The sequence below is a fragment of the Lolium perenne genome, chromosome 6 (genome assembly GCF_019359855.2).
Source record: "Lolium perenne isolate Kyuss_39 chromosome 6, Kyuss_2.0, whole genome shotgun sequence".
In the NCBI taxonomy this organism is placed as follows: domain Eukaryota; kingdom Viridiplantae; phylum Streptophyta; class Magnoliopsida; order Poales; family Poaceae; genus Lolium; species Lolium perenne.
In genome coordinates, this window is record NC_067249.2 from 43,172,378 (window position 1) to 43,244,466 (window position 72,089).

The 72,089-nt window shown below is 46.8% G+C and overlaps 3 protein-coding genes across 3 annotated transcripts; 2 read left to right on the forward strand and 1 right to left on the reverse strand.

The window, feature by feature from the left end:
* Positions 1 to 4,374: 4,374 nt before the first annotated feature.
* LOC139832371 (uncharacterized) lies at positions 4,375 to 28,889 on the forward strand. Its single transcript, XM_071822111.1, has 6 exons — positions 4,375 to 4,464; positions 4,517 to 4,657; positions 17,850 to 18,029; positions 18,239 to 18,374; positions 18,446 to 18,624; positions 28,884 to 28,889. The coding sequence occupies exons 1-6, from the start codon at positions 4,375 to 4,377 to the stop codon at positions 28,887 to 28,889; spliced, it is 732 nt and encodes a 243-aa protein (XP_071678212.1).
* Positions 28,890 to 29,060: 171 nt separating this feature from the next.
* On the reverse strand, positions 29,061 to 31,916 carry LOC127321320 (CBL-interacting protein kinase 26). Its single transcript, XM_051350342.2, has 2 exons — positions 31,766 to 31,916; positions 29,061 to 31,108 (listed from the first exon to the last, which is right to left on the reverse strand). The coding sequence occupies exon 2, from the start codon at positions 30,848 to 30,850 to the stop codon at positions 29,462 to 29,464; it is 1,389 nt and encodes a 462-aa protein (XP_051206302.1). The 5' UTR covers positions 30,851 to 31,108; positions 31,766 to 31,916; the 3' UTR covers positions 29,061 to 29,461.
* Positions 31,917 to 32,231: 315 nt separating this feature from the next.
* LOC127321319 (formin-like protein 10) lies at positions 32,232 to 36,273 on the forward strand. The gene is made up of 6 exons (XM_051350341.2): positions 32,232 to 32,791; positions 33,298 to 33,964; positions 34,056 to 34,539; positions 34,617 to 34,816; positions 34,945 to 35,180; positions 35,267 to 36,273. Exons 1-6 carry the CDS (start codon positions 32,633 to 32,635, stop codon positions 36,083 to 36,085), a joined length of 2,565 nt encoding a protein of 854 aa, XP_051206301.1. The 5' UTR covers positions 32,232 to 32,632; the 3' UTR covers positions 36,086 to 36,273.
* The last annotated feature ends 35,816 nt before the right edge of the window (positions 36,274 to 72,089 follow it).

Below are 72,089 nucleotides of genomic sequence, written 5' to 3' on the forward strand. Positions count from 1 at the left end.
CTCACATCATATGATATGATTTTGGGAATGGATTGGTTAGAGTGCCAAAATGATGGCAAAATGTGGATAAATTGGAAGAAAAAGACAATGCGGTTCAAGCATCAGGACAAGAGAATCACACTCCGTGGAGTTCAGCACAACATTGACACTTGCACAATGATCTCTGCATCTAGTATGCATGGATTACTACAAAGTGGTGAAGCATGTCAAATTCTAGAGCTGCATCATATTGAGGATGCAACAACATCTCTTGACCAGGCAGTGCCAGCAGAAGTTCAGGCAGTGCTCCAACGGTATCAAGCACTGTTTGAGGATCCAAAAACTCTACCGCCACACCGCAGATATGACCATTCAATTCCCCTGCTCCCCGGCACAAAACCAGTGAATGTCAAGCCCTATCGCTACGCTCCTCATCAGAAGTCAGAGATAGAGAAGCAGGTGGCCGATATGATAGCCAGAGGGATAATCCAGGAAAGCACTAGCCCCTTCGCCTCTCCAGTACTTTTGCGCAAGAAGGATGGAACATGGCGGTTCTGCATTGATTACCGCGCACTGAATAGCATCACACTCAAAAACAAGTACCCAATGCCAGTGGTAGATGAACTTTTGGACGAACTGGCAGGAGCACAGTGGTTCACCAAGTTGGACCTCCGTTCTGGTTATCATCAGATCAGACTTGTACCTGCAGATGAGCACAAGACAGCTTTCAAGACTCATCAAGGGTTGTTTGAATTCAAAGTAATGCCCTTCGGACTTACGAATGCACCAGCCACATTCCAAGCAGCGATGAATTCCATGTTTGCACCTCTCATCAGGAAGTGCGTGCTCGTTTTCATGGATGATATCCTCATTTACAGTCCCTCCATGAAGGACCACTTGGCGCAGCTGCAACAGGTACTGGATATCATACAGCACAACCAACTGACTGTGAAAAGGAGCAAGTACATGTTTGCACAACAACAACTCGAGTATTTGGGGCATATTATCAGCAAATCTGGTGTAGCTACGGATCCTAGAAAGATAAAAGCAGTGCAAGAATGGCCTGTGCCAACTAATGCCAAGCAAGTGAGAGGTTTTCTGGGCCTCACAGGATACTACTGGAAGTTTATACAGCATTACAGCTTGATCAGCCGCACGTTGTCAGATCTGCTCAAGAAAGACACGACGTTCAGATGGAATGCAACAGAGCATTAAGCTTTTGACCACCTGAAACAAAAAATGCTGGCAGCACCAGTCCTGGCCTTACCCAACTTTGTTGTACCATTCACGATTGAAACTGACGCATCAAAACGAGGTGTTGGAGCAATCCTCATGCAATCCGGGCCCAGTGGCATATTTGAGCAAAGCACTAGGTCTGGTAGCTCAGACACTATCCACATACGAAAAGGAGTGCCTGGTGATACGTCTCCAACGTATCGATAATTTCTTATGTTCCATGCCACATTATTGATGTTATCTACATGTTTTATGCACACTTTATGTCATATTCGTGCATTTTCTGGAACTAACCTATTAACAAGATGCCGAAGTGCCGATTCTTTGTTTTCTGCTGTTTTTGGTTTCAGAAATCCTAGTAACGAAATATTCTCGGAATTGGACGAAATCAACGCCCAGGGGCCTATTTTTCCACGAAGCTTCCAGAAGTCCGAAGACGAAACGAAGTGGGGCCACAGGGTGGCCAAACCCTAGGGCGGCGCGGCCCACCCCCTGGCCGCGCCGACCTATGGTGTGGGGCCCCTGTGCCCCCTCCTGACTTGCCCTTCCGCCTACTTAAAGCCTCCGTGACGAAACCCCCGGTGCAGAGAGCCACGATACGGAAAACCTTGCGAGACGCCGCCGCCGCCGATCCCATCTCGGGATCCAGAGATCGCCTCCGGCACCCTGCCGAGAGGGGAATCATCTCCCGGAGGACTCTACACCGCCATGGTCGCCTCCGGTGTGATGTGTGAGTAGTCTACCCCTGGACTATGGGTCCATAGCAGTAGCTAGATGGTTGTCTTCTCCCCATTGTGCTATCATTGTCGGATCTTGTGAGCTGCCTAACATGATCAAGATCATCTATCTGTAATTCTATATGTTGCGTTTGTTGGGATCCGATGAATAGAGAATACTTGTTATGTTGATTATCAAAGTTATATCTATGTGTTGTTTATGATCTTGCATGCTTTCCGTTACTAGTAGATGCTCTGGCCAAGTAGATGCTTGTAACTCCAAGAGGGAGTATTTATGCTCGATAGTGGGTTCATGCCTGCATTGACACACAGGACGATGTGAGAAAGTTCTAACGTTGTGTTGTCTTTGTTGCCACTAGGGATAAAACATTGATGCTATGTCTAAGGATGTAGTTGTTGATTACATTACGCACCATACTTAATGCAATTGTCTGTTGCTTTGCAACTTAATACTGGAAGGGGTTCGGATGATAACCTGAAGGTGGACTTTTTAGGCATAGATGCAGTTGGATGGCGGTCTATGTACTTTGTCGTAATGCCCAATTAAATCTCACTATACTCATCATGATATGTATGTGCATGGTCATGCTCTCTTTATTTGTCAATTGCCCAACTGTAATTTGTTCACCCAACATGCTGTTTGTCTTATGGGAGAGACACCTCTAGTGAACTGTGGACCCCGGTCCAATTCTCTTTCTTGAAATACAATCTCTGCAATCTTGTTTCTTGTTTTTACGCAAACAATCATCTTCCACACAATACGGTTAATCCTTTGTTACAGCAAGCCGGTGAGATTGACAACCTCACTGTTTCGTTGGGGCAAAGTACTTTGGTTGTGTTGTGCAGGTTCCACGTTGGCGCCGGAATCCCTGGTGTTGCGCCGCACTACATCTCGCCGCCATCAACCTTCAACGTGCTTCTTGACTCCTACTGGTTCGATAAACCTTGGTTTCTTACTGAGGGAAACTTGCTGCTGTACGCATCACACCTTCCACTTGGGGTTCCCAACGAGCGTGTGCTTTACGCGTCATCACCTAGCTATACTGCTAGCAGTCGACAAATGGCGACAATACCTGCAACATGCGCCATTCACAATTGTCACAGACCACAGAAGCTTAGTGCATCTATCTGACCAGAAAATCACCACGGAGATGCAACAGAAAGCGTTCGTGAAACTAATGGGCTTGCAATACAAATTAGTATACCGCAAGGGTAAAGATAATACTGCAGCGGATGCTCTCTCCAGGAATTCAGCTGCCAATGAACTCTATCACATTTCCGTAGCCAAACCAAGATGGCTCGAGATCATTGCAGAAGGATACCTCAAGGATCCAAAAGCACAGCTACTCCTACAAGAATTAAGCTTGCACAACCCAAATGAGAGGGGCTATGCTTTGTGCCAGGGAATCATTCGATTCAAGGATCACATTTGGCTTGGTAACAATCCTGAAGCTCATCAGGCCATTCTTCTGTCCCTACATTCCAGTGGTGTGGGAGGTCACTCTGGATTCTTGGGAACATATCAGAGAATTAAAGCATTGTTTGTCTGGCCCAAGATGAAGGCACATATCAAGGCATATGTGCAACAATGTCAGACATGCCAGCAAGCCAAAGGAGAACATGTTAAATTGCCTGGCTTGTTGAATCCCTTACCAGTACCAACAGAAGCTTGGAATGTCATTAGTATGGATTTTGTCGAAGGATTACCAAAATCTGGCTCATTCAACTGTATTCTGGTCGTCATCGACAAGTTCACCAAGTATGGACACTTCATTCCATTGGCACACCCATATACAGCTCTCACAGTGGCAGAAAAGTTTATTGATACAGTCTACAGACTGCATGGCCTGCCATCAGTGATCATCTCTGATCGAGACCCAGTCTTCACCAGCAAGGTTTGGCAGGCGCTATTCAAGCTTTCAGACACGAAGATGAACATGAGCACAGCCAACCATCCACAAACCGACGGACATACAGAGAAGCTGAATCAATGTCTGGAGACTTATCTCAGGTGCGCCGTTCATGCTACACCGACCAAGTGGGCTCGCTGGCTCCCGCTAGCTGAATATTGGTACAACACAAACTATCATTCGGCCTTGGGGAAATCACCATTTCAAGTCCTCTACGAATACCAGCCAAGGCACCTGGGCATCGGCAATCTGCAGACCGATACACCAACCTGGCAAGCTGGCTGGACAGACGCCAGGAAGATGCTGCCTTGGTAAAGCAACACCTACTGCGTGCATAACAGCGCATGAAACACCAGGAAGACAAGAAACGCAGTGAGAGAGAATTCCAAGTGGGTGATCAGGTACATATGAAGTTGCAACCGTACGTGCAGATGTCAGTAGCCCGCCGAGCAAACCAGAAACTCTCCTTCAAGTATTTTGGTCCGTACGAGATTCTAGCTCGCATTGGCAAGATGGCGTACAAACTCAAGCTTCCAGCAGGGTCTAAGATACACCCAGTTCTGCATGTATCCCAGCTGAAGAAACTGGTTCCTCCTGACCAGGTCCATGACTCATCTCTGTCATTCATTTCAGTTGCTAATGCCTCTATCCCAGTGTGTCCCAGTAAGATTCTGCGACGGCGCCAGATCAAACATGGCCGCGACTTCATCTCACAGGCTCTCATCGCTTGGGAAGGAGCCCCAGAATCATTGGCGACATGGGAACCGGAAGAAGAACTCCGCCGCCGTTTCCCAGGTGCTGCTGCTTGGGGTCAAGCAGCTCTTCAAGGGGAGGGGACTGCTACGACACCAGCCACCAGGCGCAGGCGTCGTCGAGACATTCGAAGGACAATGGGCCGGCCCAGGAGGCAAGACATGGAAGGGGTCCATCCCAAGTCGAACGAACCGAAGCTACAAGAGAAGCAAGTCGAGTAGAGGACGGTATCGAGATCAGAACAGCTGTAATAGCTTCCCTCTCCTGTCTTCCTCTCCTACTTCTTCCCCACGCTAACTCTACGCGTGTGAACGTGTATCCGGATTAAGATCCAGCTACCTGTGCGTGACGCGAGGGCAGTGATCGAGATCGTGGCAGAATAATCCTCACCCAACTCTAAATTTCCACTTATTTCTAAAAACATGTTTGTTACCAGTGTATTGAACGAGTTTAATCGCTGCATATCCCCACTTTTCTTAAATTTTAGTTTAAATACTCTACTCCTACCTAATGGATTTGGGAGATAGGATTTCGTGGGGATTTGATGACGGTAGCGGTTTTATCCAATACTCTGGAGCACTATGCCCACTAATTTCAATAAAAATCTAGTATCAAACAAGGCCTGAGGAGTTACAACCCCACATGATGGGTACCTAATGAACTTGATGAATAAATCTGGCTCAACTTTACTCCTATGCGGACAATCTTCACGGCGTCTCGGACTTGATGGTATTTGTGCTTGTCGATCCTTCAGACCGGGGGCTTGGTTTTCTCGCCTTTCTTCCGATCTGGTGAAATCTATTTTCAGCGTGCCATTAGTGTTCGTCGTTATCCACCGCGACCCTGGGGTCGGGGCTAGTTGGAGCTTAATTGTGGCCGAGCCAAGATTGCCTTTAGAGTATTTAATTAAAAATCAGATAACTTGGTTTGAAGCCATCGGATAATACTAATTTATTTCTTGATTTTGCATATCCCCAACTATTTGCTATACCATATACAAGTGCCATCTCAGATTTGCATATCCTTATTTGTCAGATTTTTTTCAAATAAATATGAATCATCTAAACCGGATTCGGTGAGGAACTTATCCTCTCCGTTTACAATCACACGGAGGAGGAATGGAGGTGATCAAGATCGAAGACCTATCCACATGAAAACAAAGTATTTCAGCCCAATGAAAACAAAGTATTTCAGGTCAATAAGGGTTGTTTTCATGTGACCGCCACATTTTTGGAGTGCTACATATTCTCTCATAAAACAAAGTTGAAATCTCATTAGTATTTCAAATTGTTGGATTTTCTGACTTTGAGCTGCAGGTTTGATCCTTAGATCCGCTTAACCTTTGGATTGGAATTGGAAGTGTGAGGCTGGTAACAGAGTGTTGCTCGTTTGGTCTAAACCAGTGTGGGAGTCGATTAACGGAATGCCCATGGCCGTGGGGCTTGAGCCACACTTCGGGACTCTCCTAAGCTAACATCAAATCGATGTCCTCGGACTTCAAAATTGACACAGTAGTTTAACCCTTAGACTGATGGGCAACACGCTACCATACCTGACGAAGAGCTGAAGACGCATGATCCACAGAGAACGGTAATTGTTCCGCTGGAGAAAGCAAAGCCATGAGTCCGAGCAACATCGGCGAAACCGTGGCATCACGGTTGTCGTTGCCTAATCGACGGTACCTCGGAGGAGGGATCCTCACGAGGGGGAGAAGAAGTAGGGGCATAGGGCGGAGTGCTCTCGGGACGGTGGTACGCGAGTTACCCAGCTTCGGAACACCTGCACGATGACAGGGCCTACTGCTGCTTGTCTGGAATTATCTGGGCGCTTTCGCGTTGTTACAATGAGTTGTCGTTGTCCCTCTAGGGGTCCCGGGATCCGGCTTATAAAGGCGCACGGATCTAGGGTTTACATGGAGAGTCCTAGCCGGATTACAGATAGCCTAGCTACGGTACAATATCTTGCCGTGCACGTCACGGATCCGCCTTCCATACACGTGATGCGTGTGGTTGGCACGTCCGTTGGGAACCCCAAGAGGAAGGTGTGATGCGCACAGCGGCAAGTTTCCCTCAGTAAGAAACCAAGGTTTAATCGGACCAGTAGGAGTCAAGAAGCACGTTGAAGGTTGATGGCGGCGGGATGTAGTGCGGCGCAACACCAGTGATTCCGGCGCCAACGTGGAACCTGCACAACACAACCAAAGTACTTTGCCCCAACGAAACAGTGAGGTTGTCAATCTCACCGGCTTGCTGTAACAAAGAGTTAACCGTATTGTGTGGAAGATGATTGTTTGCAGAAAACAGTAGAACAGTATTGCAGTAGATTGTATTTCAGTAAAGAGAATTGGACCGGGGTCCACGGTTCACTAGAGGTGTCTCTCCCATAAGACGAACAGCATGTTGGGTGAACAAATTACAGTTGGGCAATTGATAAATAAAGAGAGCATGACCATGCACATACATATCATGATGAGTATAGTGAGATTTAATTGGGCATTACGACAAAGTACATAGACCGTCATCCAACTGCATCTATGCCTAAAAAGTCCACCTTCAGGTTATCATCCGAACCCCCTCCAGTATTAAGTTGCTAACAACAGACAATTGCATTAAGTATTGCGCGTAATGTAACTAGTGACTACATCCTTGAACATAGCACTAATGTTTTATCCCTAGTGGCAACAGCACATCCATAACCTTAGAGGTTCTTGTCACCCCTCCAGATTCACGGAGACATGAACCCACTATCGAGCATAAATACTCCCTCTTGGAGTTACTAGCATCAACTTGGCCAGAGCATCTACTAATAACGGAGAGCATGCAAGATCATAAACAACACATAGATATAACTTTGATAATCAACATAACAAGTATTCTCTATTCATCGGATCCCAATAAACGCAACATATAGAATTACAGATAGATGATCTTGATCATGTTAGGCAGCTCACAAGATCCGACAATGATAGCACAATGGGGAGAAGACAACCATCTAGCTACTGCTATGGACCCATAGTCCAGGGGTAGACTACTCACACATCACACCGGAGGCGACCATGGCGGCGTAGAGTCCTCCGGGAGATGATTCCCCTCTCCGGCAGGGTGCCGGAGGCGATCTCTGGATCCCCGAGATGGGATCGGCGTTGGCGGCGTCTCTGGAAGGTTTTCCGTATCGTGGCTCTCGGTACTGGGGGTTTCGTCACGGAGACTTTTTATAGGCGGAAGGGCAGGTCAAGAGGCGGCACGGGGGCCCCACACCACAGGGCCGCTCGGCCAAGGGGGGGCCGCGCCGCCCTAGGGTGTGGCCCCTCCGTGGCCCCTCTTCGTCTCTCCTTCGGACTTCTGGAAGCTTCGTGAGAAAATAGGCCCCTGGGCTTTGATTTCGTCCAATTCCGAGAATATTTCCTTACTAGGATTTCTGAAACCAAAAACAGCAGAAAACAGCAACTGGCACTTCGGCATCTTGTTAATAGGTTAGTTCCAAAAAATGCACGAATATGACATAAAGTGTGCATAAAACATGTAGATAACATCAATAATGTGGCATGGAACATAAGAAATTATCGATACGTCGGAGACGTATCAGCATCCCCAAGCTTAGTTCTGCTCGTCCCGAGCAGGTAAAACGATAAACACGTATAATTTACGGAGTGACATGCCATCATAATCTTGATCATACTATTTGTAAAGCATATGTAGTGAATGCAGCGATCGAAACAATGTATATGACATGAGTAAACAAGTGAATCATATAGCAAAGACTTTTCATGAATAGCACTTCAAGACAAGCATCAATAAGTCTTGCATAAGAGTTAACTCATAAAGCAATAATTCAAAGTAGAGATATTGAAGCAACACAAAAGAAGATTAAGTTTCAGCGGTTGCTTTCAACTTGTAACATGTATATCTCATGGATATTGTCAACATAGAGTAATATAATAAGTGCAATAAGCAAATATGTAGAAATCAATGCACAGTTCACACAAGTGTTTGCTTCTTGAGGTGGAGAGAGATAGGTGAACTGACTCAACATTGAAAGTAAAAGAATAGTCCTCCATAGAGGAAAAGCATCGATTGCTATATTTGTGCTAGAGCTTTGATTTTGAAAACATGAAACAATTTTGTCAACGGTAGTAATAAAGCATATGCATCATGTAAATTATATCTTATAAGTTGCAAGCCTCATGCATAGTGTACTAATAGTGCCCGCACCTTGTCCTAATTAGCTTGGACTACCGGATCATCACAATGCATTGTTTTTACCAAGTGTCACAAAGGGGTACCTCTATGCCGCTTTGTACAAAGGTCTAAGGAGAAAGCTCGCATTGGATTTCTCGCTATTGATTATTCTTCAACTTAGACATCCATACTGGGACAACATAGACAACAGATAATGGACTCCTCTTTTATGCATAAGCATATACCAACAATTAATAATTTTCTCATATGAGATTTGAGGATTGTTGTCCAAAACTGAAACTTCCACCATGGATCATGGCTTTAGTTAGCGGCCCAATGCTCTTCTCTAACATATGCATGCTTAACCATATGGTGGTAGATCTCTCTTACTTCAGACAAGACGGACATGCATAGCAACTCACATGAAATTCAACAATGAATAGTTGATGGCGTCCCCAGTGAACATGGTTATCGCACAACAAGCAACTTAATAAGAGATAAAGTGCATAATTACATATTCAATACCACAATAGTTTTTAAGCTATTTGTCCCATGAGCTATATATTGCAAAGGTGAATGATGGAATTTTAAAGGTAGCACTCAAGCAATTTACTTTGGAATGGCGGAAAATACCATGTAGTAGGTAGGTATGGTGGACACAAATGGCATAGTGGTTGGCTCAAGTATTTGGATGCATGAGAAGTATTCCCTCTCGATACAAGGTTTAGGCTAGCAAGGCTTATTTGAAACAAACACAAGGATGAACCGGTGCAGCAAAACTCACATAAAAGACATATTGAAAACATTATAAGACTCTACACCGTCTTCCTTGTTGTTCAAACTCAATACTAGAAATTATCTAGACCTTAGAGAAACCAAATATGCAAACCAAATTTTAGCATGCTCTATGTATTTCTTCATTAATGGGTGCAAAGCATATGATGCAAGAGCTTAATCATGAGCACAACAATTGCCAAGTATCACATTACCCAAGACATTTATAGCAATTACTACATGTATCATTTTCCAATTCCAACCATATAACAATTTAACGAAGGAGAAGCTTCGCCATGAATACTATGAGTAGAAACCAAGGACATACTTGTCCATATGCTACAGCGGAGCGTGTCTCTCTCCCATAAAGTGAATGCTAGGATCCATTTTATTCAAACAAAACAAAAACAAAAACAAACCGACGCTCCAAGAAAAAGCACATAAGATGTGATGGAATAAAAATATAGTTTCAGGGAGGAACCTGATAATGTTGTCGATGAAGAAGGGGATGCCTTGGGCATCCCCAAGCTTAGACGCTTGAGTCTTCTTAGAATATGCAGGGGTGAACCACCGGGTGCATCCCCAAGCTTAGAGCTTTCACTCTCCTTGATCATGTTGCATCATACTCCTCTCTTGATCCTTGAAAACTTCCTCCACACCAAACTCGAAACAACTCATTAGAGGGTTAGTGCACAATATAAATTGACATATTCAGAGGTGACACAATCATTCTTAACACTTCTGGACATTGCATAATGCTACTGGACATTAATGGATCAAAGAAATTCATCCAACATAGCGAAAGAGGCAATGCGAAATAAAAGGCAGAATCTGTCAAAACAGAACAGTTCGTATTGACGAATTTTAAAATGGCACCAGACTTACTCAAATGAAAATGCTCAAATTGAATGAAAGTTGCGTACATATCTGAGGATCATGCACGTAAATTGGCTTAATTTTCTGAGCTACCTACAGGGAGGTGGACTCAGATTCGTGACAGCAAAGAAATCTGGAACTGTGCAGTAATCCAAATCTAGTACTTACTTTTCTATCAACGGCTTAACTTGGCACAACAAAACACAAAACTAAGATAAGGAGAGGTTGCTACAGTAGTAAACAACTTCCAAGACACAAAATAAAAACAAAGTACTGTAGGTAAAAACATGGGTTGTCTCCCATAAGCGCTTTTCTTTAACGCCTTTCAGCTAGGCGCAGAAAGTGTGTATCAAGTATTATCAAGAGACGAAGTGTCAACATCATAATTTGTTCTCATAATGGAATCAAAAGGTACCTTCATTCTCTTTCTAGGGAAGTGTTCCATACCTTTCTTGAGAGGAAATTGATATTTTATATTACCTTCCTTCATATCAATAACAGCACCAACAGTTCGAAGAAAAGGTCTTCCCAATATAATGGGACAAGATGCATTGCATTCAATATCCAAGACAACAAAATCAACGGGAACAAGGTTATTGTTAACGGTAATGCGAATATTATCAACTTTACCCAAAGGTTTCTTTGTAGAATGATCAGCAAGATTAACATCCAAATAACAATTTTTCAGCGGTGGCAAGTCAAGCATATTATAAATTTTCTTAGGCATAACAGAAATACTTGCACCAAGATCACATAAAGCATTACAATCAAAATCTTTAACCTTCATCTTAATGATGGGCTCCCAACCATCCTCTAGCTTTTTAGGAATAGAGGCTTCGCGCTCTAGTTTCTCTTCTCTAGCTTTTATAAGAGCATTTGTAATATGATGTGTAAAAGCCAAATTTATAGCACTAGCATTAGGACTTTTAGCAAGTTTTTGCAAGAACTTTATAACTTCAGAGATGTGGCAATCATCAAAATTCAAACCATTATAATCTAAAGCAATGGGATCATCATCCCCAATGTTGGAAAAAATTTCAGCAGCTTTATCAAAGGCAGTTTCAGCAGTTTTAGCAGTTTCAGGCAGTTTTTCGCGCTTTGCATTAGAAGTGGAAACATTGCTAACACCAATTCTTTTATTAGTATGAGTAGGAGGTGCAGCAACATGTGTAGCATTAGCATTACTAGTGGTGGTAATAGTCCAAACTTTAGCTATATTCTTTTCTTTAGCTAGTTTTTCATTTTCTTCTCTATCCCACCTAGCACGCAGTTCAGCCATTAATCTTATATTCTCATTAATTCTAACTTGAATGGCATTTGCTGTAGTAACAATTTTATTATGATGATTCTCATTAGGCAAAACTTTTGATTTTAAAAGATCAACATCAGCAGCAAGACTATCGACTTTAGAAGCAAGTATGTCAATTTTCCCAAGCTTTTCTTCAACAGATTTGTTAAAAGCAGTTTGTGTACTAATAAATTCTTTAAGCATGGCTTCAAGTCCAGGGGGTGAACTCCTATTATTGTTGTAAGAATTCCCATAAGAATTACCATACCCGTTGCCATTATTATAAGGATATGGTCTATAGTTGTTACTAGAATTGTTCCGGTAAGCATTGTTGTTGAAATTATTATTTTTAATGAAGTTTACATCAACATGTTCTTCTTGTGCAACCAATGAAGCTAATGGAACATTATTAGGATCAATATTAGTCCTATCATTCACAAGCATAGACATAATAGCATCAATCTTATCACTCAAGGAAGAGGTTTCTTCGACAGAATTTACCTTCTTACCTTGTGGAGCTCTTTCCGTGTGCCATTCAGAGTAATTGATCATCATATTATCAAGAAGCTTTGTTGCTTCACCAAGAGTGATGGATATAAAGGTACCTCCAGCAGCTGAATCCAATAAATTCTGCGAAGAAAAATTTAGTCCTGCATAGAAGGTTTGGATGATCATCCAAGTAGTCAGTCCATGGGTTGGGCAATTTTTAACCAAAGATTTCATTCTTTCCCAAGCTTGAGCAACATGTTCAGTATCTAATTGTTTAAAATTCATTATGCTACTCCTCAAAGATATAATTTTAGCAGGGGGATAATATCTACCAATAAAAGCATCCTTGCATTTAGTCCATGAATCAATACTATTCTTAGGCAGAGATAGCAACCAATCTTTAGCTCTTCCTCTTAATGAGAAAGAGAACAATTTTAGTTTAATAATATCACCATCTACATCTTTATATTTTTGCATTTCACATAGTTCAACAAAATTATTAAGATGGGCAGCAGCATCATCAGAACTAACACTTAAAAATTGCTCTCGCATAACAAGATTCAAGAAAGCAGGTTTAATTTCAAAGAATTCTGCTGTAGTAGCAGGTGGAGCAATAGGTGTGCATAAGAAATCATTATTATTTGTGGTTGTGAAGTCACATAACTTAGTGTTTTCAGCGTTGGCCATTTTAGCAACAGTAAATAAAACAAACTAGATAAAGTAAATGCAAGTAAACTAATTTTTTTTTTTTTGTGTTTTAGATATAGCAAACAAGATAGCAAATAAAGTAAAACTAGCAACTAATTTTTTTGTATTTTGATTTAGTGCAGCAAACAAAGTAGTAAATAAAACTAAGCAAGACAAAAACAAAGTAAAGAGATTGAGAAGTGGAGACTCCCCTTGCAGCGTGTCTTGATCTCCCCGGCAACGGCGCCAGAAATTTGCTTGATGCGTGTGGTTGGCACGTCCGTTGGGAACCCCAAGAGGAAGGTGTGATGCGCACAGCGGCAAGTTTCCCTCAGTAAGAAACCAAGGTTTAATCGGACCAGTAGGAGTCAAGAAGCACGTTGAAGGTTGATGGCGGCGGGATGTAGTGCGGCGCAACACCAGTGATTCCGGCGCCAACGTGGAACCTGCACAACACAACCAAAGTACTTTGCCCCAACGAAACAGTGAGGTTGTCAATCTCACCGGCTTGCTGTAACAAAGAGTTAACCGTATTGTGTGGAAGATGATTGTTTGCAGAAAACAAGAGAACAAGTATTGCAGTAGATTGTATTTCAGTCCAGAGAATTGGACCGGGGTCCACGGTTCACTAGAGGTGTCTCTCCCATAAGACGAACAGCATGTTGGGTGAACAAATTACAGTTGGGCAATTGACAAATAAAGAGAGCATGACCATGCACATACATATCATGATGAGTATAGTGAGATTTAATTGGGCATTACGACAAAGTACATAGACCGTCATCCAACTGCATCTATGCCTAAAAAGTCCACCTTCAAAGTTATCATCCGAACCCCCTCCAAAGTATTAAGTTGCTAACAACAGACAATTGCATTAAGTATTGCGCGTAATGTAACTAGTGACTACATCCTTGAACATAGCACTAATGTTTTATCCCTAGTGGCAACAGCACATCCATAACCTTAGAGGTTCTTGTCACCCCTCCAGATTCACGGAGACATGAACCCACTATCGAGCATAAATACTCCCTCTTGGAGTTACTAGCATCAACTTGGCCAGAGCATCTACTAATAACGGAGAGCATGCAAGATCATAAACAACACATAGATATAACTTTGATAATCAACATAACAAGTATTCTCTATTCATCGGATCCCAACAAACGCAACATATAGAATTACAGATAGATGATCTTGATCATGTTAGGCAGCTCACAAGATCCGACAATGATAGCACAATGGGGAGAAGACAACCATCTAGCTACTGCTATGGACCCATAGTCCAGGGGTAGACTACTCACACATCACACCGGAGGCGACCATGGCGGCGTAGAGTCCTCCGGGAGATGATTCCCCTCTCCGGCAGGGTGCCGGAGGCGATCTCCTGGATCCCCCGAGATGGGATCGGCGTTGGCGGCGTCTCTGGAAGGTTTTCCGTATCGTGGCTCTCGGTACTGGGGGTTTCGTCACGGAGACTTTTTATAGGCGGAAGGGCAGGTCAAGAGGCGGCACGGGGGCCCCACACCACAGGGCCGCGCGGCCAAGGGGGGGGGGCCGCGCCGCCCTAGGGTGTGGCCCCTCCGTGGCCCCTCTTCGTCTCTCCTTCGGACTTCTGGAAGCTTCGTGAGAAAATAGGCCCCTGGGCTTTGATTTCGTCCAATTCCGAGAATATTTCCTTACTAGGATTTCTGAAACCAAAAACAGCAGAAAATAGCAACTGGCACTTCGGCATCTTGTTAATAGGTTAGTTCCAAAAAATGCACGAATATGACATAAAGTGTGCATAAAACATGTAGATAACATCAATAATGTGGCATGGAACATAAGAAATTATCGATACGTCGGAGACGTATCAACACGTCGTACTGGATCCGGGTTCCTCATGGGCCTCCATGGATCCGGGTTACTCCTAAGGTCGGTACGGATCCGGCCTGCTGATCCTGGGCTGGACTTCTTCCTTCATGATCAACAAAGAATCGGGCCGCCCGATGGGCCACATGCCTCATCACCGTCTGTGGGCCACCCGGGCTTGCCGGATCTAGGCACTGTCGATGGTACACCCATGAAGTATACCCACAACAGTAGCCCCCAGAGTTCTCCGAGTTTCGCCTGCAGTTTCCGCCTTGCTGGTCCATCATGATCTTCGGCAAACGTTGGTAACGCGGAGAAACTTGAAGAGCTCCAACTTTGCATTTTCTTCTTTTTCCAACTTATAGCCGGAAAATGCTCCCATCCCGCGGGACTTCATCCATCGACGTTCCAAAGAACATTTCCGGGTTACTCCCTGCTCGAATGAGAGACAACTTATCTTCACGGAATTACCCGGAATCTCAAAAGACTCAAACGGTTCCGGAAATCCTTCATCTTCAGATCATACTTAACAATGGAAGTTCCACATTTCCCGCGCACAACTTCCTCATTTCCCGCGCTAAATTTTCACAGATGCAAATCTTCAGCCGGAATTTTCGGGAGTGCAGGGTTAAGTTACCTCCACGTCGTTTTACCGCAGTTGACCTAAACACGTGTCATCCATCCAACGGCGTGACCGTTCAGTTTCCACCGTTGGATCCAGATCCCGAATCTCCGAGCGCGGCCTATAAATACTCCGCGGCCCGGTAAAAATCCATTCTTTTCACCCCCTCTCACCACATCATCTTCCTCCTCGCGCCGCTCCGCCCGCCAGATCTCGATTCCGGCGAGCCTCACCACGGTGAACTTCGCGCGCCGCCGAACCAAGGCTCCCCTCGCGCCAAGATTCCCATGTTTGACCGAGAAATTCGCTCCGCCGCTGATTCGTGGTCACGCGGGACGATTTCCTTCAAGTTCGGCGACCTCATCTTCGCCGGAGTTCCATCGAGCCACCGCGCCATTAGCGGTAAGTACGCCGGCCTTGTAGAAGACAACCTAGTGTAGAAGATAGACTTAGTGATCCGGGTACTCAAACACTTTGTATGGGTGCAGCCGGAAGCATGCCACTCGAATCGTCACTTTGTACTGGTAGCTCTTCGAGTAGCCCGGATCCCAACCAAATAGAACCCATATGCCCGGATCCCATATCATTCCTGCCACCGTATGTTTCCGACATCAGACTAGCTCAACCTTTTTCCGCATCTTCCAGCACCGCTCCAGGCCGGATCCCTACCCTCCAAGAGCTCCAAGAAGAACTCGAGGGACAAGCTCGGATGGCAGCAAAGGTGCAGGAGGCGGAAAACAAGAGGGCGTCCAAGGCCCGGATCCGCGAAGGAGAACGGGGTCAATGGTGGCCTTGCGCGACCACCGACGTGGAGCTTAGAGAGCTCCAGAACGAGGGCATGATCTCCACACACTGGAGTTTCACTCGTGACTCCGACGTCCCCAAACCAGAAGCCGGAGAAATTGTCATGACCAAGGCTTGGGTGGAACGCGGACTTTCACTCCCTTGTTCGGAATTTTTTCTCTCCATCCTCAACACCTACGGGCTCCAGCCCCACAACATTTGCCCAAATTCATACCTTCTCTTGTCCAACTTCGTGACTCTCTGTGAAGGACATCTTGGGATCCGGCCAGATGTCAAATTGTGGCAATTCTTTTTCCGGGTGAAGAAAGAAACCAAGGACAAAGCAATGGTGAACTGCGGAAGCATGACATTTATGCTCCGCCCTAACCGCATGTATCCTCCCCACGACTCGCATGAATCCGTCCGGTACTGGAATGCCGGATGGTTCTATGAGAAGAATGCTTCAGTCCCGGAAGTCCACGAAGGCCTGCCCCAATTTGTCAACGAACCTCCGGAAGAACTTGCAAGCTGGAGCTTCGTCCCTTCACTCGCCCTGACTCCGATCTTGGAGAAGGCCGCGCGGAGAATCTCCTGGCTAGTCCACGACGGACTGACCGGAGCCCAGCTCACACTTAGCTGGTTTTCCCGGAGAATCCAGCCTCTACGCTACAACGCGCGCCTGATATGCGCTTATACTGGGGCGGATGATCTTCTCCGGGTTACCCGCCACGATCTTCCGGCCGACTCTCTGAAGAGAAGGCTCAAGACGCTGGTGAAGATTCCGAGGGGCCAACAGGTCCCGGAACTGTTCAAGGATATTTACACGAACGATCAGTGTCCTCCGGTAAGCTTTGTTCTTTCCGTTGCTTCAAACTTCCCAAGTTTTTTGATGTTTAACTCTAACTCTTGTTCATTTTCCTTCCAGCTCAACACTTTGGCGGAGGAAAACTTCCGCACCATCGTTCGCGTCCCCGTCACCGGCGACACGGCGGAGGAGGCTCCGGAAGACGACGAGGAGGAAGAGGACCAGGCACCCCGCAAGGCGGCCCCCCGACCTACAAAGCGTCCCCGCGCCAAAGCTTCCGGCTCTGAAGCCGGAGCTAGCGGCGAGGCCTCCGCCAAGAAGCCGAAGACGACAAAACCACCTCCGCTAGACTCAAGGAAAGCGGAGCGTGCGCGTCTAAGAATGCTCTCGACAGCTGGCCAGGGCACACGCCCCATCATCCCCGGCGCCCCGTAAGTTTCCGAGCATGATGCAATTTTAACTTAGCGAAATTATCTCTTGTCTAAACCCTTTCACTTGTTTGCAGGAATCCGAAAACCGCTGCCACGCGGACCACCAGCCAGGAGCCCATCACAAAATACATGAAGAAATCTCCGGCTGTTGGTCCCTCTACTCCAGTTCCACCAAGCGTCTCCCATCCACCTCCCCAACCGTCGCCCCCTCAGGCTGATCCATCTCCCCCACCTGCCGCAAACACTCCACCGGAAATAATTTTGGTTAGCAGCGGGCATGCGGGCGAAGAAGATCCTAAGGCCAAAGGCCCTGCCCAAGAAGAGGCGGAAAAACAAGGCCAAGGAGAGGTTGAAGTAACTTCTTCCGAGAAAGCTGGAGAGGGCGCTGGCAACATGGTCGTTTTTCCGAAGCACTTTGGAGATCCGGCTGACACCACTTCCACCCCCAAGGCGTATGCCACTAAGTTTTTCAACAAGCTGACTGAGGCGGAGAAGTGGGAGCTTGAACAAGACCTGCTCAACGCCATGCTGAACAACGCCTGGGGGAAGCCTGATTCCAGGACATCGGAAATCCAGGACTTCAAGAAAAACGTTGGCCAGTTCTGCGATCAACTTATCTGCAAGCAAAAGGTACTCCCCAGTAGCCCCCAAGCATGTAGGCGGAAACTCAAAAAGTAGTTAGCGCTTAGATGCTTAGAGAAAGATTACTTCCGGGAAAGTTTTTTAGAATGGACCAGTAGCCCCCAAGCATTATGGCGGAAAAGTTCCGGCAATGATGCTTTAAAAGAAACCACTGCTACAGGCGGAATTTTTACTCCTGCACTGTTTAAATTTTACAGGAACAGCAGGCGCTGCACTACGAGCTGCACAAGAACATTGCCCTGCAGCGCCGCGTTACTCTGAGTCAGGCGGAAAATATCCGGACCCTGAAGGATGAAAATGCAGAACTGGCTAAACAACTGGCGGACGCCCAAGGTTGGTTTCCGCCTTCTTCGTCATTAACCAAATTCTGACTTTAGATTTGCTGTTAACTTATGTTATTATAGGCGCATCCTCCTCCCTTGCAACAGCTTCGTCTGAACTTGAGAACCTGCGCTCCTCGTACCAAGAGCTGGAGACGAAACTAAAGGAGGCGGAACTTAAAAGGGAGCAGGCCGAAAAGCGGCTGGCGGAGAGAAACTCCGAGCATATCAGGGAAAAGGGCGAGCTGGAGCTGAAAAAGAATGCTGATAGCGAGACCATCAGGAGGCAGCAAAAAGAGCTCAATGGATTCCGGAAATATATGGAAACGGCGGAGCAGCACTGGGACTTGCTCAATGAGAACATCTTGGGTATGATATCGGAACCTTGTCAAGATATTTGCTCCGATTTTTTTTTTACTTTGCGCTCAAATTGCGTGCTTATATCCTAATTATCTTTTATGCAGAGCCGCTTGGGTACCCGGAACAGCGCCGGAATTTGTTCCCGCGGGACGACCTTCTGCAACTCGCGGGCGATGACTGCAAAGATCTCATCTCCGCCTCCCGCAAGATATGCTATAACTTGAACATCAAGAGGAGCCGCACTTGCGACGTGCGCAAGCTTATTGGTAAGATGGATGTTCTGCCGGAGCTGGTGACAGATCTGCAAGCATCTTCAGCCCGAGGCGCAGCTGCAATGGCCTTGACCATGTGCCTAGCACATGCTCCGGGTCTTGAACTTGATGAAGTGACCACGGGCGTTCCTCCGGATGCGGATGTCGGCGCGCTGCTTGATGCAGTGAGCGGCTACGACACCCGTATCGCGCGCAGGATCCGGCACGAGGAATTCTACGACAAGGTCGTCCTCCCTGCGGACGAGCCCTTAGAAGCGGAACTTCAAGAGGAACTCGAGGCCAAGGCGCGACCTGCGGAATCCGGAACCCAGTTTACCTGGACCAGCTCCAAGGATGCTCCCCAAGAGGAACCCAAGACCAACACCGCTGCTTCTGAAGAGAAAGAAAATGAAGAAGACGTGTCTTCTCCGGCCGAAGGCGCCAAGGAACAGGATCCAGAGGGCAAGACTTCTCCGGCTAAGGGGGAGTGAAAACTTTTATTCCTGCGGAAAAAACAATGCATCATTTTTAGCCCCAGCGAGGGTTTGTAATAAGACTTTAAATTCTTAAGTAGCTAGGAACGAAACGATTATGCATGGGGCGGAAACACTTATCCTGCTATCCGTTAAATATTATGTGCATGTTTCATTTTATGTCGGAAAGCAAGTGCTGACTTTGTTATTTTCCGGCTTGCCCGCTTGACCTTCCACGAGCCGGAAAACCTTAGCCGGAAACGCTCGCCAGCGGCGACGAAGCCCAATGGCAGTCCGTCCATAACCGCGGAAACAAGCCCCCAAGCATAGGTGCCGGAAATCGCTACTAGGAATCCACGAGTTCGCAACAGATAACAACTTAATCAGAAAACTTAAGCTTACGTCCTAAAGGACGATTTTGAAAATCACAACTTTCATACACGCCTAGGCGGAAATATCCAGCTCTGCGGTTTTAGTCGGAAAAACATACACGATCTAAAATGAACAAGTAAAGGAGGTAAAAGACTCAAAGAGTGAACCATAAGCTTTATTTCATTGATCATGTATAACTATTACAGAGTTTATAACTCGGAAAAAATATGCTAAGTGTAGAAAGGACGTAGCTGTGCGATATTCCAAGGGCGATCTGTTTCATCGTAGATGTCATCCGGATCCTCACGCTTGCGTTTCCGGTGCCAGTTAGCAGGTCTATCCCTTAGCTCGCGGAAATCAACAAGGTAGTACGACCCGTTATGAAGCACTTTGCTAACGACGAAGGGTCCTTCCCATGGAGATTGCAGCTTATGGTCTTTCACCTGTCGAAGGCGGAGGACCAGGTCTCCTGCCATGAAGGAGCGTTTCCGAACTCGACGACTGTGATAGCGTCGGAGCTTCTGCTGGTAGATGGCGGAACGCTGGTCAGCTAAGTTCCGAGCTTCCTCGATCAGGTCCACAGATAGCTGTCTGACCTCGTCAGCTGTTTCTTCATTGTAGGCGGAAACTCGCGGTGAGTTGTGGATGATGTCGGAGGGAAGCACGGCTTCGGATCCGTATACCAGGAAAAATGGGGTAAACCCTGTTGATCTGTTAGGGGTAGTTCGTAAACTCCACAAAACAGCTTCCAACTCGTCAGCCCAAGCTCCGGCTGCTCGTCGCAGCGGTTCTTCAAGGCGCGGCTTAATTCCTGATAATATTAGACCGTTAGCCCGTTCAACCTGACCGTTAGATTGTGGATGAGCCACCGATGCAAGGTCCAATCGGATCCCCATTGTGTCACAATAATCCCTTAACTCTCCCTGAGCGAAGTTTGTGCCATTATCTGTGATTATGCTGTGTGGGATGCCGAATCTCATCACGAGGCTGCAGACGAATTTTAGTGCCGTAGCACCGTCGGCTTTTCTCACTGGCTTAGCCTCGATCCATTTGCTGAACTTGTCAACAGCGACCAGGAGGTACTCAAAACCGCCAGGAGATGATCTTTTTAACTTTCCAACCATATCGAGCCCCCAGACCGCAAACGGCCAGGTGATAGGTATGGTCTTCAGCTCTTGGGCTGGAGCGTTTGGTTGAGTAGCGTAGTCGCGACAACCTCGGCAGGTCTTGACTATTTTATCAGCGTCTTCTTTAGCTGTAAGCCAATAGAAACCTAACCGAAAAGCTTTTGCAACGAGTGATCTGGGAGCGGCATGATGCCCGCAATCCCCTGCGTGGATCTCTCTGAGGATTTCAATGTCATCTTGATTGGAGACGCATTTAAGAAATACCCCTGCTGCACTTCGTTTGTAGAGCTGTCCATCAACTATTGTGTAGGTTCTTGCTCGTCTGACGATCTGTCGTGCGAGGACCTCGTCCTCTGGCAACTTTTGATCGATGAGGTAGTCCAGGAAAGGCTGTGTCCAAGCCGGAATGATAGCCATCACTTCCCTAGCCGGAGACACTGCCACCTCTGGGTTTTCCGGGTTAGCGCCCTTAACTGAGGGTATCCGGAGATGCTCCAGGAAAATGCCAGGCGGAATTTGTTTCCTGCTGGATCCGAGCTTGGATAGCATGTCTGCCGCTGTGTTGTCGTCTCTTCTGATGTACTTGACTTCGTATCCGAGGAAGCACTTGGCGAGCTCATCAACTTCGTCTCTGTAGGCCGCCATGACGGAATTTCTGGCGTTCCAGGTTCCGGCTACTTGTTGTGCCACCAGGTCGGAATCTCCACAGCATATGATGTGCTTGATCCCAATTTCCTTAGCGATGCGCAGACCGTGTAGTAGAGCCTCATATTCCGCCATGTTGTTAGTAGCTTCGAAGTGGATCTGCAGAACATACTGCAGTTCTTCTCCGGTAGGGGACTTTAGGGTGACTCCGGCTCCTGAGCCTTGATGCTGCTTGGATCCGTCGAAGTGCATGACCCATGTTTCTGGTTCCGGCTCCAGACTTGCATCCGGAGCTTCTGTCCAATCTGCGACGAAATCTGCCAAGACTTGGGATTTAACCGCAGTCCTGGGCTTGTAAGCGATGTCGAAGGCGGATAATTCGATGCCCCATTTAGCCGTACGTCCTGTTGCGTCAGCGTTGTTGAGAATTGTAGACAGCGGAGCCTTGCTCACGACTGTTACTGGATGCTCTTGGAAATAGTGCCTCAACTTCCGGCTACCCAGGAACACTCCATAGGCTAGCTTCTGAAAGTGAGGGTACCTTTGTTTTGACTCCGTCAGCACCTCGCTAATGTAGTAGACAGGTCTTTGGACGTCATATTCATGACCTTCTTCCTTTCGCTCCACCACGATGACGAGGTGATGACTTTGTTGGTAGCTGCGGATAAATGAGCATTGGCTCTGACTCTGCTGGAGCTGCCAAGATAGGTGGGGAGGTGAGAATTTCCTTCAACCCTCGAAGAGCTGCGTCAGCTGCGTCGTCCCAGACAAATTTGTCTGTTTTCTTCAGCAACTTGTACAGAGGTAGCGCCTTCTCGCCAAGACGGCTAACAAACCTACTGATTGCTGCAACACAACCAGTTAGTCGTTGTACATCTTTGAGACAAGTTGGCCTTTTGATGCACAGGATTGCCTTGATCTTTTCCGGGTTAACCTCAATGCCTCTGTGAGAGACTATGAAACCAAGGAGTTTTCCGGCTGGCACGCCAAAGACGCACTTCAGCGGATTCAACATCATCTTGTACCTACGGAGGTTGTCAAAGGTTTCTGTGAGGTCGCTGATCAAGTCGGATCCTTTCCGGGTCATGACCGCGATGTCGTCGACGTAAGCGTGCACGTTCCGGCCAATTTGGTCCTTCAAGCACCGCTGCATCGTACGTTGGTAGGTAGCACCTGCATTTTTCAAACCAAAGGGCATAGTAACATAGCAGTAAGTACCAAACGGGGTAATGAATGAAGTCGCCTTTTGGTCGGATTCCTTCATCCGGATCTGATGATACCCGGAATACGCATCAAGAAAACACAGAAGTTCCGCCCCCGCCGTCGAATCAATGACTTGGTCAATGCGCGGCAAGGGGAACGGATCCTTCGGGCAATGTTTGTTCAAGCGGAGTAATCGATGCACATTCTTAGTATTTCAGTGTTCTTTTTGGGTACAAGGACGGGATTCGCGACCCAATCGGTATGGATAACTTCGATTACAAAACCTGCTTCTAGTAACTTTGCTAGTTCCATTCCTATGGCGCGGCGCTTCTTATCTCCAAAGCGTCGCATAGCTTGCTTCACTGGTTTGGCCCCCGGATTTATGTTGAGGTAGTGCTCGGCGAGTTCCCTAGGTACTCCGGACATGTCAGAAGGTTGCCATGCGAAGATATCCATGTTAGCGCGGAGGAACTCGATGAGCGCGCTTTCCTATTTGGGGTCCATGTTGGCCCCGACTGAAACCTGCTTGGAAGAGTCACCTGGAATGAGGTCATGCTTCTTGGTTTCTATCGCGGGCTTGAAGGAGGTTTTCTGCTCGGAGATCTGCTTCTTGGTGGTCTGCATCTCAGTCGGATCCACCGCGGCTCTGTAGCCTTTCAGCTCTTCTCCGGATATCACAGACTCTGCGAAGGCGGCTTCGCCTAACTCGCACTCATGAGCCTTTTTGTAGTCTCCGGATACGGTAATCATACCTTTAGGACCCGGAATCTTGAGCTTGTTGTAGATGTAGCACGCTCTTGCGTGGAACTTGTGGTAGGTGGGCCTGCCGAAGATGACGTGGTAGGAGCTCTTGAAGGGCACAACTTCAAACGTGATCTTCTCTTCGCGGAAATTATGAACATCGCCAAAAGCCACGGGAAGTGTGATGCTGCCGAGGGAGTTTGCCTTCTTACCCGGAACCACACCATGAAACTCAGTGGTGCTGTGTTTGAGCTGTTCCTTGGTGAGGTTCATCCTCTCTAGAGTCTCCAGGTACATGATGTTCAAGCTGGCTCCGCCATCCATGAGGCACTTGGAGAAGTCATACCCGTCTATGCGGGGACTTACAACCAAGGCGTAGCATTCCTTTGGCACAATTGCGGGATGATCCTTCCGATCAAATGTGCACGGAATTTCCGACCACCTGACGTACTGCGGCACAGCCGGGACTATGGCGTTCAGGATCCGGGTAGCTGACTTGGAGGCACGTACTGTTGGGGTTCCGAGGAAAGTGTGGTAAGCCCCCACGCTCTTTTTGTCGAATGGATTGGATTTACCTGCGGCTCCTGCCTTGGGATCCGGCGAGTTATCATCCTCATCCATCGCCTCGGAACTATCGTCCTCCTTGTCTTTGTTCTTGCCCTTGCCACCTTTTCCGCGAGGGAGGTGCTTCCGGGCGCGCTTGTATCCGGCCTCCGGGTCGTTCTTTAGATCATTGACCCACTTGGAGTTGCGGTTGGTATGAGTGGACTTCCCTGTAGCCGGATCCAGATGGGCCAGGCAGGGCATGTCTCTGTACTCCTCATAGGTTTGCGGGGCGCGGGATCCGGCTGCAGTGACCTCGGAGGTATGCTGCTGACCCCTGCCGGCTCCGCCTCCGCGTCCGCGTCCTCTTCCGCCTCCTGGACCTCCGCGTTGAAACGCCATGGCGACCATCTCGGATCCGCCACTCTTCTGGTCATCAGGGTTCTTGCGCTTATGGCTGCTGCTACCGCCATTGTCACGGTTCTTCTTTTGTTGATGCAGGGGGATTGCTGTGGCTGCGAGGTCACCGCCTGCGTCGTCATCGGCGGCAGTGTGGTCGCTGGCGATGGTGATCATGTCGTCCAACGTCAGTTGATTTGCATTGACCATGCAAGTTAGCTTGTGTCGCAGCAATCCTCCTCGCTGCAAGCCCCCAATGAAAGCGTGCATTGCTGTGCGGTTGTCGACGTTCTCGCACTCGTTTCTGCATGCCAACCATCGGGTGAGGAAGTTCCTCGATGTTTCGCCCTTCTTCTGGATGCATGCCTGCAGGTCGCTTGTTGTGGCAGGTCTCTTGTAGGTGCCCCTGAAGTGTTTCTCAAAAGCGTTCTTCAGGTCGAACCAGCAAAAGATGGAGTTCTTCTCAAGGTCGCTGAGCCAGATCCGGGCTGGACCTACAAGGGACAACTGCTGCATGCGGCAGGCGAGGTGCGGGGTTCCTCCGTGAAGGTTACAGCATTATAGTAATCCTCAATCCAGGTATCCGGCCTTTCGGTGCCATCATAATGCTTCAGATTTCCGGGTAGCTTGAGGTTCATCCTTGGCTTTGGTTCCTCTCGAATCATCCTGCCAAAGCACTTCGGACCAATGTAGTCGGTTACGTTGCTCGTTAAGGCGGTCCCGCGCGCGTCGCCGCGCGAAGCCGTGGCGAGGAGATTTTGAGCGAGAGCGAGATCTCCGGCCATTGCCTCCGCCTCCACCTCCGCCGCCACCGCTAGGTGGTGGTGAGGGAGACCTGCGAGGTGGGCGGTCTGACCTCTTGCTTCCGCCATCTGAATCTCCTCGGCCTTCCTGGTGCTGGCTCCGGCTCCTGTGGCTGCCTTCGCCTTGGCGCTGGCTGCCCTGGTCGTTCCGGCGAGGCTCTGGGTCCCGGCTCCGGCGAGGTTCTGGACCGCGGTCCTCATTCCGACTCCTCCTGAGCTCGGGCTCATGAACAATGTTCTGGTTCCGGCGAGGTTCCGGCGAGCGCTCCCTGTTTCTGTTTCTTGGCAGCACGTTGTCGCGGATAACAATCCCACCATGCCCTGGGGGCCTGGTGTTTCCGGCTGGACTACGGCGGCGAGGGGGTCGCGGGTAACCGTTGGGCGGAGGAGAGGGGTTGCGGTATTTGTCTCGTCCAGAGTACATCGCATCCTTTCCCTTTCTTGGATCTGACGGTGGCGTCTTTGATGGTACGGGGATTGGATTTGGGTGTTCCCTGGCTTTCCTTCTGCGCTCCGAGGATCCGGTATGTGATTCGTCATCGGTTCGCCGATCAGGCGCGGGCGTCCTTCTGCGCGGTAGATATACAGATATCCGGATTGGATTCCAACCTGCGCGAAGTATCCGCCTTGCTTTGCTGCTGCATTGCTGAAGCGACGAGTGTGCGAAGATAGTTGATATCGACCTCTTCGTCCTTCTTCTGCAGTAGTTCCGCAGCTTTTAGCATGTTGTCCTTTGGAGTTTCCAGCGGCTGGTGATCTGCGGGCGTGTTGAAAGGTATCCTGCGAGGCGGAATTTCTTCTCTAACAATTCGATCGGCCTCCGCCTGCGCATAGATCATCTTTACTTCCCACTCAGCCCTCATGCTCTTGACCTGCTCGAGTGTGGCAGTAATCTCGCGGTCCTGTCTGTCGAAGTTTTCCGGCCGGTGCATGATCTGCCCTTCCTACCTTTAACGCAGCTTCGGTATCGGCGAGCCTCTTGGCTGTGGCCAGCATTTCCTTTCTGGCGGTCTCTAGAGCCTCCAGATCTGCGGCGTCGCCCGGGGTTATAGGTGTGTTAAGAACTGCTCGCGCGGCCACCTCCTCTGCTGACAGGATTTCCTCCGAGGAAGAATCCCTTTGGGGTCGCACCCGAGACATTGGAGATCCTTGTTGGGATGGTTGAGGGTCGGATTGGCTGACTTGGTCTCCAGATCCAGTTTGTCCCAGCGCTGCTACCGTTGCGAGAACCTGCTTAGGCTGGGCGGAGTCGACTTCGGGCTAATCACTGTATCCGTATTCCCTTATCTTGCGAACGAAGTCATCAGATTCCATAGAGGGGGTATCTCCGGAAATTGGGCTCAGGTTGCCCAAAATCGACTCTTCAACCGGAGTCTCGCTCTCTCCGACAAGCTCAGCCTGATCCGGATCCGCGTTGTGTTCCGGTGCCTCTTCCTGCTCAGGACCAGCTCCGTCTTCTTGAGGGGCGGTTCCGGCGGTATGGGCCAAGAAGTGTACGAAGTGGCACCTCACTTTTCTAACACAGGAGACCCGGCGGATCTGCATTGGTCTTCCACCTTTGTTTCCTGCTCAGGCGGATTGGGTGGGCTTTGAAATTTCGGATCCAAGGCGGAATCTTCCTTGGGAAGCTCCTGCGTCTTAGATCGGATCTTCGCGACATCGTCCAGCTCTGCGGCGGTCGCGTCTGCGTTACTTACCAGCGGGTTTCCGTCGGAATCGACGGTTTCCCCGATGAAGATGTGTATGCCGCCAATTGGGACGATGGAGAGCTTGACGGGGTTTGTTCTAGCCGGAATCCAGCACTCATCCGGAGGGACGATCGGCAGATTTCCGGCGTAAAGGACGCGCCCCACAGCGATGGTGTCGTCGTAGCTTCCCATGGCGGAACCCTCCCGGTTCCGGCCTCCGGATACCACGAGCCCCACGGTGGCGCCAGCTGTCGTTGCCTAATCGACGGTACCTCGGAGGAGGGATCCTCACGAGGGGAGAAGAAGTAGGGGCCATAGGGCGGAGTGCTCTCGGGACGGTGGTACGCGAGTTACCCGGCTTCGGAACACCCGCACGATGACGGGCCCTCTGCTGCATGCAGGAATTATCTGGGCGCTTTCGCGTTGTTACAATGAGTTGTCGTTGTCCCTCTAGGGGTCCCGGGATCCGGCTTATAAAGGCGCACGGATCTAGGGTTTACATGGAGAGTCCTAGCCGGATTACAGATAGCCTAGCTACGGTACAATATCTTGCCGTGCACGTCACGGATCCGCCTTCCATACACGTCGTACTGGATCCGGGTTCCTCATGGGCCTCCATGGATCCGGGTTACTCCTAAGGTCGGTACGGATCCGGCCTGCTGATTCTGGGCTGGACTTCTTCCTTCATGATCAACAGCAACTGGGCCGCCCGATGGGCCACATGCCTCATCACCGTCTGTGGGCCACCCGGGCTTGTCGGATCTAGGCACTGTCGATGGTACACCCATGAAGTATACCCACAACAACGGTTGTGCCACGGTTTCGCTGACCCTGCACGGAATCGCGCCTTTGACTTCTTTTTATCTCTTCTCTTCTGTTTCAAGCATTCAACTCTATCTCATCTCTCAGCCACCCAATGTCTGTCTACCAAGTTCCATATATGTGCACTATAAATAGTACAGTACTAGCGAGTTTTTGACAGATGACCACGCCCATTCTGTACTGCAAACGTTGTTGTACTACCGAATAAGTAAGCATCATTGCTAGAGATCACAGATCTGGAACGAAATATTTTCCAATAATTGCCTAAGATCTGGGCAATGGGATCAGTAATACATGGCCTCTGCATTCCTGGCTGCAAAATAGACAGTACATAATGCTCAGAGTAGTACAAACCACAACTCCTCCTCGTCAAGCCTCGCTGATTACCTCGGCATAGAGTTGTTATATGCAGTGAGGCGAACATGCAGTTATTCTCACATAGCCTAACAACAGATCAGGTGCAGTGAAATTCGACTGCATGTTTTTCAGCTGACAAAAAGTGCAGCAGAATCCATGCAGAGTGGTAGATGTCTAGATGACCATGAAACTGCACATGGCCGCGCAGATTACAGAACTGATAATCTTATATATATGACATAGAGAAGTGGTAGATCAGCATGCAGAATAATGAAACCAGGTAAGAACTGGCAATCATCTTTCATATGCCTCAGCTTGGATGCAGTACACTGCAAAGGAAACGATAAAAGGAATCCCAGGTAAGAACCTGGAAATATCTGGCTATGAAAGAAACCAAGAGGTTTGCTTCAGATCATCTGTGACACAATGATCAGAACACAAATCACCCCCACTGTAATAACAAGGTTTGAAGTCTTCACATACAATATTCCCAGCATCACCAACAGTTCATTTGCCAAAAAAAGAAAACATCACCAACAGTTCATAATGAAAAAAATAGATAACTGGATGCTCGACGTTTTTGAACATCTCTGGCACGCAAATGCAAACAGGTACACTGAGGTGAAATGCAGTTATAGATGTCTAGTGAGCAGTACAAAGCAAGGTACTTCTGACACAAGTATAAACATGACATTTAGATTTTTGTTAAGCATTAGCTGACAAACATTCAAAATGCAGATGTAAAAATATGAATAACCAAAATTTTAACAAAAAAGTTTATTTCTAGGCTTGATATATGAGTTGTGGTGTATGTCCAGAATCCACATAGATATTTGTTCACTCTCACAAACAAAGAGACCACCGTGCCAATAAAGGTTTCACAATATTTACATCCATTACCTAGTTCACAGGTACTAGGTACAGAAATGGCTACATTCAATATCTTTAGTCACACTGGACAAAATTTTCCGTAGTTCAAAGTCTCCCAAAATTGAATGTTCTTTTAGTTACAAGGAATATAAAGAAGAAAATACAGAAACATAAAGGAGCCACAGGGAATATGCCAAATGGTAGGCAATTGATCTACTAGAACAGGGTAAACCTGATGATCCAATGATATGCGATACGTCTGTGAACAAGTCATCGACTCTGGCTGTTTCAACACATCATGCAGCTGCTGCGATCCTAGCCGTCGCAACCCTCTGCATGCCTTGTAGGTGTCAGCAATGGTTTCGATGGGTATTGTTGACACCACTGCAATGGTGGCTACATCTCGTCCTATGGCTTTTGTGGCAGCAGACTTGCAATGGGGCCTATTACTCCTGTGGCTGCTGTGATGGCAAAGGCAACTGAGGCTGCTGTGATCCTTGGATGATTTTCTCAGGGAGTGGGTGCGGATCACCTTGCCACGCCCAAACCACATCCTTAAGTGCAGGCCTCATTTCATCTTTCATCAGTTGTTTATACTCTATAGTGTCTCCATTCGTCTTTTTTAGTTCAACCAAATGCAAAGAAGGCGCAAGCTCAAAAACTTCGGCATCAAACTCAAGAAATCCCTTCATTCCTTCCTTTGGTGCTGCCAATTTCAACACACCGTTTTCTTTCTTCTTAATTTTGAGCTTCAATTGCTTGGCCACTTTATTCAGCTTGGCAAATATGGCCTCTGCTGGCTGCCTGGTGGTAAATCTTTCCAATCTCCGGCCATACTTCTCTTCAAACAAATTGGATAGGTCAAATCCCGTTGAGAGAGAGATGATGTCAAATGCATTCAAGTTTGTGAGGCTTGACGATGCTAGATTGAGCTCCGAAATACTGCATTCTGGCGAGTGGGAGGCCGTGGCTTCACCTTTGTAAACCATGTCTCTTGGTTCTTGTTTGATCTTCAGTGCATTTCCCTCAATGGGTTTTCTGTACCAGGCGCTTCTCTTTATCCTTGAAATAGAAGCCCTAGTACTTGGATCTGGATCAAGAATCTTATATAGCAGATCCTTCAGCTCGATGGAAAAAGGGCGAGGGCATTTATATTCAGCTTTGGAAATCTTCCTATACATCTCTATAAGATTTGTGTCATGGAAAGGAAGAAAACCAGCCACCAAAACAAATAGGATTACTCCACAGGACCATATGTCAGCCTTGGCACCATCGTAGCCTCTCCTGCTAAGCACTTCAGGAGCAACATAAGCTGGAGTTCCACAGGTGGTATGGAGGAGGCCATCTTGTCTCCTGGACTCAGCTAGGGCACTTAGACCAAAATCAGAGACTTTCAGGTTTTCATTATCATCCAGGAGTAGGTTTTCTGGCTTTAAGTCACGATGATAAACACCTCGGCTATGGCAGTAGTCCACGGCGCTGATCAACTGATGGAAGTACCTCCTAGCAGCATCCTCACTTAGCTTCCCCTTGGTTATCTTATTGAAAAGCTCGCCACCTTTAGCATACTCCAAAACAAAGTAAATCTTGCTCTTGCTAGCCATGACCTCAAAAAGCTTCAGGACGTTGGGATGCCTTACCAATCTCATTATCGAGATCTCCCTCTTTATCTGCACCATTAGCCCAACCCTCGAAACCTTGTCCTTATCAATCATCTTTATCGCAACAGCTTGTCCACTCGCAAGGTTCCGAGCATAATATACCTTGGCAAAGTTCCCCTGCCCTAAGTGCCTCCCGATTTCGTACCGGTCCATCAAAATTGTCCTATCCCCCATTATAGCAATCCGTATTTAGGAAGATGAATGTGTACAGTGTGCAGTAGGCACTACTTTTACAACGGTCTATTTATAGGTCGTGGCCTACAACCGTAGAATCCCTCAGTCTTCACTTCTTCAGTTCTCCAGGGGCCAGAACTAAGACAGATACTGAACCAGTATGGAGCCAGCACTCAATAAGATTGCTTTCGGCGAAGCTCCCCGGTGCTTAATCCGACTTTTGCAAGATAACTCTTCTCCGGTGTCACCGGCTGAGAACTGCAATGGAGAGGAAAAAAAAAGAATCTAATTAGAACAAGAGGACACTAGATACAAATATGGTAAAAATGCAACTCGAATGGAGACAGAGTTGCTGAACTATACAAGCAGATTCAGAAGTCCAGGAGAGAGACTAATAAGAAAAATCAGGACAATTCTGTCAGGGTCGATTTCGTCGCGATTTTTAAGCCTGCATAGCATCTAAAATTACTTGGCCTACTACAATAACGCAAGCCTGGCACTATCGGGAGGGGAACTTAATCCTACCAGCTAAAGCGTACTTAAAATGTCTCGAATTGGGACTACTAATCAGCTTGAGCACCTTTTTTTTGCGGGGAATCAGCTTGAGCAGCTAGTGGTACGAAATTGAACACATCTAGAGGATTAACCACACATCAATATGTCTGACGCTTCAGAATTTCCAGCTGCTCCAGCAAAGAATTTAACAAAAATAGAAGGACAATCCAGCCATGAGCTTCTCCTGGTAGCAGAATAAGAACATCTTACACAAGAAATCCCCTGTACCGAGCACCAACCACACCCACACCGATAGGGTGATCAAACTAGCCAGCAAAGAGCGCGAGAAAGGCAAGAACTAGGTCGAGAAGCGGCAGATCTCCCCATGGTAAGCAGCAAGCAGCACCAGACGAAGTTTACCTGGTGGAGGACGGCCGACGCGGAGGCGGAGGCGCTGGCTGTGGATCCCAGATATCGCCGGACGAGCTGGGCGGCGAATCGAAGAATATAGCAACTTAGATGCTCTGACTTTTCCAACGTTATTCATCTTTTTTAATCGAGAGTAGTACTAGTGTCCATTTCCGCGTCTCTTCTCTGCTTCACAATGCCAGGTGTCTCCAGGTGGGCTGTCCGGTCACCAACTGTCTGTGGGTCCCGCAGCTCATCGGCCTTTCGGAGTCCATTGGGTCGCGGCCCACCGGCCGGACGAGAAGAAATGCGCCGCCGACCGCCGCGCCGCCGCCGGCGAGAAATGGCGGAGAGGTGTGATTGCTTCCCTCTCCCCCATTCTACCCAGTAACCATTTTCTTACCGCTCAATGTCCCGTGGCAACCAACATTTGCAACGGAAGCAATCAAGCAAATGACTCGCGCAGCAAGCATCCGGTGATCTGAATCCGAATCTCAGCCACATGAGCGGGCGGCCTCGCCGTCGCCGCGAAGAAATGCTCCGCCTTTCGGAATTGTTTTTGCTCGCGTCACGTGAGCGCTGAGCGCAGGTCAACGTCTCCTCCAGCTGCCGACCCTCCGTGCTGGTGCCGTCACGCCTAACTTGCAGGTCCGCGTCTTTCCATAAAAAACGCGGTAGTACGGTTTTGACTCCTCTAGAATCTACTACAGTACTACTACTACTCCTCCTACTAGTGCTGGCCGACCGACACTGGGAGGGAGTGCCCAAAGAACGAACCTACCGCCGCCCAAGATCTTCCTTCCTTCCTATTGTGCTCCGTGAGGGCGAAACCAGACGAGAGATGGCGGGGTTCTGGAGGGGAGCCTGAGCGAGGAAGCCATGAGGAGGGTGGGGTTCCTGGTGTTGTTCTTGGCGGCGGCGGCGATATTGGTCCGGCCGTCGAGGGGCGGAGCGGAGGAGAAGGAGGGGGTGCATTTCTTGCGGCGATGGCGGCGGCCTTTCTCTCCTCCGTCCAAGATGGTTCTGGATGGGGATCTTGTAAGATGTCCATCCAACTCTTTCTCTTTTCTTTGTCCATGTATCAGTACTACTAGGTAGTTTAAAATTCCATTGCTTGATTGGCACCTGAGATCTTCCAAAAACTTCGAGTCAATTACGAGTCTGAACATATGTATTTCCGTTATGCTTGTAATGGAAAAGGGAAAAAGTACCAGTTGGAGAAAAAAAAATTAGGAGTCTGAACCTTTATCTGCTGTACAGCACCTTGATGTTGCAGATTGGCACCTTAGTCTACTGATGTGCCAATCTACATTCTGCTCCTCTTTTGTCTACTGAAGATATTACCACCTTGGTGCCGCAGATTGTTTCTCACCCTTGAGTCAATTAGGAGTCAGCACTACCTGTTAAATACTTAAATCTACTTATTGTACGAGAAATCATGGACAATCTTCTTACAAGGAATCTGCACCGTTCAGCATATTCCTACGTTTTGAGGCATCAGCCTGTAATGCTCACCGTTTATAATGTTTCATGGATGGATGCAGGTGGACAAAGTATGCTCACTTTGCCTACAAGACATTGTTGGCGCAGATGAGATATTAGGCATCGGACAATCATCATCTGCTTCGGATGGATTATCGAGTCGCGCAACGGAGAATGAACTGAAGACACTGTTGCTTCTGCAACTTCTGGCCCTTCTTCCACCTCACAAGTCTTCGTTCGCTCATGACTGTATCCGCACAAATTATCCTGGCTTGGGCATTGCGCAGGAGTTTAGCGTTGGATTAAGAAACTATGCTGAGAACAAGCAGTCGTTGCTTGGTTCAAACTTCTATCCAAGGCGGAATTTGGCTGGTCGGCGGATTAGAGGTGCTCCTTCCATGTCCCCGGATTTTGCGACAGCCGCGTCCTTTGGAGGCGAAGCTCAGCTTTCTCTTGCCGTGTCAGAACCACCAGTTACACCTCCCAACAAACATCTCCATGATAAAGCTGCACAGAAGCATCGGAGAGTGCCTCCTCCAGCTTCACCTTCAGAGAAGCGACACAAATATATAAAATTAGTCTTGACTGTTGTGCTGCCGACGGCGGCATTTTCGTTCATTGCTGCATTTCTGATTTTCTATTGCTGTGGATGCAACAAGAGCAAGGTCTCTGTCGGTGAGCCGCGAGATGATCACCCTCTTCTTCACATGCAGTTGGCTAATACGCCTGGTACGTGAGGCTATATCCCCATATATCAATCAACCTATGATGGATTGTTCTTGGCGTGGTACATTATTTAATATAGCATCAATTTATGCAGGTTCGTCACCCAACGTTCGGGTTCCCACCATCCCGCCTCACAAGGATGATCAAGGGGCCCGGCCTTCTAAAGCTGGAGTCAGCCTGAGTCAGTGCTTTTCATGCTGTTTCAAAACCTCCACTGATGCAACAATACCTGCACAAGGTGCTGGAGGAACACAGAACAATAATACCACAAGTGGTGCTCCTGAACCAATGCCTCCACCCCCGCCCCCGCCTCCGCCTCCACCGCCACCTCCTCCTATCAAGAAGTCTGGTCCTCCCCCACCTGGACCTCCCAAAGGTTCATTAGCAAGATTTCCTCAGCTGTCACCTGTTGAGTCAAGTCATTCTGAAGGATCATCTACAAGCGAGCAGGCCAGTGAATCATCTGAAGCTGAAGTGAGTGCTCCAAGAGCCAAACTTCGGCCTTTCTACTGGGACAAAGTTCGTGCTAATCCTAACCAGTCAATGGCCTGGCATGACATCAAATTTGGTTCTTTTCAGTAAGTTGTCACACTAACATTAGGTTCTTAGTCCATTTGTCTGCCTTACGCTTGTTTCTGACAAAAGCATGTTGCAGTGTGAATGAGGATATGATAGAAGCATTGTTTGGTTATGGCGCTGGCAACAGAAGCAACGCCAAGGACAAGGAACTTGCCATGCCGGACCCTTCACCTCAACATGTTTCTCTTCTTGATTTTAAGAAATCATGCAACCTGGCAGTCGTTTTTAAGGCAATGAATGTCAGGGTAGAGGACATTCAAAATGCTCTCACTGAAGGTAGTTGTTATTCATTTTTAAGGGACTATTATTCACTGGCCATGTAGCTTGGTTATTCATATGCAATTTCTTGCACAGATAAAGCCACATTTTCTGACATTTTTCTGCTGCCTCATTCTGTTCTGAAGGAAATGAACTGCCTAGACTACTTCTTGAGACAATCTTGAGAATGAAACCAACTGATGAGGAGGAGCAGAAACTCAGGCTTTATGACGGGGACTACTCGCAACTAGGTCTTGCAGAACAAGTGATGAAAGCCTTGACTGAAATTCCTTTTGCTTACAAGAGGATCAGTGCTTTACTTTTTATGACCTCTTTGCAAGAAGATGCTTCAAGTCTCAGGGATTCATTCCTGCAACTGGAGGTAAGCCAACTGAAAACAGTTGACTTCTGTATTAAATCTACAAAGTACTGCAACCTTTGCTAAAACTATAATCCTTCTGGTGTCAGGCTGCTTGTGGGGAACTGAAACACCGCCTCTTTCTGAAGCTACTAGAAGCTGTTCTCAAAACTGGAAACCGTTTGAATGATGGGACCTTCCATGGTGGTGCTAATGCATTCAAGCTTGACACCCTTCTGAAGTTATCAGATGTCAAGGGTGCAGATGGAAAGACTACATTGCTTCACTTTGTTGTCCAAGAGATTATTCGATCCGAAGGTATCCGTGAAGCAAGGTTGGCCATGGAAAGTGGAAGAACTCCACCTTCAGGAGACGATTCTAATGGATCTATCCAGGAAGATGATGAGTATTACTCCAACCTCGGCCTTAAGATTGTATCAGGGCTTAGCAGTGAGTTGGTTAACGCCAAGAACATAGCTGCACTGGATGCTGATGCTTTGTCTGCCAGTGTGTTGAACCTCAGGCATGAGGTGGTGAAAGCAAAAGAGTTCCTGAACTCAGACATGGCAACAATAGAAGAGAAGAGTGGGTTCCACCACTCATTGGTAAGTTTCGTGGAACACGCAGATAATGAAACCAACTTTCTGTTCAAAGAAGAGAAGAGACTGAGATCATTAGTGAAGAAAACAATTCGGTATTTCCATGGAAACGATGCGAAAGACGATGGATTTGGCCTCTTTGTCATTGTAAGAGATTTCTTGGTGATGCTAGATAAGGCTTGCAAGGAAGTTGGTGCATCACAGAAGAAGGCGGCAAGTAAATCTCTGAGTAGTAACAGTTGCAACCCAGCATCCCAGGTAAATCCCCAGGAGAAACAGTTTCCTGCAGTTTTGGATCATCGGTCAGATAGTTCGGACTCGAATGATTAACTTCGGGATATAGCATTAGATGTACTTTTTAGGCCATTTCTTTTCCCCGAGACCATGCAAAGTATCCATTTGCAGAGGCATTACTGTATACATACACATGCTACATACACATGGTTTACAGAGGCATTATTGTATACACACATACCACATACACACATATTATACATGGTTATATCACACCTCTACAATCCGATGAAATTCATGCACTCATTTCTTTTTTTACTTCAGATCTGTCCTTAATAGCACGAGGTTCAGTTTTTACAGCATAATTGGGCTACTGATCAGTTTGCAATATCTGCTTGTGTAGGCACACTAAATTCTCTTTTATTAGAATAAAATGCAAAAGCATGAGCTGATATTCTAGCACTAATTTATATGAGCTTATAACCTGGAAATGCATAAAGTTGTTGTCCTTTTTTGTTATCGGTGCTTAGCCCCATGGATTCAACAGGGCACCATGATTGTTTTTTGTTGTTGATCTGGAACATATATATTTTATTACCAAACTGGAGCAGCAAAATCGCTATCCACAAGCAGTCGTGCATAGTTTGGCAAATCATCTAGCTAGACAAGCCTGGGGTTATTACTACTAGCTCATATCGCCGCAAGCGTATGTGCAACTTTATTACAATCACGAGGCGAGGCTTAGAAGAAAAACTAATTTCAGAACAACCTAACCGAAGAAACGATCTAATATCGCAGTAAATCACACCTTAAGATGCCAGGTCAAACTCCACGTATTGACAGACTTGATCAGATTAGCCGAATCAGCTTCAATGATTACCTCTGTCATACCCCAGCTAGCAGCCAATTGAACTGCCTGACTACCTGCTTCAGCTTCTACTCGCCGCGATCATCCGACAAGCTCCTGCCCCTCTAACTTCTCCACTCTCATCACTCACAAGTCACAACAAAACCCCATCCTCCATTTCTCGTTTCAGATATATAATACCAATCACAAATGATCTTCAACCAGCCGTCAGAGGGAGTAGTCCAAGCCTGTACCTATATTTTTTGTTGGCTAGCTCTTTGTCTCTTGCGGTACTCTCTCACCCAGCATAGAACCTCTGCAGTCCGTATGCAAAGCATTCATCGATATTGACGTTTATTTTGCATTTATTTTGTTTAGCCGCGTCTACCAACACCAAAGCAAGCAACATACCTTTATCCTTCTCCTCTTCAGTCAGTAATAAAGACTAGTTACAATGGGAAGTATCGCACTAGTATTATGTAACCGAAATGTTTTCCTTCCGGGTCGTCCACGCGGGCAACTCTGGAGGCTCCAACCCTAGCCACTGCCGCCTTCCTTCACCTGCTGTCCGTCGCCACCACCGGAGCCGGCGGTGGTGGGGGCGCCCAGCCATCGAAGATGGGCAGGAGGAGAGGCGTACCCGACGGCTAGTCCTTCGCGCGGTGGGCGGCGGTTTGGGGCGTTGGGGGCGGTGCCATATGTGCGTGCGCTCGTGGTGGAGGAGGGGGGCGAGGCGGTGGAGCCGACCTTGGCGGCGCGGTGGTGCGGCCAGGAGGGACACCGGCGACGTCTACGCGAGGCAAGCTGATGGATTCGTTCCGAGCTGGCCACGAGGCGGGATCCCGGGGCGCCGCACAGGCTTCTCGAGCTGTGGGCAGTATCCTAGTGTTAGCGGCGCGGCTAGGCTCTGGTTCCGGGTCGTGACTCTGTCTGCCGATGATCTGCTCGGCCGGGTGCTCGCTGTTCGGCTTTTTTATCGGCTCGTCTCCTCCTCGGCCGCCGACTGGTGTCGTCGGGGCTGCTGGTGCAGTTTTCAATAAAGGTGGTTGTCCTATGGTTCCTCTTGTGCGAAGATGGAGACTTTCCCGAGGCCGGTCCTTCTTGATCTGGCCGGAATGTTGAGTTCCGGAAGGCTCTGCCGGAGAATGTAACATTGCACCTTATGCATGGAGTTTGCTGGATCGAGTGGTATTCGGTCATGCGCACCCATGCTTTTATTCCGACCATTTGATTTTTGGAGGGAGCGGCACGAAGCTTTGGTCTGTGTTGCCATCAAATGATATTATGGTCCATGACGAAATCAGAGGCGGGGAATATCATGAAGGCAGGATTGGAGGACAAACAATGGAGGTTTGAGTCTCCGTGTTGTTGAGGAACTTGCTTCGTGTTCTGGATTTCGCAGCAGCAGTATGCAGGTGGGGACTGCAGTACATGTGAAATTCAGAGTCTAACCTTTCAGGGTGAAAATCCAAGGTCTGACCTAAATTGGTTGTGCCTGACAATGACCTTGTTGAAGGCATTATTTTGAGAGCGAGGACTATCTTCAGCGTGAAAACCTAAGATCTATATCGGGAGACGACGGTGCTTGTACACCATTCCTTTTTTTTTGAAGCCGTCGCTTTTGGAGAGTCTGGAGTTTAGATGTTGTCTTGGTGGTGGATGTATTGTTGCTGCTAGAGCTTGAATGCTAGAGCTAGAATACCAGGACTTTTCTTTTCTTAGTTTTGTTTTATCTTTTTGGCTATGTGCTGGTATGCGTTGTTGCAGAGGCTGGGTGTAATTGGTATCTTTCGATATTAATGTATTTCATTTATCGAAAAACTAGTATTATGTATGATACTAGTTTATGATACTATCCCTACGCGCATAGTAGTATCATAGTTTTATCATATTTAATATTTTATGGAATCTCAATGCAAATGCACGTACATGATATATTTGCTATTAAATTTTCTAGTCGGTATCTACTTATGATACCATTTTCATTTTTAAAAAAAAGTCGCCCCTTCCTCATCTAGGCTACTGCATCAGACACGTGTCACAATCCATTCCTCTCCTCATTAGCGGTGAACTGTTGTAAGCTAGACGCCACGTAAATTGTTGTAGCACTGTTAAAAAATCAGCAAATTTACCAATATATAGTCCGATTTATCGTGAATCGGGTGGTAACCGATAAGATTTTAGCATATCGGCTGATTTCTCGCTGGCAGCAATATGTCTGCCAATTTCCAGTCTCATAGCCGATATTTCACCCGATTTTCAATCGGACGGTCGATATGGGCCGATTTTGAGTGAATTTCGTTGAAATTCGGTCTAGCAACCGATATTTTCGTCCTATAATCTTGTAGAACTGTGCATCAGCATACTTTTCCATTTTATTGATTCAAGTGAAAGGAATCAAGGTAATACTTTTGTTCAATGCTCCAATATTACTTTTGCATAGCAAATTATTGAAAATTTAGTGCCAAAAATTAGGATTTACAAAAAATAAGCCGATAAATAGCCGACCGATAAAATCGATTAATCGGCTTATAATCGATTAATCTCCACTTTGTGGCCGACCGATAAGTTCACGATTAACGATTTCTTAAACATTGATTATCGGTAGACATGGTAATTTCCAAATTGCTATCTGAAACTGAACACCATATGAACCATTCGTCGATGAAGCTTGGGAACCATCTCGTATCCTGACATACAATTTATATGCCGATTAAACAGAGAATTGGCCCTTATGACTATATTGTCATGCATAAAAATCCTCAAATTTCTCTTGAACAGTGTAGCTAGAATAAGTTTGGAACCCATATCCCAGAATGTGTTACCCACCAGCTGTTCATCCCACTGCAGCGTGACAAGGTCAATTAGTTCACAGTCTCGCAACACTCTGTCTCGTTGGCTTGATCGGCAATGCAACACCTTCTCTTGGTTACCGTGGATCAGTCCACATTTTCATATCTGTTCCATCACCAATCCTCAACACCACCCCTTCCTTCAAAAATTGGACCTTCTGAGCATCAAGTATAGATGAATTTGGAAATAGTTAGCCTTTAGAACTCATGTACAAAGTGAATCCAACGCATTCATCATGCGACATGCCTGTCTTGCCAAGCCATGTTAAATCCATACAAATCACGGAAACCCAGTCCACCTTATCTTTTAGGGCATCTCCAGCGGCCACGCATTTCGGACGCCCAAAAGTGGTCGCGAGCGTCCGTTTGCGTCGTTCCACCGACATATTTTGTCCGCTCGTCCGTTTGCGTCTGGGTGTGCTCCCACCGGGGCGGCCCATTTTTTTGAATTGCAACATAGTACAAACATTGAAAGTAGTACATAAAAATGCATAAAAACTATACAAAGTAGATCTATAGGCCTAGACTACTTGCTTCCTGACGGGCCGGCACTGTCGTTGCGTCGCTCCGTCGCCTGCTTCTCCACCGCCTCCCGCGCGGCCGCTATGGCTCGGTGCGCCGCCGCGTCCTCTTGCAGGCACTGCTCCAGCCTCGCGTTGGCGGCCTCGTCCTTGAGCGTCTCGAAAGACTCAACGAGGGCCCACTGCTCCGCCGCCTTCTCCTCCGGCGTCGGCGCATCAGGGTCATCGGAGGACCAAGATATCTCTGAGTCGGAGTCCTCAGCTGCAGCGGCAGCCGCCAGCCTGCGCTGTTCCAGCTCGGCGTCCAACGCCGCGTGGCCCGCCAGCTCCTCCTCTGCTTCCTGCACCGCGAGTGCCAGGGCCGCGGCATCCCTGACCGGGTGGAGGAGATCGGTGCTATCTTCGGAGTCGAACTCCTCGGAGGAGCTCGACGCCGGAGGAGGTGGAGTGGGAGGTGAAGGTGGAGGTGGAGGCGCGGCAGCCTGGCCGCGTCCGGCGCTGCTCATGGTGGATCTGCTTGAGAGGAAGCGGCGGCTAGGGTTTGTGGGGAGGAGATGAGATGCTCACGCCCCTGTATATATAGCGCGGAGGCAGGGCGACGGCCGCGCCACGCGTGGCATCGCCATTACTACGTGCGCAGAGGTAGGCGACGGCCGCGCGCCACGCGAGGCATCACCGTTAACGCGGCCGCAGACTGCCGAAGCGATGCCTCGGTGCCAGTACTGGCGGAGAAGACGCATCGACGCTGCGCACGCTCGCGGAAGCCGAGGCACGCCATTAACGCGGCTCTGCAAAGGCTGCAGCGCGCCGCCCGGAAGTAATGCCGCGGAAGACGAAGCAGTTGTGCCGCTGCCAGGCGGGCCCGTGCGAGGACCGAGCGGACATTTTCCGCGACCGCCGAGCGTCCGCGGAGACACAAACCTGGCGCATATTTGGGCCAGGTTTGCGTCTCCGCGGACGGCCCGGTCACTTTGCGTCGCCCTACTGGAGATGGTGCCAGACGCATTTCCGGTCACGGCGGACACAAACGGTCGCTAAGCGTCCGTTTGCGTCGCGCCGCTGGAGATGCCCTTAGGCCTTGTCAACACCTCCCAGTTTAGCCAATGCGTTGTATTCTCCTTCCCTAGTTGAGCCGCGCCCACCAAAATCTATAGATCATGTAACTTATCTGATCGCGCAATGTCTTTGTCAAGTCAAAACACGACATCGCAAATGTAGGAATAGCTGTAAAATGCTGAGTCCACCAAGTTGTAAAATGCGAATGGACTCTAAAATTCAATTTGGCTGTCGGGACGGGTGTAGCTGCTCCTGAAATCTGGACCTGGTGGTGGTCACTGAGATGCGCTCCCTTTATCGTATTCTCACTTGTATTTCAGACGGTTGTTACTTTTAGGTACAGCAACGTGGCATGGCGTATGCAGAAATAAAAATCCAACATTTACGTCATTGTTTGAAGGAATGGATATCATGTTTAGTGGAGAAACGGGAGGGAGATTTGTTAGGCAGACCAGCTAACTGAGTTTCGACCGTTTCTTCTTCCTTCCATAAAAGGCACTAGACGTGTTTAGGTACATAACCGACTCACCGTCCGGAAAGTCTAATACTGGTGACGAGACAGCGGAGAACGGATCCTAGATAGAACTTCCACACAGTTCCTTCAGCTATAACTCATCTGCAAGTTTGCAGCTAAGGGCATCTCCAACAGGAGACCCAAACCTGAGCCAAACTATCCATTTTTACTTTTTTTGGATAAAACCAGCTCCCAACGGGCGGATATAAATTAAAAACGGACAGCTGTGGTGTCCGGCACAACCCAAAGCCGGTCCAAATCTGGGAGCAATTTGGGATGAGCCGGACACCTACGGGCGTCTGTGGTCATGCGCACGTGTCCTCCCGAATCCCGCCATGGCATGGCAGCCACACTAATCAACCCACCTAGGCCCCACAACCTTCTCTCTCCTCTGTCCTTCTCTTTCTTTTTCTGTCATGGATGTTGGCTTCGCTCCCCACCGAAATAGGGCTCGTCGGCCAACCGCCGCCGTCGTGCTTGCGTGGAGGCTCCCGTGGAGGCCAAACACGACCCCTTTTTTTCTTCCATGCTGGAGGTCGCCGCAGCCGAAACGGAGCACGCTGAGCCAGGCCGCGCACCACTATGTCGACGCGGGCGCCGGCCGCGCGAGCGCAGGCCGCCGCGGGCGCCCGCCAAGCGAGCACACGCACGCCGGTTGCGTCGCGAGCCACATCGTCGCGCACCGGCCGCGCGAGCACGCACGCCGGGCGCGTCGCGAGCCACGACATCGCGCGACCTCCACGACACCACGGGCACGGGCCACGCGAGCACGGGCCGCCACGAGCCAAGCCGCGGCAGCGGCCGACGCGCGAGCACCTGCACGCCGAGCGCATCGCACCTCCACGTCGGGCGCGTCGCACCTCCATGCCGGCCGCGTCGCCCCTTTTGCCTCGTCCGTTTTGGGTCGTGGCTGCGTTGGGAATACAAATTGAGGCGGACGTGTGCGAGCATCCGCGTGACATCCGCGTGTCCGTTGGACGACCCAAACGAACAAAATACACCGTCACTCCGTCAGTTTAGGTCTATGTGTTGGAGATGCCCTAAGTCTCCAAACCAGCAGATGCTGACGTCAGGTGGATGGACGTAATCATAAATGCTGTGCGCGTGTATTGTCATTTGTCAGGCTCGTGTTGACTTGCCTTGGGTTAGTATACGGTTGTAGCTGGGTCAGGTCGGTCAACGTGTCAAAACGAGGTGACCGACTGACCAGAAACTCAAGGGCATGCATGGAGTCGCTCGCCCGAGTCAGCTGTGTACTTGTCCTGCAACTGCAAACGCCAGAGATTTCCCATGCATGTCTTTGCATTTGCGCATGCAGACAATCAACGAAGCGACATGCACTACAGGAATGGACCGAAACGCCGACGGCCTAGTCATACGCCGACGGCCAAAAGTCGGGGCCGTCGGTGTATGGGCCGTCCAGGCCAGCCCTCCAACAAGGCCGTCGGCGCAGCAATGCCCTCGGCGTAGGCGACGCTACGCCGACGGTTGCCCTCGGTGCACTGCAGGCCGTCGGCATAGGCCTGGGATACACCCCACCAACTCTCGACCGTGTCAGCGCTGTCACGGCGTCACAGATACCCCGAGGGCTGCCCTCGGCATAGCCTCACAATTTTTTTCTTTTTTTCTCTCCAAGTTTTATATTTTTCCTAGAAACTAAGTAACATAATATGATGTAGTGCGAAGGTTTTACATTTTTTTGATTTTTTTTGAGTTAGTTGTGCTCGATTCAAAATGCAGCTAAAACAGTGGGCATGAACTTTCTAACCTAGATGAATAATTTTTTAAAACTCTTAGTAGATCTATGATAAAATATATAGTTGTGAACCTAAAAAATATTTTTTACAAAAAATTAAGGGAAAACAATCATGCTCCTGTAGTTCAAATTTTGTCTGCTTCCAGCTGAATCGGCAGCAATTTGTCTTTTTGGTGAGAGGTACCTAGAAATATTTTGAGGTGCAAGAAGTTGGTGATTTGTACATATAATATAGTCTAGTATTCTTGAAAATTTAGTTGGTGCAATTTTGGAATTGTTTCTTGGTAGGTGCTTCACAAAAAACCCCGCTTTTCGCGCTCAGTAATTAAAAAATGGATTTTTTATGCAAAGCTCACAAAATCCCCCAACAACAACATTGCTTCCCATATGAATACACACGCGTGTGCGCACTATGGGCTCAGTTCGACAAACTATGCCATGGTTTAGGTCATGACCTAGCTCATATGACCTGAAAGCCATAGAACTTTGGACATCGTAGGTCATTTCTGAGAAGGTTTTTCTAAAACATTTACGATACACCAAGTTTTATATTTTTGCTAGAAACTAAGTAACATAAGATGATGTAGTGCGAAGGTTAATTATCTTGAAAAACCCTTCACGAACAGGGCTATCTCGTCCGGAGTTCTATGGCTTTTAGGGGAAATGAGTAGGAAACGGCCCGTTTCACCACATAGTTTGTCGGAACGAGGCCATATTTGGCACGTGCGTGGGCCTTAGGATGGGAAGCAAGGCCCCAGTCGCGGATTTCCAATCCGAACCACGGGTGACGGTTTTTCCATTTTCGGGGTGCCGGAAGGGCTTTTTTTTGTGAAGCAGCTACATGGTGCGCATTTCAGTATCGCGCGGGACCTCCGCGCATCGGTAGGATACCTCCTACGCACCACCTATCACATGCCATATGCGCGCGGTAGCCATCTGGGAATCCCTCCCGCTTCCTGCGGTGTCCCGCCGAATCCGCTGGAAACTAACCGGATTTGAACTGGGGCGACACTTTCCTTCGCTCAACAAATGGAGGAAAAAATGTTTTTAGGTCGAGGACGCGTCATTTTATGTGCTAAATGTTTTCCGTTTCGCGCGTTGGCGGACGGGTGCAACCGAGCGCCCGGTACGGCCATACGGCATGTCCCGGTGGCCCCGCTTTGCACAATTGGCAAAGTAAACGGAGCCAAAAATTCGAGCGGATCCGCGTGGCGTCATTTTATGTGTCCTAGTAACCACTGCAAAAGACGTAACTGGGATACGGCAATTATCTTGAAAAACCCTTCACGAAAAGGGCTATCTCGTCCGGAGTTCTATGGATTTTAGGGGAAATGAGTAGGAAACGGCCCGTTTCACCACATAGTTTGTCGGAACGAGGCCATATTTGGCACGTGCGTGGGCCTTAGGATGGGAAGCAAGGCTTCGGTCGCGGATTTCCAATCCGAACCACGGGCGACGGTTTTTCCATTTTCGGGGTGCCGGAAGGGCTTTTTTGTGAAGCAGCTACATGGTGCGCATTTCAGTATCGCGCGGGACCTCCGCGCAGCGGTAGGATACCTCCTACGCACCACCTATCACATGCCATATGCACGCGGTAGCCATCTGGGAATCCCTCCCGCTTCCTGCGGTGTCCCGCCGAATCCGCTGGAAACTAACCGGATTTGAACTGGGGCGACACTTTCCTTCGCTCAATAAATGGAGGGAAAAATATTTTTAGGTCGAGGAAACATCATTTTATATGCTAAATTTTTTCCATTTCGCGCGTTGGCGGACGGGTGCAACCGCGCGCCCGGTACGGCCATACCGCATGTCCCGGCGGCCCCGTTTTGCACAATTAGCAAAGTAAACGGAGCCAAAAATTCGAGCGGAGCCGCGTGGCGTCATTTTATGTGTCCTAGTAACCACTGCAAAAGACGGAACTGGGATACGGCAATTATCTTGAAAAACCCTTCACGAACAGGGCTGTCTCGTCCGGAGTTCTATGGCTTTTAGGGGAAATGAGTAGGAAACGGCCCGTTTCACCACATAGTTTGTCGGAACGAGGCCATATTTGGCACGTGCGTGGGCCTTAGGATGGGAAGCAAGGCCCCGGTCGCGGATTTCCAATCCGAACCACGGGCGACGGTTTTTCCATTTTCGGGGTGCCGGAAGGGCTTTTTTTTGTGAAGCAGCTACATGGTGCGCATTTCAGTATCGCGCGGGACCTCCGCGCAGCGGTAGGATACCTCCTACGCACCACCTATCACATGCCATATGCACGCGGTAGCCATCTGGGAATCCCTCCCGCTTCCTGCGGTGTCCCGCCCAATCCGCTGGAAACTGACCGGATTTGAACTGGGGCGACACTTTCCTTCGCTCAATAAATGGAGGGAAAATGTTTTTAGGTCGAGGACGCATCATTTTATGTGCTAAATGTTTTCCGTTTCGCGCGTTGGTGGACGGATGCAACCGCGCGCCCGGTACGGCCATACCGCATGTCCCCGCGGCCCCGTTTTGCACAATTGGCAAAGTAAACGGAGCCAAAAATTCGAGCGGAGCCGCGTGGCGTCATTTTATGTGTCCTAGTAACCACTGCAAAAGACGGAACTGGGATACGGCAATTATCTTGAAAAACCCTTCACGAACAGGGCTATCTCGTCCGGAGTTCTATGGCTTTTAGGGGAAATGAGTAGGAAACGGCCCGTTTCAGCACATAGTTTGTCGGAACGAGGCCATATTTGGCACGTGCGTGGGCCTTAGGATGGGAAGCAAGGCCCCGGTTGCGGATTTCCAATCCGAACCACGGGCGACGGTTTTTCCATTTTCGGGGTGCCGGAAGGGCTTTTTTTTGTGAAGCAGCTACATGGTGCGCATTTCAGTATCGCGCGGGACCTCCGCGCAGCGGTAGGATACCTCCTACGCACCACCTATCACATGCCATATGCGCGCGGTAGCCATCTGGGAATCCCTCCCGCTTCCTGCGGTGTCCCGCCGAATCCGCTGGAAACTGACCGGATTTGAACTGGGGCGACACTTTCCTTCGCTCAATAAATTGAGGGAAAAATGTTTTTAGGTCGAGGACGCATCATTTTATGTGCTAAATGTTTTCCGTTTCGCGCGTTGGTGGACGGATGCAACCGCGCGCCCGGTACGGCCATACCGCATGTCCCCGCGGCCCCGTTTTGCACAATTGGCAAAGTAAACGGAGCCAAAAATTCGAGCGGAGCCGCGTGGCGTCATTTTATGTGTCCTAGTAACCACTGCAAAAGACGGAACTGGGATACGGCAATTATCTTGAAAAACCCTTCACGAACAGGGCTATCTCGTCCGGAGTTCTATGGCTTTTAGGGGAAATGAGTAGGAAACGGCCCGTTTCACCACATAGTTTGTCGGAACGAGGCCATATTTGGCACGTGCGTGGGCCTTAGGATGGGAAGCAAGGCCCCGGTCGCGGATTTCCAATCCGAACCAAGGGCGACGGTTTTTCCATTTTCGGGGTGCCGGAAGGGCTTTTTTTGTGAAGCAGCTACATGGTGCGCATTTCAGTATCGCGCGGGACCTCCGCGCAGCGGTAGGATACCTCCTACGCACCACCTATCCATGCCATATGCGCGCGGTAGCCATCTGGGAATCCCTCCCGCTTCCTGCGGTGTCCCGCCGAATCCGCTGGAAACTGACCGGATTTGAACTGGGGCGACACTTTCCTTCGCTCAATAAATTGAGGGAAAAATGTTTTTAGGTCGAGGACGCATCATTTTATGTGCTAAATGTTTTCCGTTTCACATTTTTTTGAATTTTTTTGAATTAGTTGTGCTCGATTCAAAATGCGGCCAAAACAGCGGGTATGAACTTTCTAACCTAGATGCATAATTTTTTAAAACTCTTTGTAGATCTATGATAAAATAGATAGTTGTGAACCTAAAAATATTTTTTCAAAAAATTAAGGGCAAACAATCAGCACCTGTAGTTCAAATTTTCCCCGCTTCCTGCTGAATCGGCAACAACTTGTCTTTTTGGTGAGAGGTGCCTAGAAATATTTTGAGGTGCAAGAAGTTGGTGACTTGTACATACAATATAGTATAGCATTCTTGAAAATTTAGGTGGTGCAATTATGGAATGGTTTCTTGGTAGGTGCTTCACAAAAAACCCCGCTTTTCGCGCTCTGTAATTAAAAAATGGATTTTTTATGCAAAGACAATGAAATTCCCCAACAACAACATTGCTTCCCATATGAATACACACGCGTGCGCGCAATATGGGCTCAGTTCGACAAACTATGACATGGTTTAGGTCATGACCTAGCTCATTTGACATGCAAGCCATAGAATTTTGTGCTTGGTAGGTCTTTGTACATGGTAGGTCAACTCAAAAAATTGCGATACCCAAGTTTTATATTTTTTCTAAAAACTAATTAACATAATATGAGGCTGTGCGAAGGTTTCATATTTGTTTGATTTTTTTGAATTAGTTGTGCTCGATTCAAAATACAACCAATCAGAGGGCAGTTTTCAGCTAGCCACGGATTGCCCACATACTAGGTGAATTCTGATTGGTTGGCAGTGTTAGTCCATGGATCGATGACATGGCATGGAAAAAAAGGAAGAAAAAAAGCCACGGCCGCGCAGGACCACGCCGCCCTTATCTTCTCCTCTCCTCCGCTCGTATCTCTCTCCTCTCCTCTCCTCCTCACGCCGCCGCCGCTCCTATCTCTCTCCTCTCCTCCGTATCTGTCCTCTCCTCCTCACGCCGCCGCCGCGCAGGACCACGCCGCCCAGGACCTCGCCGCGCAGGACCACTGTAATAACCCAGAACATAGGAACAACGAAGGGTAGATTTAGAAATGGGATGTGCATTTCATCGCAAAACGGGGGAAATTTTCGCGCCTTATTGCAACTAAACCTAAGAGGGATCGAGGTTCTCTCTCATTTTGCACTTAGGGTTAGGCAATGTGAGTTAGGGAAATTTCGACATGATCTCTTTTGTATCTTGTTGGTTTGGGAATTGATTTCATTTGACAAGTGTTAATACATTTAACAATAAGCATTGAACAATATAAATATGGAATTCATAATTTAAACACAATTTATGAATTCAAATAACTTTGAATTTCAAAGTGAATAATAAATACAACCTTTATTCCAGAATATAAACATTATACAAATCAAAAGCTCATAAGTAAAATTTGAGCTTTATTGATATCACAACACAGATTACATTGTCTTTACCATATTCTTGATACAAGAATTGATGAATAATAAACAGAAAGGAAAATTAAGATTACAATATTGTTCCTAAACTAAAACCTAGACTAAATGACTTGGAGAATATCTTCTGGTCATGTTCATCTTCAAAAACCTGCAAAATAAAACACCAACACTAGCCAGAATGTTAGTGTTAGCCAAAGAATTCAGTTTGGACAGAACCAAGTGTCATGCACACTTGTGCTTGTCCAAAATCAGGGACAGCACAAGATAAGGGCAGCAGCAGACCAAACCTGAGCACCACCAGGGGCTCAACTTTCAGCATATGAGAGCACACAGCTCATGTGTGCTGGGCAAGCCACAACAAGGCCATGCATCAGCTTAGTCACCAAAGCAAGCCAGGCTTGTGTGTCATTGCAAGAACAGAAGTAGAGATCATATAAAAGGGGCACAAACCCTAGAAATAGTAACCAGTCGACCAGATAAGGATTCACCAGGTAAGGGTGAAGCAAGAACAAGCACAGTTCATCCAGTTCTTACCCAAGAACAGAATCAACACACACAACCACCCAACCACCAGAAATCATGGTGACCTGAGAAGATCATCCAAGACCTGGAGGTGAAGGGCTGTGACACAAACCAAGTCTGCATCAACAAAACATTTCTTTCTAGGAGCTGGAACAAGGTATACCAAATACCTGGACAGATCCAATGGATCTGATCCATCACATATACATGAAATAAGCATGGGATGAGCAGATGCTCATATGGGTAGATCATCACTTGGTTTTCACCAAGGATTACTGCCAGTCAAAAGCCACTAAAATAAAAAAGCATCTAGGTACAGATCTTATACACAGAAACTAGCACATATGCACAGATGCACACACTAGCCAGATTAGATGCATAGATAGCACCAGTAGATGGCAAAGATTAGCAGCTAAGACTACACAGTAAATCCTAAGCATACAACCATCGAAACCCTAGATTTCTTCACGAGGCAAGCATATTGGCATTCATATTTATTATGATCCCCAAATATGCAAGCAAAGATGAGTAGCCAACAAGATCCAACCAACCATGTGAGCAACCAGTCAGTAGCAAGGCTACTGAGGTCACAGCACACTTAGAACCATTCCTAGGCCAAGCCAATCCAAAGCATCACTATCCAGAAATGGATTCAGACTTTAATTGCTTGTAAAAGAATCATGAATAGCAAATTCAGACACAAGAAAGTAATTCAATCATCACTGCATAAGCAGTTCATCATAATTTAATTAATACAAGCATGAATTTATCACAGATCCATGCTAAGCATTGACAGTAGCATACTGTTAAGCAACATAGTTTAATCCATAGCCACTAGAGCAAGTCTAGATAGCTAAGATGGGCAACAGCACAAGTAAGCAACATCATAGTGATGCTTGAGCATCAGCATCACAAGATAAGTGAATCATTTAGTCACAGTATTAACCAGTAAGCTATCACTGATAATTGAATTGATCAAATGGATCAATTATAGCAAGCCAAGTTACACAGAGAGGTTAGCCAACAAGCAAGGAATGATCCAATGGATCATTGGCTTGCATAGGAAGCACTGAAGCATATCACAGGCACCACTGGCACACACACAAGTGTCACAGATGCATCACAAGTACACCTAGACAAGCAAGCATGACATACCAGTAAGCACAAGCAAGTCATAACCAAGCATAGCATGGCATAGATAGCTGTTGAGCAAGCACAGTAGAGCATGGCAAGTACAGAGCATGCTAGGAGCAGCAGAGAAGCAAGCACAGCATGAATAGCAAGCAAAGCAGCATGTGCCATTACCAGTAACTGGTAATTGGGCCATGAGCTTACTGTAGACATAAGCACAGGAAGATTGCGCAGCAATAGCATGGCTCTGCGTAATCACAGGACCACCAGAGAGCAACAGAGCATGAGGAGGAAGAAGAACAGTAACAAGGGGAGGCGCACAGAAGAGAAGGTGGAGATGCAACACTTACTTGCGCCTGGAAGCAGAGGCTAGGGCATGGCGAGGCAGTGCTCGCGCGGCCCTAACAGCTGCGAGTCCAGGGAAGGCGCCGACGTTACGCCGGCGAACCCAGACACGAACCAGCACCACCGTAGCAAGCACCTGAGGCGACGGCACGAGTACTGCGAGCAGCACCCGTGCCAGGTCAACCCCAGGCGCGTACCCATCGTCGGGGAGGACGAGATCTCGCCGGAGTTCGTCGAGGCGAATCTCCACGAGATCCAGGACGGAGGCGATTCACCAGTAGAGGACGAGAAGGGGAAAACTGCGCGGACAGATCGATAGATCTGCACGCGGCGGTTCAGGTTCGATAGGTGGCTACGGCGGAGGAGCACGGCGATGGCCGGAGCGAGGCGGCGGCCATGGCGGCGACGCCATCGCCACGGGTGTCGCCAGAGGTTAGGGTTAGGTCGAGCGAGTGAGAGGGCCGAGTGAGTGAGAGTGAGGTGGGCCGCTTCGGCGCCACCGAACCCAAAAGGGGGATTAGCCTTATTGGGCCATCCCTGGGTTTAGGTAAATGGGCTGGGCCCAATATGGGTCCAGGGGGGGTATTTTGGTCTTTTTACATTTAATAAAAGACCAAAACTTCACCAAATTTTTATAAATAAAAAACAACTCTAAAAATCCATTAAAAATTGGATTAATGAATGAAAAATAAATCTTAACAAGAATAAAATATGAAATGGAATTTATGAAACAAATTCAAAATTATGAATTTTAAGAATTTAAATAATAACTTGGAATTTAAAATTATTATTTCCTTGTATTTAAAATTCAAGGAAAAATCTCAAATAAGTTCAAATACTTATTTTCAAACATTTCAAAATGAAATTCTAATATTCCAAGTCATTTCTTTTGAAAAAGGGTAGTTTTCCCAGAAAAATACTATACTCCTTTTATTTCCAAAAACTATAGAGGTAACTCTATAATTTTCAATTATTTTTGGAATGATTGAAGGAATCACCAAATAAATAGTTTACTTTGAATTGTTGTACTTTGTGTGAATTAAAATGGTTTATTCTTTTAAATCAATTGTAAATTACTGTCAAAGACATAAATCTTAAACGCAACCCTAAATTGATATAATTCAGCGGGGTAAAGGGATTTAACATAAAATAATACATCCATGATTGCATTATTTGGATTTTACAACATTGTCCTTACCGGACAATGATGCTTCTTACAGAACCCGAGGTCCAGGTTCCATCAACTGCATTGAACTGCACTATCTCGCAGTCCACAGGCAAGTTCACCCTTGCTCATGTCAACTTGAGTATTTTCTACTACTTTAATGCAAATCTATATACTTATCATTCCTGCATCGCAAATGAAATGTTACTTTACAACTATGAATATGACTATGTGGCTGGCAATGGAACCATGGTATGTGTTGATATGGTGGAGGTTCCATTGCAATGGGTTATATCACCCTAGGATTAATTACCAATGCCGTCCAGTGATTCTAGCGTCGTACAAACCGCGTTGACCATGAGATCTATAATGGCTCTGGGGAAGCCAGCTGTATCTTTTTCCTTCTGCACGCCAACGGATCGGAGAGCCGGTGGGGTCTTTGAAGGCTGCCGCAATAGGTTGGGATAGCCTTTTAAATCCCCATCCATTAGTGATGATAAGCTCTACGATCTATGAGGGATTGTCCGGAGTACATCATGAGTAAAGCCGTATTATCGGGGAAGTCTCTTTGGAGGTGTACGGTTGGACAAAAGGGTGGGTTTGCGATCGCGGAGAAGGCGGTGTGGGCTTGGATCTTTATACGGCCTCACACCAAAGGAAGTGTGAACGGGGCAAGTCCTGCGGATGGCAAAAAGGGTGAGATCTCTTGTGGGAAAAGTAACGCACCTCTGCGAGTGTATCAAAGTGTGGCTGTCAATCCTTATTCCGGATAGGGAACTGCGAACGCGGCAGGAAAGGAACTCCACGAAGTTCTAGTCAACCTGTGAAGACTGACGGGCATAGTTTTCATAATAAAAGCAACCTTTTGAAGAAATGATTTCAAAAACATGCATTGACCTGCGATTTCCTGATCAATGGTCGTAGCTAGTGCATCAAACACCTTTTTACTCTTTTAGAACTTGCTGAGTACCTCTGTACTCACTTTCTTTCGACACCCTTGCTAGACTGTGATCCAGAAGTGGAGGCCATCAACGATGGAGCACCAGAAGGAAGTTACGAGCTGGTCTACGAAGAACCTAATCTTACCGGCGGAGTGGAAGGCGTAGACTATGGGATAGTCTACGGACCAGATGACACGGAGATGGAGGAGTAGTGACATACCTTAGCATCATAGAGCTGAGCAACGTAGAACTTACCTAAATAAGTTGTTGAGCTCTTTATATTTGTTATGAGTTGTAATCGTACTTAAGTAGTATCTTAGGGTGTTCTCATAGGACCTGTGAGAATACCAACTTGTTAAGACAATGTTTGTAATAAAATATGGAGTGTTATGACCTGCAATGTTTCTGTTGTACCACTCTGAGGGATATGGTAAATTGTGAAGAAGTCCCTTCGCAAAGATCATATCAACGACTTGTATACTACAACATGCAGTGGTATCTTTGGGTCACATGCTGGTATCAGAGCAAATGTTGCGACCTTAGGTTGGAAAAACCTAGTATAGGGAAGAAACCTGTAGGAGTCTAGTAGAAATAGTAAAGGATTCTCTAGAAATATGGTGATTATTCACTTGAGAATAGCAAAACCATATATTTTAGTGTGATAATTCTTTATTATAGCTATTATGATGCATTATCACTACTAATATTCTGCTTTTGTATACAGCCATAATGGCGAACACTTTCCCTAAGAGGACTTTGAGGAAGGTTGAGGGTTGGCTCGGTGATTATGATGGACCAATAACAGCTCTCCTGTGTGGGATGCTGAAGGAACTTCATTGTGATCCACGGATACCTGTTATCAAGTATACCTACTATGATGGGGAAATCCTAGCCAAGTGCAGAGTATCGGTCCAACTACCGAAAAAACTGCTGATGAGTCGTATAATGCCATACGGAGAAGCCAAAACTATCACCACAGCCTACCACATGGGCCTATTCAAGGCAATCCTTGAGATAAGGCAGCACAAGTCAGTAGAACTACTATGTTCAGAGTTTTCTCATATACCTCATGCCGAGGAAGATGAGGATCCCACTCTGAATCATTTGGTGTTAGCACACAGAAGTCCTGAAGCTGCAGCACAGCACATGGATAGCTGTAAGTCTTTATTGACCACGATGTACCTTTTACACATGAAGATGAGAGGTGAGATTGACCACATGCTAGCTGAGTTCACGGACCCTGATAAAGTCCAAACTCGGATGCGTGATTTGAGGGCACAACCACAACATACTACACCTTTCTTTAGCCTAGAAAGCTATGTAGATTTGAGTGACCAGTTGCCCAAGAGAGATCCACTTACACCTAACTTTGTCCCGCACTATCCACACGTGTCAGCATCATATGAGTCTGGATATGGGGGAGATGATTCCAGGAACCTAAACTGCTCGGAGTCACCAATCGAGAATTCGACTGGTTGGCGTTTCGGGGAACCATTTGGAGATGAAGGAGAACCCATCACTTGTGAGTCAGAGGATGAAGGAGGCGCGGTTAACCAGAATGTTAACCAAAGCTATGGGCAGAAAGAGAAAGACACCAACTCCATTTCTTTAGACTTGGAGATGGGGTTACCCAAAACATCCCAGTACGTCGTAGGTGAGAGTTCTGGAACAAAGAAAAAGAAGAAGAAGAAGAAGATGAGGGGTCAAGTGAATAGGAATCCTCCATGGATGACAGGAGAAGATGAGCTGTATTCCACTGGGGATATGTATGAGTCTTTATCTAGTTACTTTGGCATGACAGATCTCTGTCTCGGCACTTCGTCCGATTCAGACTACATACCTACGGGAAGAACCTTCATTCCGGACGGTGTTCGGAGGACAGACCGCTGTACCGGATGGACCCCAGGAATGTACGCGGAGGCGAGCTGTGATGATGAGGAGTAGAGCTCCGAGGAAGAATAAAGTAATCTAGGTGGTATTGTAATAGAACGTATTTTAAAATTCCGTTGGCTTGGGCTTTGAGCCAAATAAGTGGTTTATATGTACCACATGTAATATAAGTTTGTGAGTGTGTTATGTATTATACAAAGTATATGCATAATAAATGTTTGTTTTGTATTTGCTTCTTGATTTTATTGTGTGACTAGTTCTGGGCATTGAGTTGAGCTCAGAAAGCATTGGCATGGTGTAATTATGAGTAATCGCTCTTTGTTACAGGACTAGGGGGAAATGGCGTTAGTAGAAACCGAAGAGGCTCGCAGAGAGCGGGAAGCAAGAGAGAAAGAGGAGGCAGATGCAGCAGCTAGAGCAGAGAACGCACCACCACCACCACACCCAATGATGCACCCAGACTTCCAACAGTATATGAGGTCAATGGAGGAAGATAGGAGGCGTTACCAGGAAAGCCAGAGCAAGAACATGCAAGATTTCTTTACCCACGTCATCAATGATAGGGGTAATGAAGGCAAGGGAGTAACTCTATCGGACTTCCAAAATGCAAGACCACTACCATTTACATCAGCTCCAGAACCAATGGACGCTGAAGATTGGCTTATGGATATGGAAAGGAAGCTGAAGACCGTTGGTTGCAACGATGAGGAAAAGATCAGATACACTACTTATCTGTTGTCAGGACCAGCAGCGTCATGGTGGGAGAACCTTGTAGCAGTACACCCTCCAGATAAGGTATTCACCTGGGAGGAGTTCAAGAAGAAGTTTCGGGATGCTCATGTTCCGGACAGCGTGGTGGAGCTGAAGAAGAGGGAGTTTGAAGAACTAAGACAGAATACTGCACCCATCATGCAGTATGTTCGGGATTTCAACAGGTTATCCAGGTATGCACCTGAGGATGTAGATACAGAGGAGAAGCGGAAGAAGCGGTTCATGAAAGGCATGAATCCATACATGAAAATGCAACTGGGGTTGGCAAGGACTGCTGAATTCCAGGAACTGATTGACTCGGCAATCACTTTCGAGGATGATTACCGGCAAGTCCAAGAGGACAGGAGGAAGAGGGCTCGTATAGAGCCAAGGAAGTACCCAATCAGTAAACCAACACCTGATCGGAGTTTCAAACCCCGATACCGACCTACTACTGGTAATCAATACAACCGGGGAGGTCAGAGTCAGAACCCAATCAACCAGATCATCTGCAACAATTGTGGCCTGAGGGGTCATTTGCAGAAGGATTGTCAGAAACCCAGAATCATTTGTTATGGTTGTGGGAAGGAAGGACACATCAAGCCGGAGTGTCCAAACAAGGCGTCTTGGAGCAGACAGAGCTCTGGAGGACGAGGTGGAAACAACAACAACAACAACCGCAACAACAACAACAACAACAGCAACCGCAACTACAACAACAACAACAATAAGAGGGGAAAGCCTTATGGAAAGCTGAATTGCACATCTTTGGAACAAGCGGAAGAGTCGGATCAAACAGTCTTAGGTACGCTAAGCATTCTTACTCATCCTGGCAAAGTATTATTTGATACTGGAGCAACCACCTCATTTCTTGCATTGGAGTTTGTGGAAAAGTTCGGGCTTAGATGTTCTAAGTTAGAAACCCCTATAACTGTTCTATCCGCGGGGGGAACGATCTTAGTAACCCACGTGAAAGAAGCACAAGTCCTAACCATATGTGACTGTGTGTATTTCGCGGACCTATTCATCATACCCATGAAGGACATATCAGTCATCCTAGGGATGGATTGGTTGACAGAAAATGGAGCGGTGATTAACTGTGGAGACAAAACAGTATCACTTCGCAACTCCATCGGAGGTCGAATAGTGTTCCAAGGAGATAAGTACAGTGAGTTGGAGATCGGATTGGAACTAAATAGCCTGAAGGAAGTGAGAATTGAAGATATTCCTGTAGTGAATGAGTTTAAGGATGTATTTCCTAAGGAACTACCGGGAATGCCACCCGATAGAGAGATAGAATTCACAATCGATCTGATTCCAGGCACAGCACCAATAGCACAACCACCATATAAGATGGGGCCAAAGGAATTAGTGGAACTGAAAGCTCAGATTGATGAGTTAGAACAGAAGGGATTCATTCAAGAAAGTGTGTCACCATGGGGTACACCAGTTATTTTTGTAGATAAAAGAGATGGAGGAAAGAGGATGTGTGGAGATTACAGAAATTTGAACAATGTAACTATCAAGAACAAGTATCCTTTACCTAGAATTCAAGACCTTTTTGATCAAGTTCAAGGAGCGGGGGTCTTCTCAAAGATAGATTTAAGGTCAGGATACCATCAAATCAAGATCAAGAAGGAGGATGTACCAAAAACATCGTTTGTATCAAGGTATGGACACCATGAATACTTGGTTGTACCATTTGGACTAACAAATGCACCAGCAATTTTCATGAATTTGATGAACAAGATATTCATGAAGTACCTGGACAAGTTTGTGATAGTGTTCATAGATGATATTCTAATCTATTCCAAAGATAAATAAGAACATGCCAAGCATTTGAAGATAGTTCTGCAAACTTTGAGGGAACATCAGCTATATGCGAAGTTTAGCAAGTGCAAATTTTGGTTAGATAGTGTTGAATTTCTTGGACATGTTATAACCAAAGAAGGCATAGCGGTGAATCCAAGCAAGGTTCAGTCCGTATTGAAATGGAAATCACCTAAAAATGCTAAGGAGATACGAGGATTTCTTGGTATGGCAGGCTATTATCGGAGATTCATAGAGGGATTTTCGAAGATTGCAGGACCAATGACCAAGTTACTCAAGAAAAATACTCCATTTGTGTGGACGGATGAGTGTGAAGCCAGTTTCCAAACACTCAAAGATAAGTTAACCACAGCACCGGTGTTAGCAGTTCCTGAACCTGGAAAGGATTATATGGTGTATTGTGATGCTTCCAAGAATGGACTTGGATGTGTTCTTATGCAAGATCGGAAGGTAATAGCTTATGGATCAAGACAGTTGAAACCACATGAACACAACTACCCAGTACATGATCTCGAGTTAGCGGCAGTTGTGTATGCTTTGAAGAGTTGGAGACAATTTCTATATGGATCCAAGTGTGAGTTATACACCGATCACAAAAGTTTGAAATATTTCTTCACCCAGAAAGAATTAAACATGAGACAGAAGAGATGGTTAGAGTTGATTAAGGATTACGACCTTAAGATCAACTATACACCAGGCAAAGCTAATGTAGTAGCAGATGCCCTAAGTAGGAAGAGTACGGAGAATCAACCTACGGAATGGGAGATTCCAAAGGAACTTCGGAAAGAGTTAGAGGATGCTCAGATTTTGTTTATTCAAGGTGATGTCAAAGGAAGTATAGCAACCATGAGGATTATGGATGAGATGTACTCAGACTTGAAATATGAGATTATCCGAAAGCAAGCGGATGATTTATTCATCCAAGAGGAAATCAAGAGGATTGGAGAAGGAAAACCATCGGAATTTCATCTAGGGGATTTTGATTCATTATACTTCCAGAAAAGGATCTGTGTACCAGATGATCCAGAAGTAAAGTCAATCATATTAAAGGAAGCACATGAAACCCCTTATTCAATACATCCGGGAAGTACTAAGATGTATATGGATTTGAAGGAGATGTTTTGGTGGAACAACATGAAAAGAGAAATAGCACAATATGTCTCAGAATGTCATACATGTCAACGAGTGAAGGCAGAGCATCAGAGTCCTGCGGGATTACTCAAACCACTAGAGATACCGGAATGGAAATGGGATGAAATCGGAATGGATTTTGTTACTGGTCTACCAATGACTAGTAAGAAGAAGGATATGATATGGGTAATAGTGGACAGACTTACCAAGAGTGCTCATTTCATAGCCGTAAACACAAAAGATACTGCAGAAAAGCTTGTGGATATATATGTGAAGGAAATTGTGAGTAAGCATGGAGTACCAAAGAAGATAGTCTCAGATAGAGGTTCAATTTTCACATCAGCATTCTGGAAACGACTACAAGAAGCTTTGGGATCCAAATTGGATTTCAAACGACATATCATCCACAAACCGGAGGACAAACCGAAAGAACCAATCAGATACTTGAGGACATGCTTAGAGCTTGTGCTCTGAACTTTGGAGGCTCATGGGAAGACCATTTACCTTTAGCAGAGTTCTCATATAACAATAGTTATCAGAGTAGCATCCAGATGGCACCGTACGAAGCATTGTACGGAAGAAAGTGTCGATCACCAATTTGTTGGTTTGAAACCGGAGAAAACAAGGAGTTTACACCGGACTACATCAAGGAGAGACAAGACGTCATCGAGGTGATCCGGGATAGACTCAAAATAGCTCAGAGTCGTCAGAAGAGTTACGCCGACTTAAAGAGAAGAGATTGGGAACCAAAAGTGGGAGACATGGTTTATCTGAAGGTTAGCCCAATGAAAGGACTTAAGAGGTTCGGAGTGAAAGGAAAGTTAAGCCCCCGATATATAGGACCATTTAAGATACTCAGTCAGAATCGAGGAACAGCTTTTGAATTGGAGTTACCGGCACAACTAAGTCAAGTTCATAATGTGTTTCATGTTTCACAACTCAGAAAGTGTTTAAAGGCACCAGATGATCCCATCACATATGAAGAAATAGAATTGCAATCTGATCTAACGTATGTGGAAAGGCCTGAAAAGATCTTAGAAGTACAGTGGAAGAAGTTATGAAACAGGGCAATCAAATACTGTAAAGTGCAATGGCAACATCATCCTGAGCGAGAAGCAACTTGGGAGACGGAAGAAGAATTAAGGAAGTCTTACCCCGAGATGTTCAGGTACCAATCTTAACTTCGGGACGAAGTTTCTGTTAAGGGGGAGAGGCTGTAATAACCCAGAACATAGGAACAACGAAGGGTAGATTTAGAAATGGGATGTGCATTTCACCGCAAAACGGGGGAAATTTTCGCGCCTTATTGCAACTAAACCTAAGAGGGATCGAGGTTCTCTCTCATTTTGCACTTAGGGTTAGGCAATGTGAGTTAGGGAAATTTCGACATGATCTCTTTTGTATCTTGTTGGTTTGGGGAATTGATTTCATTTGACAAGTGTTAATACATTTAACAATAAGCATTGAACAATATAAATATGGAATTCATAATTTAAACACAATTTATGAATTCAAATAACTTTGAATTTCAAAGTGAATAATAAATACAACCTTTATTCCAGAATATAAACATTATACAAATCAAAAGCTCATAAGTAAAATTTGAGCTTTATTGATATCACAACACAGATTACATTGTCTTTACAATATTCTTGATACAAGAATTGATGAATAATAAACAGAAAGGAAAATTAAGATTACAATATTGTTCCTAAACTAAAACCTAGACTAAATGACTTGGAGAATATCTTCTGGTCATGTTCATCTTCAAAAACCTGCAAAATAAAACACCAACACTAGCCAGAATGTTAGTGTTAGCCAAAGAATTCAGTTTGGATAGAACCAAGTGTCATGCACACTTGTGCTTGTCCAAAATCAGGGACAGCACAAGATAAGGGCAAAGAAGAGACCAAACCTGAGCACCACCAGGGGCTCAAGTTTCAGCATATGAGAGCACACAGCTCATGTGTGCTGGGCAAGCCACAACAAGGCCATGCATCAGCTTAGTCACCAAAGCAAGCCAGGCTTGTGTGTCATTGCAAGAATAGAAGTAGAGATCATATAAAAGGGGCACAAACCCTAGAAATAGTAACCAGTCGACCAGATAAGGATTCACCAGGTAAGGGTGAAGCAAGAACAAGCACAGTTCATCCAGTTCTTACCCAAGAACAGAATCAACACACACAACCACCCAACCACCAGAAATCATGGTGACCTGAGAAGATCATCCAAGACCTGGAGGTGAAGGGCTGTGACACAAACCAAGTCTGCATCAACAAAACATTTCTTTCTAGGAGCTGGAACAAGGTATACCAAATACCTGGACAGATCCAATGGATCTGATCCATCACATATACATGAAATAAGCATGGGATGAGCAGATGCTCATATGGGTAGATCATCACTTGGTTTTCACCAAGGATTACTGCCAGTCAAAAGCCACTAAAATAAAAAAGCATCTAGGTATAGATCTTATACACAGAAACTAGCACATATGCACAGATGCACACACTAGCCAGATTAGATGCATAGATAGCACCAGTAGATGGCAAAGATTAGCAGCTAAGACTACACAGTAAATCCTAAGCATACAACCATCAGAAACCCTAGATTTCTTCACAGGCAAGCATATTGGCATTCATATTTATTATGATCCCCAAATATGCAAGCAAAGATGAGTAGCCAACAAGATCCAACCAACCATGTGAGCAACCAGTCAGTAGCAAGGCTACTGAGGTCACAGCACACTTAGAACCATTCCTAGGCCAAGCCAATCCAAAGCATCACTATCCAGAAATGGATTCAGACTTTAATTGCTTGTAAAAGAATCATGAATAGCAAATTCAGACACAAGCAAGTAATGCAATCATCACTGCATAAGCAGTTCATCATAATTTAAGTAATACAAGCATGAATTTATCACAGATCCATGCTAAGCATTGACAGTAGCATACTGTTAAGCAACATAGTTTAATCCATAGCCACTAGAGCAAGTCTAGATAGCTAAGATGGGCAACAGCACAAGTAAGCAACATCATAGTGATGCTTGAGCATCAGCATCACAAGATAAGTGAATCATTTAGTCACAGTATTAACCAGTAAGCTATCACTGATAATTGAATTGATCAAATGGATCAATTATAGCAAGCCAAGTTACACAGAGAGGTTAGCCAACAAGCAAGGAATGATCCAATGGATCATTGGCTTGCATAGGAAGCACTGAAGCATATCACAGGCACCACTGGCACACACACAAGTGTCACAGATGCATCACAAGTACACCTAGACAAGCAAGCATGACATACCAGTAAGCACAAGCAAGTCATAACCAAGCATAGCATGGCATAGATAGCTGTTGAGCAAGCACAGTAGAGCATGGCAAGTACAGAGCATGCTAGGAGCAGCAGAGAAGCAAGCACAGCATGAATAGCAAGCAAAGCAGCATGTGCCATTACCAGTAACTGGTAATTGGGCCATGAGCTTACAGTAGACAAAAGCACAGGAAGATTGCGCAGCAATAGCATGGCTCTGCGTAATCACAGGACCACCAGAGAGCAACAGAGCATGAGGAGGAAGAAGAACAGTAACAAGGGGAGGCGCACAGAAGAGAAGGTGGAGATGCAACACTTACTTGCGCCTGGAAGCAGAGGCTAGGGCATGGCGAGGCAGTGCTCGCGCGGCCCTAACAGCTGCGAGTCCAGGGAAGGCGCCGACGTTACGCCGGCGAACCCAGACATGAACCAGCACCACCGTAGCAAGCACCTGAGGCGACGGCACGAGTACTGCGAGCAGCACCCGCGCCAGGTCAACCCCAGGCGCGTACCCATCGTCGGCGAGGACGAGATCTCGCCGGAGTTCGTCGAGGCGAATCTCCACGAGATCCAGGACGGAGGCGATTCACCAGTAGAGGACGAGAAGGGGAAAACTGCGCAGACAGATTGATAGATCTGCACGCGGCGGTTCAGGTTCGGTAGGTGGCTACGGCGGAGGAGCACGGCGATGGCCGGAGCGAGGCGGCGGCCATGGCGGCGACGCCATCGCCACGGGTGTCGCCAGAGGTTAGGGTTAGGTCGAGCGAGTGAGAGGGCCGAGTGAGTGAGAGTGAGGTGGGCCGCTTCGGCGCCACCGAACCCAAAAGGGGGATTAGCCTTATTGGGCCATCCCTGGGTTTAGGTAAATGGGCTGGGCCTAATATGGGTCCAGGGGGGGTATTTTGGTCTTTTTACATTTAATAAAAGACCAAAACTTCACCAAATTTTTATAAATCAAAAACAACTCTAAAAATCCATTAAAAATTGGATTAATGAATGAAAAATAAATCTTAACAAGAATAAAATATGAAATGGAATTTATGAAACAAATTCAAAATTATGAATTTTAAGAATTTAAATAATAACTTGGAATTTAAAATTATTATTTCCTTGTATTTAAAATTCAAGGAAAAATCTCAAATAAGTTCAAATACTTATTTTCAAACATTTCAAAATGAAATTCTAATATTCCAAGTCATTTCTTTTGAAAAAGGGTAGTTTTCCCAGAAAAATACTATACTCCTTTTATTTCCAAAAACTATAGAGGTAACTCTATAATTTTCAATTATTTTTGGAATGATTGAAGGAATCACCAAATAAATAGTTTACTTTGAATTGTTGTACTTTGTGTGAATTAAAATGGTTTATACTTTTAAATCAATTGTAAATTACTGTCAAAGACATAAATCTTAAACGCAACCCTAAATTGATATAATTCAGCGGGGTAAAGGGATTTAACATAAAATAATACATCCATGATTGCATTATTTGGATTTTATAACATTGTCCTTACCGGACAATGATGCTTCTTACAGAACACGAGGTCCAGGTTCCATCAACTGCATTGAACTGCACTATCTCGCAGTCCACAGGCAAGTTCACCCTTGCTCATGTCAACTTGAGTATTTTCTACTACTTTAATGCAAATCTATATACTTATCATTCCTGCATCGCAAATGAAATGTTACTTTACAACTATGAATATGACTATGTGGCTGGCAATGGAACCATGGTATGTGTTGATATGGTGGAGGTTCCATTGCAATGGGTTATATCACCCTAGGATTAATTACCAATGCCGTCCAGTGATTCTAGCGCCGTACAAACCGCGTTGACCATGAGATCTATAATGGCTCTGGGGAAGCCAGCCGTATCTTTTCCCTTCTGCACGCCAACGGATCGGAGAGCCGGTGGGGTCTTTGGCACCTTGCAATAGGTTGGGATAGCCTTTTAAATCCCCATCCATTAGTGATGATAAGCTCTACGATCTATGAGGGATTGTCCGGAGTACACCATGAGTAAAGCCGTATTATCTGGGAAGTCTCGGAGGTGTACGGTTGGACAAAAGGGTGGGTTTGCAGTCGCGGAGAAGGCGGTGTGGGCTTGGATCTTTATACCTGGCCTCACACCAAAGGAAGTGTGAACGGGGGCAAGTCCCTGCGGATGGCAAAAAGGGTGAGATCTCTTGTGGGAAAAGTAACGCACCTCTGCAGAGTGTATCAAATTGTGGCTGTCACTCCTTGTTCCGGAAAGGGAACTGCGAACGCGGCAGGAAAGGAACTCCACGAAGTTCTAGTCAACCTGTGAAGACTGACGGGCATAGTTTTCATAATAAAAGCAACCTTTTGAAGAAATGATTTCAAAAACATGCATTGACCTACGATTTCCTGATCAATGGTCGTAGCTAGTGCATCAAACACCTTTTTACTCTTTTAGAACTTGCTGAGTACCTCTGTACTCACTTTCTTTCGACACCCTTGCTAGACTGTGATCCGGAAGTGGAGGCCATCAACGATGGAGCACCAGAAGGAAGTTACGAGCTGGTCCACGAAGAACCTGATCTTACCGGCGGAGTGGAAGGCGTAGACTATGGGATAGTCTACGGACCAGATGACACGGAGATGAAGGAGTAGTGACATACCTTAGCATCATAGAGCCGAGCAACGTAGAACTTACCTAAATAAGTTGTTGAGCTCTTTATATTTGTTATGAGTTGTAATCGTACTTAAGTAGTATCTTAGGGTGTTCTCATAGGACCTGTGAGAATACCAACTTGTTAAGACAATGTTTGTAATAAAGTATGGAGTGTTATGACCTGCAATGTTTCTGTTGTACCACTCTGAGGGATATGGCAAATTGTGAAGAAGTCCCTTCGCAAAGATCATATCAACGACTTGTATACTACAACATGCAGTGGTATGCTGGGTCACCACAACCACGCCGCCCAGGACCTCGCCGCCTTCTCCTCCGACGGCCGCGCCCAGGTCTTTCCCGCCTTCCTCCTCCAGCGGCCCCGCCTTGGACCTCGCCGCCTTCTTCCTCTGACGGCCGCGCCTAGGTCTTCGTCGCCTTCTGCCTCCGACGGTCGGGCCCAAGTCCTCGCCGCCTTCCTCCTCCGACGGCCGCGCCTTCGACCTCGCCGCCTTCTGCCTCCACAGCCACGCGCCCTAGGTGCCTGCACGCGCACGAGCTGGTGTGCGGCCGTGTCCGGCCACCAACAGAACGCGGTGGCGGCGCACCGGCCACCAACAGAACGCGGCGGCGGCGGCGCGAGCCCGTTAGGGTTCGACGCGATTTTTTTTTATATTTTCTTTGGAGATGTACGCCGAGGGCCATGCCCGTCGGTGTAGCGCCGACGTCCGTTAACGGACGACTCACCGGCCGTTCTTTGCGCAGGGCTCGGACGCCGAGAGCCGGCACGACCGTCGGCATACAACGTTTACGCCGAGGGCCACTCCTACGCCGAGGGCCGGCGTGTCTCCGCCGAGGGAGACCTTCGCCGAGGGGCTACGCCGACGGCAGCCCTCGGCGTAGGATACGCCGACGGCCTTCCATGGCTAGGCCGAGGGCTCTCGACCGTCGGCGCAGTGGCAGATTCCTGTAGTGATGATCTTCTGCCCATTGATCTGCCATGAACATGTCCAGTTTCTTCGGGGCCACGACTTATGAAGTACGTAGGAATGGCAACGTCATACCCATCCTCATATATCAATCTGGAATAAAAAAATTCCATCTGTATCCGCATCAGGTTTGCTGAGGCATCGTATTCCCCACGGTAAGAAGCTAAATTTAATCTTTTTCTCATAATTTTATGATTTAATAATTTTGACACATGCGAAAAGTAACTTCCTGTACACACATTGTGGTAAAATGACAATAAATTACTCCCTTCATTCAGTAATGTAAACCCTTTTAGATATTTTAAAGTGGACCAGGTCGTTGACCCGCACTTTTGGCTCTCATCTTCGCAGTCCCCCTGAAATCCCCACGTCCGTTATTAACTTCGTGATCTGTGCGTAATGTAAGATTATTCATTCAGAATGGAGAAGTAAATGAGAATACGCGCATGTGAAACATGAATACGCATTCAATTGGCCAAAGCTAGCGTCATTGGTACAGCCCGGTACAAGTTTTCTGTCTTGGGCAATCAATAATGACATGAACCAATAAATGATTAAGACAATTAGAACCAGAAATTTGGTATGGAAATTTCTACACAAATTTTACTGTTCCTTTTATCTGCTCGTTCCCATCTCATGATTGCAGATGGTTTCAGATGATCCAGAAATTTACTTTGATATCTGCATAATATTTTATCTTAGTTAGAAAGAACCATATTATGAACAGAAAATACCATGGTATCTTGTCCATGAATAAGTTTTGCATATTATGAAAGAAGCATATAAAAGAAATTTTCAGGGATCCAAGATCCATGAACACGGAGTAAACCAAACATGAAATAACAGAATCCAAAAGCAATTAGAAGGAACGGATCAGGGACTTGGCAAAAAAAGAAATTTTCCGATGTGCAATCACAAAAAAATCAAACCATTTCGGACCAATTCCTTCCACCACAAAGTAAGCTAGATCTGTATGCATTTTATGTATAGGGAAATATCCAAAGATCTGTATCCAGAGATTAGAGAAAAAATCGCTACTGTAACACTCGAACCAGCAAAACACCATAGAAGAAATTTAGTTGGCGTCGATGCCTTCCAGATTAGAGTAGGCGTAGGCGGGCATGGGGAGGCTGGGTCTAGCTACAGCTTCGTCAGCGGACCACTTCCCGGTGGGGGCGTCGGGATTGAGGTGCTAGTTGCCGTGGCTGCCGGAGGGGAAGGAGACGACACACCCCATGTGCTTCTTGGCGACGGAGTATGAATCTGGACGACCATGGATTGGCGACAAGAAGCACGGGGTGAGATTAATCAGGAAATTTGGTGATGATGAACAGATGCAAGGGGATTTGGAGTTGGGGAATGGAAACGAGAGGGGATGAGGAAGGTGAGCCATGTGCGGCACATGAAGGAATAAATGCTACGATGACGTCAGGGAGTGGGTCCTTTGTATCATGGGAATACACATATACAGCTCAACATACGTTTTTGTGTATTTGTACACTCCATAAATGTGCACAGAGATACAACTAATGGACGGCTCGGGGGACAAAATGAAAGGTGAGATATGGGGTGGGTGCATCCGCAGGTTCTCCAACGTAATTTCGACCAGGTCGTACCAAAATAAATGAACATATCCACTAACACACGTCTAGGTACATGCATTTATTAAAAAGCTAAAAGGTGTTAGGCTGGCCATAGTGGGTACTCCCTCCGTCCCAGTTCGCAAGGCAAAGTTTTCAAATATCTTGGCCCAAGGTGAATTCTTATTGGCTCTAAATTTCCACGTAAAAAACGTTAACATTGGCGCTGCAATTAATTGGGAAATTAAAAAGAACTTTATTTTCTACCCTTTAATTGGTGGGATACGAAAGGAGGAGTCTTTTGCATGCAATAATAAATCAGTTTTACTCCCACATTAAATGCAAATGTGCCTAGGAGGTGAGGCATTTTGGATAAATATTTTTTGGAACTTTGCCTTGCGAACTGGGACGGAGGGAGTAGTATCATATAGTAGTATCATGTATATGATACTTTTGTATGATACTAGATACATAATGCATATAGACTATTATCATAGTTTTGCTATATTAATTGATTTGTAGAATCTCAATACAAATTTGTGTACAAGATTTATTTGATACTAACTTTTCTCGTGATGTACGCTATGATATAGTATCTACCTATGATACTTTAATCTCCTCTTTCATCCATAATTAACTGTCACATCAGCATTTTTGGTGGGGCTAGGATCCATGATACTAGCTATGGTACTAGCACTATGGCTAGCCTTACATTAGTGAACCAAGGGAGTAGTATCATATATACTACTACCTATGTCCATAAAAAGATGTCGAAAGTTTGTCTAAATTTAGATGTATTTAGACGATATTTAGTATGTAGATATATCCGAATTTAGACAAATCTCGGGTATACTTTTATGAACGGAGGGAGTACAACGTACATAATATTATAACATGTTTCATGTAAAAGCATGCCAAATTATATGTATATACAAATATAACGGGCTAGGAACCGGGATGGATTTGTGGGCTTTAAGAGCATCTCCAGCCGCGTCCCCCAAAGCGTCCCCCAAAGGGATTTGGAGCGCGCCGGACCAAAAAACCGTTCCAGCCGCGTCCCCCAAAGCCTATTTTTGTCCGACGCGTCCCCATACGGTGTCCGGCGCCCCGAGCCCGTCCCCGTCCCACAGGGGACGCTCCGGGCACGCCGGACACAACGAAAAGCGAGGCGAACCGACGCGGGCCCGACGCGTCAGCGGCTCGGAAGCTCAGCCGCCGCCTACGTAGCGACGGTGCAGTTGCCGGGAAGCGGAACCGTCGCATTGGCAACCACGTCGACGATGCGGCAACCGCCGGAATGGAGTCGGGACTCCTCGGAAGAGCAACCGCTGCTCTTTTCGACTTCTGCGCCGCCGTCCCGCGCTCAATAAGACCCGTACGTCGGCGCTTTTGGATCTTCACCGGCCGCATCCGACACCTCCAGCGATGATGAGCTACATCTCCGAGCTCCCATCCGACACCTCCAGCGAGGGAAAGCCTGCTGGATGGCGCCATTGGTGGGTGAAAGCTCCGACGCCCAGCAGCGGCGACGATTCCCTCCCGCCACTTGACAGCGCGGAGGAATGGCTGGGCGTGGAGGAGGACGCGGAGGAACAAGGGTCAGAGGAGGCGGCGGTGGCCCGTGCGAAGGTGGAGGCGGACGCGAAGGCCAATACCGCCAAGGCCAAGGCGCAGCCGGCGAGCACCGGCGACAACGAGGAGGACTCCGACACGTCGGCCGACACCGCCTCTTTGGAAGAGGTGACGAGCAGGAAGCGCCACCGTGATGATGACGACGAGGCAGGGCCATCATCGAAGAAGAAGAAGTAGTTTAAAATAATTTATATGTAATTTAATTATATTTTTTTGAAGTTTTATATGTATTTTGTTTATGTTGAACCGATTTAAATATTAGTAAAGAGTTTTATTCTATCTATTTAAATTTTGGGGGCGGCGTTTGGGGGACGCGACTGGGGAGCGACGTCCCCCAAACGCGGCACCAACGAAATACGTCCCCCAAACGCTCAATCCGGCGCGCTTTGGGGGACGCTTTAAGGGACGCGGCTGGAGATGCTCACTAAGCTAGATTAGAGGAACCTTATTTGTTGCACTGATGCATGTCTAGAGAAATGGATCATGCCATGTTGCCTTAGTCCTTTGTTGCCTTCAGGATCAGTGTTGCCTCTCCTGATCCAAGTGTTATCCAAATGTCTTCTATATGATCCATTTGACCCTAATGTTGCCTAAGAAAGTGTTTCTCCTTCTAATCAATATTTGGGTATTAGGACAAGTTTCTAATTCCCTGTAGCTGGTTTCCAATATTAAGAATGTCTTCCAAAATGGGGAGACGAACATTTTAACATAACCACCATTTCTTTGTTTTTGTTGTTTCTCTTGCATGAAAAGAAGTATAAGAAGAATTGGGAAGATTAACTTAGATTTAGAAATTCTTTTTATTTCTATTTTGTATTCTTTGTAATTTGATTTCTTTTATGGGACTTGTAAAAAATTTAATAATGTTATTTATAATAAAGTTTAAATCATTTATTCATTTGGGATTATCAAATGTGTTTACTTTTACATATTATATTTATACACTTGTTTAAATTTCAAATTCCAATTAAAATTCGTGTTTGAATTTTTGTATTTCATATTTGAATTTGAATTTAAATTATTTTCCCCAACAACAAAATAAATTAACAAGGTCATGTCGAAATTTATCGCACTTGTGTTGATGACCTACATCAATTCCATCGGCACAAGAGAAACTTCGATCTCTTTGTGTTTTAGATCAATGCGCGAAAATTCCCTGAATTTTCTATGCATGGATACAATGCACACATCTATATTCTCTCTTTTTGTAGCCTCTAAACCTGGAACGTTACCGTAAATTTTCGGAATTCAAAAAAACCCTAGATCTAGATCTGGTAGTTGCTCAGGAACTGTGGGCGCGGCCCTGGAGGGAGGTAGGGAGAGGACAGGGGCGGAGCTACATGGGGACATGGGTGTACAAATGTACACCCATTATTTTTGTGAAAAGCTTGAATACATGTGTATAGTTCAGATATATAGAGCAATTTACACGAAATCAATTAGATAACTTGACTAAACTAAGGTTTTTAGACAACTGTGTACACTCATTATTTGGATGATCCCTTCGCCATGGGTGAGGAGGTGGTCGCCGGAGGTAGGGAGGTGGTCATTGGAGGGAGGGAAGGAGGGAGAGGAGGTGGTCGCCGGAGAGTAGCTTCAGGTCGTATTTGGGCAACAGTGGCACACCAAAATTTGGTGCGTCGGCGATAATATAGGGCTGATGGACTACCTTTTATATGTGTCGGTGGTAGCTCTGGACCTATAAGGGCATTTGCAACAAGGCGACGCATTTCGGATGCCCAAAATGTCCGCATACGTCCGTTTGCGTCGACCCAAATGGTCGAAATCGACCGCGCGTCGGTTTGCGTCGGGGGTGGCTCCAGCGGCACGACGCATTTTTTCGATTTTGCATTTTTTCAGCATAAAAACATAATTTACATAGTAAAAGAAAGGAAAATAAAATATAAAACCTAAAAACGCCTACACCTACTCGTCGTCGTCATCGTTGATCACGACGAGCTCCGGTACTGACCATGGCCAGTTGGCAAGCGGCGGAACATACGCCTGTGCCGCCGGCGTTGGTGAAGGTGGAGCAGCCCACGCGGGTGGTGGAGGTTCAGCAGCCCACACCAGTGGTGGAGGTTGAGCACCCATTCCGGTGATGGAGGTGGAGCAGCCCACGCCGGTGGTGGAGGTGGAGCCGCCCAGAGGCTGTACGGCGGAGGTGGAGGCGGTGGTTGCACCGGTTGCGGGGCCGAGTCCTCGAGCGCCCGTTGTAGGGTCTCTTCCTCCGTGAGGCCAGACAACATGATGTCGGTGCGCGTGCAGAAGAGGTAGCCGCGACATTGATGGCGAAGGCTGTGGCGCAGATGCAGAAGCGATGATCGCCGAACCGATGCACTCGATACAATCCTATGGCTCGCTGCCAGGCAGGCCCGGTGGAAAAGCGAGCGGTTACCTGGGACGTTCGTGCGGCGTCCGCCGTGACGCATCCCAGGCGCAAATATGCGCCGCGTTTGCGTCACTGCGGACGATCCGATCACTATGCGTCGCACCGTTGGACCTGGTTCCTGACGCATCTTCAACCTGGGCGGGTCGCCCTGTTGGAGATGTCCTAAGCCTTTTTCTAGTAGTTTTTCTAGTAGTGTATACATTTTTTTAATACTCCTTCTATTCGTGAAAAATTGTATAAATTTAGATATGTCTACTGTTTGAATACATCTATTTAGATAAAGTTGCGATATTATGATATGGACAGAAGTAGTAGATGAATTTTCCACGGATGCACTGTCTCATTGCCATCCTAATCATCGCAAGCGTGTCGCCGCGTAAATTTGCGTGCGTGGAGCGTTGACCGTTGTGCACATATACAAGGGAGAATCTGCGAGGCTAGTAGTCAAGTCAAGCACAAAGTACACTATTCGAAGTGTTCAAAAAGAAGTGTTCAAACAAAAAAGTATACTATTCGAAGCACCATGGGGAGCAGCCTCACCTTGTCGGTAATATGAATATCCTCTCCCAACATACATCAGTTGAAGCAAGCCCGGCCGCACACTTGCGGGATTGCATGTCAAGCAAGCAAAGTCCGTACGCGTGGGTGGTCGGAACGGAGCTAGCGGAGACACGGTATGCATGCATTTTCGCAGTTAATTAGCACATGGCACACCTCACGGTCGTCGATCAAGGGAACTAAACTTAAACGGCCGCTGGAGGATAACCATCCACATTCCACACTTCAATCCTTCTGCTGTTTAGTATTACATTGTCAAATCCACATCCCGCGTTGTACACTGCACCTGTCTGTTTGACAAAGACATACATGTACATAATCTGAGGTACACTTATCCAGTTTCGTTTCCCTCGGACTACAGCGGCGCCGACATTCTTTTCCTCTCCTTTCAGTACATACATCGGCGCCGACCTGTTCATGTATACTTGCTTCCTATTCGGCAAATAAACAAATGTATATTTTACTTCCTAGCTATCTTGTACCAATACTACGCATGCGTCTATGCGGCGATCGGAAAACGACGAGGCGAGGATAGCGACTGCACGTACTTATCTACGCGGTACAACAAAA

Excerpts from the sequence above, each read along its gene's own strand:
- LOC127321319 (XM_051350341.2), top strand. The coding sequence starts at position 32,633 with ATGAGGAGGGTGGGGTTCCTGGTGTTGTTCTTGGCGGCGGCGGCGATA. Across the intron at positions 33,965-34,055 it reads GCAGTTGGCTAATACGCCTG|GTTCGTCACCCAACGTTCGG; the intron begins GTACGTGAGGCT and ends CAATTTATGCAG. Across the intron at positions 34,817-34,944 it reads TCAAAATGCTCTCACTGAAG|GAAATGAACTGCCTAGACTA; the intron begins GTAGTTGTTATT and ends TCTGTTCTGAAG.
- LOC139832371 (XM_071822111.1), top strand. The coding sequence starts at position 4,375 with ATGGCGTACAAACTCAAGCTTCCAGCAGGGTCTAAGATACACCCAGTT. Across the intron at positions 4,658-17,849 it reads ACTCCGCCGCCGTTTCCCAG|GCGTATGCCACTAAGTTTTT; the intron begins GTGCTGCTGCTT and ends TCCACCCCCAAG. Across the intron at positions 18,375-18,445 it reads ACAACTGGCGGACGCCCAAG|GCGCATCCTCCTCCCTTGCA; the intron begins GTTGGTTTCCGC and ends ATGTTATTATAG.
- LOC127321320 (XM_051350342.2), bottom strand. The coding sequence starts at position 30,850 with ATGGGGGATAGGACAATTTTGATGGACCGGTACGAAATCGGGAGGCAC.